The sequence below is a fragment of the Phocoena phocoena genome, chromosome 13, assembly GCF_963924675.1.
Source record: "Phocoena phocoena chromosome 13, mPhoPho1.1, whole genome shotgun sequence".
In the NCBI taxonomy this organism is placed as follows: Eukaryota; Metazoa; Chordata; class Mammalia; order Artiodactyla; family Phocoenidae; genus Phocoena; species Phocoena phocoena.
In genome coordinates, this window is record NC_089231.1 from 60839463 (window position 1) to 60911246 (window position 71784).

General features: G+C 43.3%; 1 protein-coding gene across 2 annotated transcripts; it reads left to right on the forward strand.

The window, feature by feature from the left end:
* Positions 1–243: 243 nt before the first annotated feature.
* VAPA (VAMP associated protein A) lies at positions 244–38053 on the forward strand. Of its 2 annotated transcripts, XM_065889848.1 has the most exons (7): positions 244–322; positions 18779–18931; positions 21753–21856; positions 22373–22453; positions 30448–30585; positions 34675–34848; positions 37895–38053. In XM_065889848.1, exons 1-7 carry the CDS (start codon positions 244–246, stop codon positions 38051–38053), a joined length of 888 nt encoding a protein of 295 aa, XP_065745920.1. The 2 variants fall into 2 exon arrangements, with proteins under 2 accessions (XP_065745920.1, XP_065745921.1); XM_065889849.1 differs by lacking the exon at positions 30448–30585.
* Positions 38054–71784: the final 33731 nt, after the last annotated feature.

Sequence of the window (71784 nt, forward strand, 5' to 3'; positions counted from 1 at the left end):
CAGTGCGCGTGGCCGCGGCGGCTGGTGTGGGGTTGAGTCAGTTGTGAGACCCGGAGCTGCGGACGGGCGGGCGGCCCAGCGAGCCGGCGACAGAGCGGCGGGCGTGGGGTTCGGGAGCCGAGCGCTGGCCCCGCGTCAAGTCGGGCCGAGCCGCGCCGCAGCCGCCGCCGCCGCCGCCGCCGCCGCCCCCCGCCCGCAGCCAGCGACCCGCCGCGGGCGCGCCCCCGCTCTGCGCTGTCTCCAATGGCGTCCGCCTCCGGGGCCATGGCGAAGCATGAGCAGATCCTGGTCCTCGACCCGCCCACAGACCTCAAGTTTAAAGGTGGGCAGGGGCGGCCGGCGGGAGGGGCGGACGGGCGGGCGGGAGGTGGCGGCCGCGCCCGGTGGGCCCCCTCCCCCGCCGCCCGCGCTCGGCCCCGCCCGCGGGGGTGCGCGCTCCCTTGCCTCCTCCCGCCCGGCGCGCCCGCCGCCATCTTGCGGCGCGCGGCCGCCTCGCTGCGGCGGCGGCCTCGTCCTTGGCCCGCGGGCCGGGGCGGGGTCCGGACGTGGGCGGCGGGGCGGGTGGGGGTGTGTGTGGGGGGGGGGGGGCGGGCGGTGGGGCGGGCGGCCGGGCGCGGGCCGGCCTCTGCGTCAGCGGGGACAGGCGGCCGGACGTTCTCCGCGCTGGGCGACACCTGCGCCGGGGCGACACCTGCACGTGGACTCCGGGGGCTGCTGGGCCCGAGGGAGCGCCTCGGGCGGGTTTCTCCTGGGGATGCTGAGGGCGTGCGGGGAGCTTGCGGGGAAGCGGGGTCCGTCCCAGCTCCCGTCACGGGGAGACCGAATCCGCTTGTGCAGGAGTCCGTATCTTGTCCTTAAATCAGGGACTGTGCCGAGCACGGAGCCTGTGAGATGTGTGGCCGCTCTAGTGCTTAAATCAAATCCTTCGTTGTAGTCCAAGGTTGAGTCCGAAAGGAAAACAGATTGTTTTCCATAGGAAACGCTTTAAATAGGTTTAAGAGTTTAAAAATGTTGTATTCCGACGTTATGAGAGGAGTTTTGTGTAAAGCCTTCATTTTGGAAGCTCTAGTACGTTTCCGAATTTCTTTGAATGGAAATGTCAGTGAGCTGCTTGTTAGGTAAAGATTTGGTTTTAAGACAACCCCATGAAATATTAATATTTTGAGAGGCGCTAAGTGCATTTTATTGTAGCAAGTTTATGTGCGCGGCATGATTTTACATAGTTTTAGGCGAAAGGAAAAAAAAACTTTTGGGGAATCATGAATATAATGATTTAGATAGTACCTAACTCAAATAGCTATTATCTTAGGGTGGAGGAATTTAATGTAAACCTTTATGGTGTGTGGTTCTTCCGAGAATTTTAGTATTTTGGTTTTATTTTTTGGGAGGCTGAGTTTACAGAGGAAGTTTCCTCTTCTGGTTAACCTGTTTATGTTGCCATAAGGGACTGGGATGCCGTTAAAACTAGTTTTAGGTCAGGAAATGTTCGCAAGAGTTTGATGCTTTCTGCTTAGAGAAGTTATTGTAATGTTTCCATAGTAAGACACTAGTAATAGCGAAGAGGCAAGTTACAAAAACAACCAAAAACCCTACACGGAGACTTGCCAAATAGTTAACTCATTTCAGGTATCGAAGATTTACTAGCTATGATGATAGAACAGGTTCTTGTATTATGGATGAAAGTAGTTCACAGGGCCTATTAAAGTTTGGACACAAGTTGACTTAAAAAAAAAAAAAGAGTTTCACTGGAAATTTTATAGGGACACACATTCACTTGGGCCATTTACTTAGCAAACACTAGTGAAAGCGTTGTGCCGGGACTTCCTTGGTGGTCCAGTGGTTAAAACTTCACCTTCTAGCGCAGGGGGTGCGGGTTCAATCTCTGGTTGGGGAGCTAGGTTTCCACATGCCTCACCGCCAAAAAACCAAAAACATAAAACAGAAGCAATGTTGTAAGAAATTCAATAAAGACTTAAAAAAAAAGATTTGTGCCATCTCTATATTTGATTAAGAGTACTCAACAATGAGTAATTTATTCAGCAGGTATCAGCTTACATTTGGGGATTCAGTGCTAAGCAAGGTGGAGGAAAGGTCCACAGTTAGTTTGGTTTAATGGAGTAAGCATACAATTAATAACAGTAAAATGTGCTAGGTTTTATCTCAGCCCTTGAAGAACTCCTAGATGGAAAAGACATATAGATGCTCTAACAGAGGCAAAACAAGTATGAGGAAAGAAGCCCCTTCTTCCTTCCTCTCCGCTTGCTTTAGGAAGCAGCTTGCTTTCAAGTGGGGAAGGGGGAGGGCTGGTCAAGGGAATGGTTTGCTCCTTTACTGATGTGAGAGAAGGTTGGCTTGTACTTAAATACCCAGTGGGTTGCTGTGTGCTTCTTTGTAAAAGTGGGGTAATGGGGAGGATTGGGAAAGAGGAGGGGTAGGATGAATTGGGAGGTGACATTTGGTGTCATTTGAACTTCTTAATAAAAGTTATTCTTTTAGTCAAAGGTAAATAGATTGCTCTGATGGAAAGCTGTCTGTATTCCAAAGAGCAGTTCAACACTAAGTGAGGAGACTCAGTTAGAATCAACAGTCTCTTTATGCTTCATTTGATGGTGGTATAAAAAGTCATTTAACTCTACCGTGAATTACCCGTAATTTTCAGTTTAAGTAAAAGTCCATTAAAGGATAGTTTTGCAAAATGTCACCTGCTGGTAGGTTTATTTGAATTAATTTGACTTTACATTTGATTAAGATGGTTTCTCCAAGAGTGAGTCATTTAATCATTCTGAGATTGGGTGGTGAATTTTTCTGTTATATGCATAACAAAGTCATCTTGATATGAATTATCATCACTTTGCACAATTGTGGAGAAGCAGTTAGCAGTTTAATAGATTTTCCACATACCTCTATTTTACTGAAGTTTATTGTTTTATACAATTGTTTATATGAAAATACTTTTACAATGATGTCATGAATTCTAAAGTAGTTCTTTTGTTGCATTAGTAACAAAAAAGAGGTAGATATTTTCAAATTCTGTTTGTAAGCCCTGGCAGTAATTTGACCTAGAATTCAGATTTGAAATTTGGTATTACATATGAGAGACTTTTTTGGGGGGTCCTTAAAATGTTTATTTACTATCATAAAATTTCTTCCTTTGTATTATACAGCATTTTTATTTTTCCAACCTGTTAGTAATTCTAGAGGAGAGTTTGGAGAAGAAAGTTTAGAAAATGCTAAAATAAATTGTGAATGTATTCTTCCTCTTAATGATCAGAGAAAGAGGAAAATAGACCAAAACCACTGTATTGAAGGTGGCCCATAACAGTAACATCAGTAAAGAAAACTAAGCTCTCTGAGTGACGAGGGACCTGCAGTGTGTCAGCCAAAGCATCTTTGAATAGCAGCACATCACGATGAAGAGGCCTGAGTGAGGATGGGGAATACTCCTCTTCTTGGTGGGTATTTGGCACATTTTTACGTATTTCAGATCACTCCTGTTTTACAGTGGCTACATCAAATCCCTGGGGTGATTCCGGCCCCCCCTCACCCCCCCCCCAAATAGGACATGGTTGTCTTATTACTCCATTCCTTAATAGTTTTCAACGAGCTCTCCACTGCCCACCAGATAAAAGCCTAACTCTTAGTGTGACATACAAGCCCTTCCGTGATGTGCTGTCTCCTCTTGTTACACCTGTTCATCGGCACACATCCACACTTTTTTCTCTGAGAAAGAAAAACCCTTCTCATATTTAAGCTTATTTGTTCTGCTATTTTTGCTGGTTAAGGTAAAAGTCTTTCATGACCCAGACCATGTTCCATCAGATATTTTCTTGGTCATGTTTTCAACCACTGGCTTCTTCCTTTAAACATAAAAATGCACTTCAGTCTTTCATTTTAAAAACAAATAAGCCAACAAAATACTTCCTTGACTCCCAACTCCTTGTGGTACTTGTCCTTCCTGTGCTTCATTTCCTTTGCAGTCAGACTTCTTGGAAAAGTAGTTCATGTTCCCAGTCTCCCTGTTCCTCTCCTCCTGTCCACTGTCCTCACAGCTTCCTGATTGCTACTGCAGTGACCACTGCCACTTTCTCCCTTGACCTCTCTTTGGCACTTGCCATTATTGACAGTTCGTCTTTTTAAAAACTCGATTCATTTGACTTCTGTGATACAGTTGTCTTCTAGTTTTCTTCTTTGCTCTTTACTGTCTCATTTGTGACCTTTTTCTTAAATGCTCATGTTTCTGAGATTCTGACTTGGTTTCAACTTTATCTCACTCTGAACTTCCCTTGTTCAGGCTTCCTTGTTTCAAGGGCCTCTCTTTCCCCTGCTTGCTCTCTTTTTGCACACATTGGTACACTCCCAAATCTGTGTTGAATTCAGACTTTGGAATACATACTAATTACTTATTGACATCTGGATTTGAATGTTGCTCAGACATCTCAAACTCCGCATATCCCAAACTGGTTTTTTACATTGATGTTAAGTGGGAGAACGGTACAGGTGTGGAGGTAGTGGAGTGATGTCATATTTGTAGTTAAGGAAACACACTTGTGGTAGCAATATGGAGTAATATGGGAGGGAGAGATGAATTAGGCAGCTGCTGCTGTCCACGCAAGAGGTGACCGCTGGTGGGGTGGTGTTGGAGATGCAAAAAGTTAAAGTCCATAAAGCTGGTGAGACCCGGCGGTCTCTTAGGTGTGTGCACTGGGAGAGTGTGTCTTGAAGGCTCTGATTTCTGGCTTACACACCTGGAGAGAGGGGACAACAAGCACTGGCTGTCTTGTGAGAACGGGTGCGTTTTACCCAGGGGGAGTGGGGGAAGAAGGAGTGATCTCCTTGGACAGGTTAGCTACATTTAGGTCCTTTCAGGGTTGTCATGAGGAGGTGAATTGTAGGCCTTTGGCGGTATGGGCGTGTTACTCAGGAGCGCTCTGGGCTTGGCTAATTTCTTTGCTTCAGGTGACTCTCTTTCCCTTACTGGTCAGCAGCTGGTCTCCTTTTCTCTAGCATCCCCTCCCTCCGGCCTGTCATCTACACGCATGCTAGAAAGAACTACCCTTTGAAAGATGCAGGCCTGATACCGTTGCTCCCTGGGTTGAAGAACCTGCACCATTTTCCCATTATGCACTTGACAAAGCTCCACATCCACCGCCTGCCTCTTCATTTCTCTTCTGCCGTAGCTTTGGTTATATGAAACCATCTCCCCAGACGCTCTCAGCTGTTGCAAGCCTCTCCAGGTGCTCTTTTCAGAGTGTTGTCCTCCCTCCTGTCAGGCAGGCTTTCTCCACTTCAAGAGCCCCTTCCTCTTGTGCTGTCTTTGATTTTCCCAGGCCACCTGGTCACTGCCTTCTTCATGCCACTGTCCGAGCTTGTGCTTGTCTGCAGTTACAGCACTCACCATTGTGTAGTATTTATGTTTACGTACTTTTCTCTCACAATCTGTACTGTAAAGTACTTGAGGATATGCTCATTTATTTTTATGTCCATAATAACAAGATCTGGCATGGGATGATTGTCCAGTGAGTGTTGATCGCACTAATAAGATTCAGATGATATCTCCTGTAATTCTTATGTTTTCTGTCTTGGATCTCTTTTCAGTAGGGTTTTTCATCTGCCTTTTCAGGTACTTGTGTTTTCAGAGTTTTGTAGTTCCAGAAAAGGGTATTTTGTTAAGAGCTGACTAACAATAGATACATTGTTCATTCTTTATGCTTCACCTTTTTCATTTGTTAAGTGAGAAGTGGGACTGGGTGATTTCTTGGGTGGTGGTCCGCCTGTCAGGGTTTGTGAACGTATATGACAGTTGAGTGCAAAAGGAAGACACAAGTTTTCCCTGCAAAAGGAAAACACAGTTTTTCTCTTTACATATGTAAAGAATTGGGAGACCTTGGTTGAGTTAAGTTCTGCAAAGTTTGGTATTTTGTGATTGTTAGTGTTGGTAATTTTGTTGTTGGTTTACTGTACTAGTTACCTGTTAGATTTCCTTTAAGTAAGACCTTCCTTAACCATGCACAGATGGTCTGTGAAGAGAATTTGTTAGCAAGGACCCTTTTATTTTCTCAGAGGCTCTTCCTGACTCTTTTTCTTGTTGCTTTTCTATCTTGATTGACTGACCCTTCAAAGAACTGTTTTTCAGAGGAGATAGTGGTTAATATAGGATGGATCCTACTTTCCTTCATAAAAAGTTGGTTTAAAAGAAAATTACATGTTTGCCAGTTTATTAAACTTTACAGACCACAAAATGTAATATTGTTTTGTATAACTACTAAAGAAAAATTATTGTTAAAAAAAGAATTAAATGCAAGAGGGGGTTATTTTTGAAAATGCTTGTTTCCTGGGTTTATTATAACTGAAAAGTGACTCAAATTAATCTGTTTAAAATTTCTTATGAAAACTTTCAAATATTTATAAAAACCTCTATACACTTAAAAATACCCCAAAAAAACCCTCTATACACTTAACGAAACCTCTATACTTAAATTTAATGATTATTAGTATTTTACTGTGTTTTTTTGGGGGGCAGGGTTACTACAGTATTTTAAACAAATTCTGGCTGTTAACATCTCAAGCCTAAATACCTGAGCTTGCATTTCTGATAAACAAAAAAAGGGTAATTTTATTTGCAGAATTATGACACCATCGTCACTTAATAAAACCAAAAATAATTCTTCAATAATCTGATATTTCGTCTATTGAAATCTTCCCAATTACAGTCCTGGTTTTTAGTTGGTTTGTTCAGTCTGTGCATTGCATGTGGCTGTTGTACCCAGGTCATCTTAATCTTAACAGTGCCTCCACCACTTCCTTTTTATTATGCCATTTACTTGTTGAAAAGACCAGGTCGTTGTCCAGTGGAATGTCCCGTATTGATATTTCTGGTATGTAGTTCCTGTAAATTTGGAGTTGGATTTAAGGGCTTGAAGATTCAGGTTTTAGTATTTTTTTGGTAAAAATACTGCATAGATAGAATTGTGTCGCATCAGGTGTGGATAACGTCTGGTTGTCCAACTTCTAGTGACGTTAAGTTCATTGGTGATGACCGCCTTATCCCTCCCGTGAAAAGTTGCATAAGTATGAGTGCATTTATGGTAATATGTGTGAGGGAAAAGATCAGAAAGAAAATAATGTTAGCAGTCATTAGCTCTACTTTAGGATGCTTTTGTTTTTATGTTTTTACTCTTCTGTGTTTTCCAAGATTTCTGCAATGAACATTCAGTGCTTTTAATGGTAAGAGAAAAAAATTATTTTGTTATTAGACTCAGTACTTTGAGAGATTATATCAAAAGTTTCATTTGTCCTACCTGTAATACTTTGTTTTATTTTTTATTAATAACTTAAGCCTTTTATACAGGTTGAAGTCTTTTTTTTTTAAATAATAAAGCAGTTATATCAGGTCAATAGAAAACAAGTCTGTAACTATACCGTAGCAGTTCAGAAATCAAGGCATATAAAGACAAGTAGAAAATCATGTTTGTTTGAAAGCAAATCTAATTTATAACTAACTGTACATATATCTGTTTTCATTGGGCTCTTACTGTTAGGATCAATTGGTGGTCTCTTGTGAGAGCATGGTAGATTAGTTTGGGGTATTTATTTCTCAGAGAATGGGCCCTGCCCATAGACTCTATTAGAGACAAGTAGGTCTGAGCAGCATTAAGTTCACAGGATCCCTCTTCGTCCAGACAGTGCTGAGGGTTCAGTGGTGGGCACCTTGCTGGCCAGCCAATATATACATACTGATGATTAGCTAGTCACAATGTGGAAGCCTCCTCTTTAAACACGATAGGTTTTAGACTTTTAAGGTCGCAGAGACTTGGAGACAGTGGCTGATTTGGGCCATGTCAAGCAGAAGTAGCCAGTTGAGAGAGAACAGGGAGAGGAAAGCAGGCAAGAGAGGTCTTGTGGTTCCAGTATCAGTTTCTCTTGAATGCAGCCTTCTGTGAGGCCAGCTGTACCTCATGTCCTGTGTCATTGAGATTGCTTTCATCTTTATAATCAATGCTTAAGTATGATTTTATTCCTCATAATAAAATGCCTTGCTTAAATAGAATTAGACTTCAACATTTATGAGACTGTGTTCAACTTTATGACACATTGCACTTTATAAAAATAACCTCGACTAATGTCTTAAATTTTTATAAATACCATTTTTGATGCCGTGTCATTAATATACCATAGTTTTTTTTTTAATTTATTTGTTTTTTGCGGTACGTGGGCCTCTCACTGTTGTGGCCTCTCCTGCCGCGGAGCACAGGCTCCGGACGTGCAGGCCCAGCGGCCATGGCTCACGGGCCCAGCCGCTCCGTGGCACGTGGGATCCTTCTGGACCGGGGCACGAACCCGCGTCCCCTGCATTGGCAGGCAGGCTCTCAGCCACTGCGCCACCAGGGAAGCCCTAAAATTTTTTTTTTTTTAAATTTTATTTTATTTTTGGCTGCATTGGGTCTTCATTGCTGCGCACGGGCTTTCTCTAGTTGTGGCAAGCAGGGGCTACTCTTTGTTGCGGTGTACGGGCTTCTCATTGCGGTGGCTTCTCTTTGTTGCGGAGCATGGGCCCTAGGCACGTGGGCTGCAGTGGTTGTGGCACGTGGACTCAGTAGTTGTGGCTTGCGGGTTCTAGAGCCACAGGCTCAGTAGTTGTAGCGCAGAGGCTTAGTTCTGTGGCATGTGAGATCTTCCCAGACCAGGGATCGAACCCGTGTCCCCTGCATTGACAGGTGGATTCTTAACCACTGTGCCACCAGGGAAGTCCCAGTATACCATAGTTTGCTTAGCTACTTTTCTCTGGCATTTGGGGAGTTCTCTAGGATAGTTACCTTGAACATTTGCTACTGTTTTCAAAATTCAGGTTTAAATGAATGAGATGTTTAGTTACTTATGGTTAAGCTTTTAAAGGATGTGATTGGATTCAGTGGCCATTTTTAAAAATAGTTATGTTAAAGAATTGTTAATATGAGAGAGCTTTAAAGTACTAGTTTGTAATATAAATTGACAGATTTCTTATGGGCCTGCATTTTGACAGCCTTTTATTTTGTAGCTAATACTTCCATATATATCTACTCATCCATATATATTTACACGTGTGTGTGTATATATATATATATATATATACATACATATTTTTATTTTGGTACTTGGATAATCTGACATGAATTGGAGTGACTCCTATACCTTTAAAGGTATAGAGCACCTTTGCATCATGGAGTGTGTTTTCTTTCTCTATGAACAGATTTTACTTTTATAGCTTATAGGGGAAGATGAATCCCTTGGTTTTGTTTTCTAAGTACTGTTCCTACTGCCAAAAATCTCAGTAACAGCATCTTCAAAAGATAGCTTTTTCTGCATCTTTTCAGTCCCCACCCCTCCACTTTAAAAATAAAAGATTTTCTGAACAAATTAAGGTAATATGAATTCACGTTTAAAAGTCCCTTCTGATTATAAAATCAATGCTTAATGTAGAAAGTTGAAAAAGCATAGAACAGTATAAAGCAAATAAAAATTACTCACTCCTACCACCTATAAATAACCAGTTTCTTTAAAAAAAATATTTATTTATTTATTTTGGCTGCGCCAGGTCTTAGTTGCGGCATACAGACTTCTTAGTTGTGGCATGTGAACTCTTAGTTGCGGCATGCATGCAGGGTCTAGTTCCCTGACCAGGGGTCAAACCCAGGTCCCCCTGCATTGGGAGCACAGAGTCTTACCCACTGGACCACCAGGGAAGTCCCTAAATAATCACTGTTAACAGTTGATTATTTTTTCTGTGTATGACTCTTTTATATCCTATATTTTTTAGTTAATATTATTGTGATAATTTTCCCATGTTATAAGTATTTTGCTTATAATCTAACAGGAACTTTAGATCTGTAAATGGTGTTAAAAACATTTATTTCAGGTTCTCCCGAAGATATCAATTTCTCTTTTATTCTTTCCCATCCTGCCTACCTAGATTTTAAAAAGTAAACTCTTCAGATATGGAACACTTACTTCTGTTTTAACAAAGGTGTTAATTTAAGCATATTTAATGTTTAATCCTGAGTGCAAGCATGAAAAAAAAATTTTTTTGTGTGTACATCTTATTTTTCTCTAGAAAGTTACACAGTGGAAGGACATAAGATTTATATAAAAATATTACAAATCAAAATGTTTCATTTCTGTGTGACGACAGTGTTGTTTATACTCTCCCACTTGTTTTCAGGACTGTGTCACAAAGATTGTTTAGGTCAGAGTGAGCAGTCTGTGCATCAAAAGGTCAGAAAAAGTACTTCTAAAATGTTTAGTAGCTTTATACAAAATGTCAGTGAGGCTGTGATCATCTAGGATTGAATTACCGGCCATGTTACCATGGAGTAGTAGGTGTTTTCTAGTTAAGGCAGTAAGTAAAGTTGTTTATAAATGTCACATACTTTGAGGGCTGAGAGGAGTCTTAGAGATGGTTTTGTGTACTGAGCTAGAGTGGAGGGTTAGACTGGGCTGGAGAAGTGACATGATTTGCTCAAGGTCAGTCACCTTGTTAATGGTGTTAGATTGTGAGCCTCTAACTCAGCGCACTGCATTATGCTTTTTTTTTTTAACATCTTTATTGGGGTATAATTGCTTTACAGTGGTGTGTTAGTTTCTGCTTTACATTATGCTTTTTACAAAAGTCAGTACCTACACCATCAATAGCAGATCCCCCCAGCGCCCCCCTCCCCCCCCGCCCCGTCCCCCTCCCCCATCCACCTCCCCCACAGGAAGGTGATGGATGAGTATTTAACTTTGTGCTCAGAACACTGCTGCATTAACTGAAAGTGTTGAAAAAGAAAGAAAAGACATGGTTCCTGCCTGTTGGTTACTTTTAACTATAACGTTAAGCCCCTGGAGTGGGAAAACTTTTTTTTTTTTAATGATGACACACTACTATGTTACGTGGATTTTGGACATTTTTTTCATGATACATTTTGAAATTCTTTGTTGATTATGTAATGTGGATAAACAAGGGCAGTGAAACAGTTTAAGAAATCAAAGCTTTCCTTAAATAGTAGAAGGTTTAAATAAAATAGGCAAGTTTGGCTTTTGTATTAATCTCAGGGTCCATACTTTTGTAAGGTTAATGAAAGCTTATAAAATGATGTTTAGTGCTTTAATAAGTAAACCATCTTGAATAGAAATGACTCATTTTGTTTCCCGGAAAGTGGTCTTCTGTTTATTTTTACATTAACGTTTGTACAGTAATATTTATTCAGTACCTACTATGCCAGGGATTGTCCAGTTGGGGATACAGCTGCAAATAGAACAGAGACCCAGTCTTCATGGAGCTTACATTCGCTCAAGTCTGAGATTTCAGTGTGTTTGGGAAAAAAATACAGTAAATAAATTAAGGAAACTTCATCTTTAAAATTTGTAATGAAGATGTTTTAGGACTTTCTTTGATGTAAAACATAAAAACTGTTTTCTTGGTGTTTGATACTTGTTTCCAGAAATATTCATCCTGTGGAACCAAGGGAAATACAATAAAATATCCAATAAAAATCTTTTTCTTATATTAGTGATTTGATTACAGTTTCATGCTTTAACACTGCAGAAATCCGCCTGGAATGGCTTATGAATTAGGAAATAAATATAGCTTAGGTATTTGCATAAAATACATAGAGAATTTATGAGAGTTCAGGCTCTGGAGGCAGACCTGACTTCCCACCTCCATGGCTTTGTGCTTGTCTGACCTTGGACAAGTATTCTAACTTCTGACTCAGAGTTGACTCATCTGTAAAATGAGGGTAAGTAATAAAAGTATCAGCCTCATAGGCTTGTTATTAGGGTTAGTGACATAATTCACGCAAAGTTCTTGATACGTGGTGAGTGTCCAGTAAAGGCTAGATTGTAAAAACTTCTGTTATCACTATGTTTACTCTTACTACTGCTGCCATGCTACTATTACTGTGGGAGTTCTTAGTAGATATTCTGTATACTGTACAGCATATAATTCAGATGTGTGATTAACTTAATGTAGCAAAACATATTCAGCAACATAACCCTTTGTTACTGGAAAACTGTTTAATCAGCGATGCAGCCGTTAATTTGCTAACACCTGTGGAAACATTGAAGTAGTCATCACTGACTTCACTACAGCTACATTATTTATATATTTGAGCTGAGCATCCAGCCTGCCTCATTAGGATTTTTACCTGTTCTGTTTCAGTACAGATAGGATGGAGGAGTGAAAATGTCATGCTGGGGTAAATGATTTATGAATACCTAGAGTCATAGCAGAACGTACATACTTCTGATTTTTTTTTTTTTTTTTTTTTCGGTACGCGGGCCTCTCACTGTTGTGGCCCCTCCTGTTGCGGAGCACAGGCTCTGGACGTGCAGGCTCAGCGGCCATGGCTTACCGGCCCAGCCGCTCCGCGGCATGTGGGATCCTCCTGGACTGGGGCACGAACCCGCGTCCCCTGCATTGGCAGGCGGACTCTCAACCACTGTGCCACCAGGGAAGCCCTACTTCTGATGTTTTTTGTTGTTATTGCATGTTGACTAAGAACAATCCATGTGATTGCTTAGCCATACTCAGGTTAAGGCCAGTGTGAATTACTCCAGTTCATTCAGGGATGAGCTGGTTTCTTCTCAGGGAGCTTATAGTTAGTGGGTGATTTAAGACATACATGAATAATGAAGTGAGACGTGCAGGGAGAGAGGTAGGGACACTGTGCTATGGTAGTTGTATGGTCGGTCACCCTTGTTTCTCCTCAGAGATGCATGCTTTGGTTCATTGCACTTTCTGCTGTTATCCCCCCGAGGTCACTAACTCAGTCTCTACCCCATAGCCAAGAACTCAGAGCTTGTCCAGAACCGGAGAGTCTGAAAGGTGAGCCTGCTTCGGTGTTAAAGGTGCTGTAGAAGACATGGGACTCCTGGGTTTAGAGACAAAGGGTGTTATTCTCAGGGCACTGCAGGCAGCAACTTCATAGTTGTGTTGGTTTCCTTTGCCCCTCAGGTTCCATGGGGGCAACACAAAGGGGTTCAGTGCAGGTGGGTGCTGCCCACCTTGTGGGTTTGTGTCATAGCTGAGTAACCTTGAGTCTAGGGCCTCTGAATCTTTTGTGATGGGCTGCACAGAAACCTGCCTGACCTTTTTCCAGAGGAGGACCTGAGCATTATCACACTGGACAGTAAACAAACCTGCCCTCTCCTCACGAGGGAGATGCTAACAGTCAGATGCAAGACTGTTCACTATGTAGTAGATCCTTGAAAAGACGGTCTGTATGAAAGCCTCCAGGGCCTCCACTGGCAAAAGGTGCAGAAATGCTAGAGACCCATGGAGACTTGTCTCCCAACAGACCTCCGGGTTGGTGGTCTAAATGATGCTACGGAGTTCATGAGTTAACATTGGTGCACATAGCCTGTTTATTCTTGAGCTGCATCCCAGAGGCCTTTTCTGTTTCTGAAATGCTCCATGCTATATTTAGGACCACTTATCCTGAAATAAAATTTGATTCTCTTCTTAGTAAGCAGATACTGTTGAACTCAAGTTGATATACATGCTGAGGTGTTTAGGAGTCTTCAGTCACTTTGGAATGCATCAAAATAAGATGGATGGATGGCCAGAGATGGCTAGGTAGATTGATAGGTCTCAAAGAAAGTAACAGCAAAGTGTTAATTGTAGAGTCTAGGTTATGGGTGTATAATCATAATTGTCCACTGTTCAGTTTCTTTGAAGTTTTTCAAAATGCTGGGGGAAAAGCCAAGTGCTCTCCCCTTATTTTCCCCAAGTCAGTTTTCTTTGCAACTTAACAAAGCCTGGCATTTCAAGAAAACTTTAACGGCAATTTACATCAAAATAGGTATATATGATAACCATTTAAGAAACTGTTTAGTCGGAGTGGTTCTACTTTTAGCTGTTTTTAGCTTAATTGTGTTCTTTTTAAGAGTGGGAGGTTTGGGGAACTATTTAAAAGGAAATCATTGCTCTAAATTTTTTTTTAATTTATTTATTTTTGGCTGCGTTGGGTCTTCGTTGCTGTGCGCTTTCTCTAGTTGCGGCGAATGGGGACTACTCTTTGCTGCGGTGCGTGGGCTTCTCATTATGGTGGCTTCTCTTGTTGCAGAGCACGGGCTCTAGGCCTGTGGGTTTCAGTAGTTTGGCACGCAGGCTCACTAGCTGTGGCTCGCGGGCTCTAGAGCGCAGGCTCAGTTGTGGCGCACAGGCTTAGTTGCCCTGCGGCATGTGGGATCTTCTTGGACCAGGGCTCGAACCTGTGTCCCCTGCATTGGCAGGCGGATTCTTAACCACTTCGCCACCAGGGAAGTCCTGCTCTACATTTTAGGTATACAGCGTTTCATGCCGGAAATATATATTTAGGTAAAGGAGTCAGGCTAGTCTCACTTAGGACATGCTTCTGGGTGAGCTGCCTTAAACTTTTCCTACATTTTTGAAGTTCCAAGTTTTTTCCAAACTTTTTAATACAGGGACCGTATTTATGTATGTTACATTTCCATCTGTTAGAATTTGGGACTGAGAATAGGACTTTGGCTTACTGGGAATGATAATGTAGTAGAGCTAGGATAGAATACTTAGTGACAGGAAGTGGCGTGGGAGATTGAAGGAGGGCAGCCTGTGTAATTAAAAGGTGGAGTTTTAAAATTTAATTTTGTTTTTTCAGTAAAAGAGTTCAAGTAAATGTTACCTGTATTGTGTGGAATTTTGTTTTATATGGTATATTTTTACATATAAACAGTGAAATTTCATCTGTGAAGTAGGAAGTATCAGGTGGTACCTGTGGTTGGTGAGTAGTTTACAATCAAGTAATCATAAAATGGACTGTTGTAGTGATTGTTTCTAAATGATAAACTAAACATTTATATTGGACAAATGGCAGGATTTTCTTCAGTTACAGGGATTAAGTTTTAGAAATCCTCAAAACGTGAGTATTTATTTCCTATATAAGTTGCTTCGAATGTTTCACTTTTTCATCAAAACACTGCTTTTCACTTTTCTTTGTTTTTTTTTTTTTAAGCTTACACCAAGGGTCAGCTTCTCTTAAAAACAAAAACCTTTACTGTTTTTCATAAAAGAAAAATATGTACAGTTTAAAGAATTATCAAGAAGTTAGTAGCTCTGCAGTCACTGCTCAGGTTCAGAAATAGAACTTGTGTGTTGCAAAGCTCTCCTAGTACTTTCTCCCTGCAAAGTTAACTCCTGTTTTTTATGGTAACCATTTACTTGTTTTTCTTAATGGTTTAAACACCTAAGCATTGCAGGGGATGTTAGTAAAGCAGGAGATTATTGATATAATGCAGTGGGTTTTAACCTTATTTGACACGATATCCCATTTTGATATTTTATATTTTGTAATGCCCATTTTTCCATCCTGAAGTGAAATTCATATATAAAATTACATACCAACATACACAGTTAAAATTTTTTAATATAATGCCCTACCTGTAACATAAAGGAGAAGAAAGTGAATTTGTGATGAAATATGCATTTCAGTGTGTAAATGTTTGGGCATGACTATAGTAGAAGAATAATGAATTAGCCAGATCCCTGTAACCTACTTAAATAAATGAGTTTGGATTTAAGGGAGGTTAAGGAAGGAGTTATCTGATAGAGGGTTTTCTCTAACATTTTGAAATAAGGGCAAGAGAATATTTATGCGTGTGGGTAGAATCATGTGAGTGTGTCACCCATACATGTGTGCTGACTGGACCAGATGTCTGTAGGAATTTAAGTGTCCTGAGTGACATTGCTGTTGGTAGAATAATTTTCTGTAATGGTGAACTCACCTTTCAGAGTTTTAGGGAAAGAGAAAAAAGTTTCTTGTTTTACACAATAGATGTATTTCTGGGAAAGAGGTTTTTTTTTTTTTAACCAGTGTGGATTTCTGGAGGGGTATGTGCAGATCTGGTGGGATGGGGGCCTAATACTGTACTTGATTCCACGGATCTACCCGGGTGTTGCGAAATGTCTAACATCCTGTTCCTCTCTAACGCCCCCCCCCCCCCGCAACAGTAGCACCACCCAGTCCTAATGTCAGACAGAAGTACCTGACAGTGGCAGTATTACCCTGCATTTAGGCTTGTGTTGTAGCAGATAAATTACATAACTCTTCCTCTATTTTTGAGGGCCTGTAAGGGTAGATTCTGTCAGGTCTGTTTAACCTGCAGGCTCCAGGAATCCACGATACACCCCCACCCCAGATCGCCCCATCTCACCCTCACCCTCCAGAAAAACCCAAGGTAAAATTGTTGTGAATATTGCCTGTGTATGTTTTTCTGGGTTAGTATATAGTTTTCATGAGATTCTTAAAGAGTTTCTGTGACCCACAAAGGTGGAACAGATGTTTCTGCCTAAGACCTCTTCAAGCTGTTAAATCTGGTTATTATGCTAGTGGTCATTAGTACTTGCTGATTTTGCATCTTAACCAGGAAAATGGGCTCAGACTCTGAACTGGCTGCTGGGAGCAACCCTTACTGTGAGAGGCTTGGTTAGAGGGACACAGTGGAGTAGAAAATCTCAAATTCATTTGTTAGGTGGCTTTATTGTAGGTAATTTTACATTTTACTGATAAGGTTAACATATTCAGTAAAGAATTTGGCTTTTGAATTGGTGGAATTTTTTTCTTTTGACATATTATCTTCATCTTTAGGTAGTTTGCATTTTTATGTCTAGAAAGACCACAATCTATTATTTAAGATTTATAATCCCTTTTGGGCAATATAAAATGTAAGTACTGTTTCAGAATTCATATGTTGATGAAAATTGACACATTGTCATTTTCAAAGTCAGTTTAAAAAATCAGTTATTTTACCTTGTTTTGGATAGTTGGTACTTTCCTCTAAAATTGGGGAAATTTAAAAAATTGAATTTAAAATTACGAATTGAAACTTACATAATTGTTATAAAAATATAGGATTTTTAAAATTAAAATTTTGTAAAATGTTTCCTTTGTTATTTTACTAAGAAACTTTAAAAAATAAATTTATACTTAATGCTAATGTTAAAATCCTAGTCGAAATAGTCACATAAAAATGTACACATTCTCAGTTATCTGTAGTAATTTATGGATTTTCAGAATGTTAAGAAATGGAATCTATATCTTTAAAACTCATAGCTTTAATAGTTTAAAATGTGTCTTTAGCCAATGATTTTGTGGATTCACGCAGCAAAATGGACAGATTGGAGCTTTCCCCTTCACTCCCCCGGGCCAGTGTATGGTGGGGTAATTAGCTGCTAGCCAAAAAATGCAAGCAATTGGGATTGAAGAAGCAGCAAAGGATGTAAAATAATATATAAATGCAGTGATTAACTTGACCATATAATTCAAGCAAGCTGTCCAAAAGATTGTAGTTCTTATATATAGTATATATATTTTTTAAAAATGTGTACTTGTTGATTTAAATGCCTATTTCACATTAGAATTTTTTCCATAACTGGTTCTCTGCCTTTATATGCTTTCTTCTAATGTCTTATTTCTGTCTCTTCCCTTTCATCCCAGTTCCAAATCTTTATTTTTTTAGAAAATATCTTACAACTCACAAACTTTAAGCATAGGATAAAATTAATTCATTTCCTAGGACCTGAAATAAGTGCCTTTCATTTCAAGTCTCTTCTTTTCCTCTTCTTGCATCAGGCAGGTCTACTTTCAGCCCCTGCTCTCTTCCCAGTGCCTCTTCATTGTCTGTCTGTTGTTCCCCTTCACGCCTTTGTCTAAGATAATTTTCCAGTATTCAGCAAAATGGGAAACTTTATCTGGCAGAGTTGGGGAATCTTCTCAGTCTGGACTCTAAACTAGAAATATTTTAAAGTTTTAAAAGACATACTTTTTCTGGTTTATTTAATAAAGGAAAGATAGCCTTTATAATAGTTGTCTTTGATTTCAGCCTTCTAGCTTTTTTTTTTTTTTTTTAAGTATAACTTAAAATTAATTGTTTTAGAAACCACTGAAAATTGCTTTTGGGTTAGTTAGAAGTGTGTGGTTGCTGCTTCCATTGAGACATATTTATCTTCAGTCTCCAAATTAACAGGTATTCAGTTTACTGTCTAAACCTGTATAAAATATCTTTAGGCTTTTCTTCCGCCAAGAACAAAAGTGGCGGTACTGTTTCTCCACACCTTACGCCCCTTTTTTAAACAAAAAATGGTTTAGGACTTATTTAATTCAGGCAGGACTGCATCACCTTTTGGGTTCTTTGTTTTGCAGTTTTATGTTTGGGTGTAGAATCAAAGCTTAAAAAAAACTTTGTATGTAGAGCATTTGACACAGTGCTCTTAATAAACACTTGACAGATATGTGAGTGAAAGAATGAACGAGTGAAGGGATCAAACTTAGTTGAGGTGAAGCAAGAGCGCCCTGTCATTGGGTTCACTGGCTTCTGATGGAGAGGTTTTGTGGTCGGCTCTGTCAGGTGAATCTGAAGATTGGCATTGCTTTGCAGACCACTGGAAATCCCGATCTTTTCAGTCATGTGGTAAGAGCATACTCTAGGAATACAATTTTGGGCTTATTTCATAAATTGAAACTTTAAATATATATATATATATTTTTTTAAAAATATATTTTATTTGATAGAAACAATACATGTTCATGTAGTGATTTTATAAAGTCTGGTAAGGAATGAAGAAGAAAATAAAACTCGTTTGTGTGTGTATACCTGGAGGTATATTTAGGTACACAGACTTTCAGTACATACTCTATATAAAATTGAGGTTATGTGCATCCAGTTTTGAATTCTGCTTGTGTGTGTGTGTGTGTGAATCCAATTAAAATTTTTTTTCCCTGTTTTTGGTTTTTAAACCTTACAGGCCCCTTCACAGATGTAGTCACTACAAATCTTAAGTTGCGAAATCCATCGGATAGAAAGGTGTGTTTCAAAGTGAAGACTACAGCACCTCGTCGGTACTGTGTGAGGCCCAACAGTGGAATTATTGACCCAGGGTTGACTGTGACTGTTTCAGGTAGCAAACCATGTCCTGAATTTATGCTGTTCTTTTACTATATGCATACTGCTGCAGGAAATGTCTTATCTTGGGATGAGGGTGTATGTGGTCAGTTTGTAAGCAGTTACTGTCGTTCAAAAAATGTTATATCTATTCTTTATTTGTCCAGCTTACTACCACATTCTCTGCCCGTATTATTTTGTCTTTGAAATTTTGTATCATTTTTGTGATTGCTCATTCTCGTTCATTCAGGTCTCTAGCTGTTGTTACAAATTGCATGCAGCTATGGAGGTGTTGTCCTAAATCTTTTGCTTAAAAATGTACAGTGCCTCTTTTTTGCCAATAGTTGTAAACTTAGATACGTCTTTCTGCCTTTTATTGTTAATGCCAACAGTGTCCCGCACTTGAAAACTTTAGTTTTGTCACCCCCTTTTGTGTTTGCTTGTAGTCCAGGGAGTGTGCTTGGTTCCTTCCATGTGTGGATTGCTTACTCCTGCCGTGGAGTCTGTGCTGGTGCCAGAGTTAATGCCCTCAGACTTCCCTGACGATATCCTTTCATGATCGCATCTAACATAGCAGAGTGATAGGAAGCAAGTAGGAGGATGTAGTTTACTTATGGGAGAACTTCTCAGGCCTCACACAGAGACCATTTACTCTTACTTTCTAGCAGTAGTTCTCACCTCTGTGAAGGTCTGCTGTAATTGCACAGAGAGCAGGAACACACACGGACCTTTCCAGATTAGAATCTCTGGGGACACAACCTAGACATGTGTATGTTAAACAAAACAAAACATGCCTGTGTAATCCTGATAGGTATTCCTGAAATATTAAAATAATTCTGTATCAGTTTTCTAGTTTTCAAGCCCACAGCAGATTAAAAACAGAAAATTATACAAAGAGTGAGCGCCCGGGGCAGGCTCACTGAGATGTTCATCAGTGGAACCTGACTGCAGAGGCAGTCAAGGACAGACGTCAGAGTTCTTGGGGCACTTAATCCTCCCTCAGTAACTGTATTCCCAAACTCAGAGCTAGGAGGGCCTAGAGAAGATGCTTTTAGTGAGTCTTGTGTGGTGGCCTGGCAGGCCTGCTTTCATGTTTGTCTGACCGAACTGTCAGTTCATGGGCAAGATGGGTGGGCAATAAGAAGAGTGGGCAGTGAGCACGAGTGTTCTGGAAGTTGCTAAGTCCACAAGCCTTTTTAGCTCAATTGGAAGAAGATAAAATTATTTCTATCCACATGGTTAAAAATAGATTTTGGTGCAAACAGCTATATCCCTAGGAATCCATGGAACTATTCAGAAGGACTTTTTCTTTAGGATTCTAGCTTTCTGAAGTTTTACTGTATTAATGTTTCTTAAGAACCTGTATACTTCTCAAAGCCCTTTCTCTCACATAAGCCCCTTGTATTGAGCACCTGACTTACTAAAAACTCCTTACACACCTGTTACTGTTTCCATGCATGCCCTTGATCCCTCTCCTCCACTGAGAACTGGGACTCCAGTTTTCAGTGCAGTGCCTTTCCGGGTGAGCAGGCACTCCAGCCACGCTTCCTCCAGCAGCCTTCCCTGATTGACTCTGTCTACATACTCTCTCCTTTTCTCCCTCTCTCTCCCTCTAGCATGCACCTTTATGGATTTACTCCTTTAATCTGTGCTAAGATTGTCTTTCCCTTGTTACATGGTCTGTAGCCTTAGAAGTATGACTGTCATAAAGTCACAACCATGTTTGAAGTTTTCTTTTTATCCAGTTTCTAGTGAATAGCGTAGGGTGGTTGTTCAGTGAAGGGTGTTCCTGGAGATATACTGTGCTTTATCTGGGTTCTGGGTGTTTATCCTGTGCATTTTCTGCAGCTGTATATTTGGCCCTTAAAAATTTTTTTTTAACCATGATGGGAGTTAATGGACTTCTCAGACATACCTTATAAAGAAGATGTTCTTATATAATTGATATTTCTTACATTTGCTTCATTTCATCTGTCTTTTTGAAAATGTTGACATCTGTCTTAGAAATAATCTAAATATTAGCAGGGAAGTAATCTCCACAATATTGTATACATATTGTGTACAATTGCTGATTCATTCTTTATATTCTCTTATTAGATTTATATTACATAATTTAAAACCACATGGAACGTCTAAAAACCCTCTTGTAGGCCACTGAAAATCATAAATACTTCAGAAAAAAATTTGAATATAATTATTAGGAAGCTGGAAAAAGTTTAGAAATCATGAGGCTGTGTGGTTTCCATGTACACTTTGTTGTCCTAGACTCATTTAAACAAATTAATAAACTCTTCTTGAATAGGTATGTATTTAAAATCTATTTTAGAAAAATTAGTTATATCAGAACACTAATATATGGTAGTGAGTTTTTAAGTTACTTAGAATTTCTTCTATAAATATTTCAGTTGTCTAATTTTAAGAGCTGTTATCACTAAATACTAATGTGAAACCTAAGTTTATATTATAAGTGGTTTTAATAGACAATTTACTAGATTTTGAGTTTATAGGCATTTTAATAGTTAATGTTGGCAAAGTTTTGAAAAATTTCCAAACTTGTTTAGAGAGGGCAATCATAGATTGATATTTATTTTTTTTTAATAGACATTTGTTTATTTTATGGGTTGTTAAGGACTTAGCAAATCAGAAAGGTAGACAGTTTAAAAATAATTGGAAACCATAAAGTTGATTCTGGATCCTTACTGTAAATAATCAAGTGTGTGGTTTCTTGCACTTTTCCTGGTTTTCTTTAAATTTGCAAATTAGTGAGTGAGTACTAGGAATGCAAAGAAGCAAACAAATGCAGAAGTCACTGTCATGTGTCCTTTCTTCTTCTTTAGTAATGCTGCAGCCTTTTGACTATGACCCCAATGAGAAGAGTAAACACAAGTTTATGGTACAGACCATCTTTGCTCCACCAAACATTTCAGATATGGAAGCCGTGGTGAGTAGAGAAGTTGAACAGAAGTTGTCTGGGGAAATGTCGTTTAAACTGTGGGTTTTGTTTAGTTCTCCATTGAGAAACCTGGTTTTCAAAATTAACAAAATCTGTAAATCTGTTCACTACAGATAACCCTGACTCATTTCAAGAATGAAGGAATTTTGAAATAGTATGCCTTAGAGACAGTTTTGAAGTGCTACTATTAAGAGTGAAGTCCTGTAATCTCTAGGGATGTTAGTGTGATTTTAATGGATTGTGATAGTAGCTCTTCATAGGGTTCTATAGGAAGTTCTGTGGCATTGCCGGTACCTGTGGTGGGTGAGAATAACGCAGTGTGTACAGGCAGCTGTAGTCCTGGCTGACCTGGGGAACCCCCTGCGCGCGCGCGCGCGCACACACACACACACACACACACACACACACACGGCAGCTACACTAACCCTTCAGTTATCCCTTGAGGCGAAACCTATTTGTCCCCATCGTATCTCTGTCTCATTGTTTGGTTTTGTTTGCTTTTAGTGGAAAGAGGCAAAACCCGATGAATTGATGGATTCTAAATTGAGATGTGTATTTGAAATGCCCAATGAAAATGATAAATTGGTAAGTAGGAAAATATAAGAAAATTGGAAGCTGTTAAGCTCTCAGTTACTTTGAGATTGAATTCTGCTTCTGGTTTTGGCCTTTGTGATTGTGTGATATGGCTGTTCCACTTTATCAGACTCAGTGTTTATGGTTTTTAAAAACTTAATGTGTATATGCTCTTTTCATTTCATAACATTTTGTTCAAGAAGAAAAATACGTTTAGATACAAGCTGGATGATGGAGAAGAACCACCTAATTCTACCAAAATTTTGCTACTTAAACAACTTCAAGTTCTTTGTTAGAATGACACATGTGTATACATAAATATAATTAAATTACAGACATAAACCACTTTTTGGCAACTATATACCTGCAATCTGGGGATAAGATTTAATTTACATGGACAGTTTATTCCAAATTTGGCTATTCCCAGGTATTTTGTTCACTATTGATCAAAATACATCTGATTTTATTCCTTAGTAAACAATTTTTATGTTGTTTTTTGATTAGTGTGAGGCAAATACAATTTGAGGGACTGAAGTATATGTGCATGGAGTTTAAAAAGTAGTCTTTTTTTTTTTTTTTTTTGTGGTACGTGGGCCTCTCACTGTTGTGGCCTCTCCCGTTGCGGAGCACAGGCTCCGGACGCGCAGGCTCAGTGGCCATGGCTCACGGGCCCAGCCGCTCGCGGCATGTGGGATCTTCCCAGACCGGGGCATGAACCCGTGTCCTCTGCATCGGCAGGCAGGCTCTCAACCACTGCACCACCAGGGAAGCCCTAAAAAGTAGTCTTATAGAATGGGTTGTGGTCACTTTATTCCTTTTCTGAAACGCAAATTTGAATTTTTTCCTGTGGTTTGTAGGAGGGACTTGAAGGGTAAGTAGGTTTTTGTGTGTGTGCTTTAACATATAAAATAATATGGATAAATAGAATTGTTTGGCACAATCAGGTTCCAATTTTACATGACTTTTTTCTTTGCTCTGGAGGCCATTTGCCCTATTAAAAAGTAAACTTGCAGATTAAATACGTGGGGTCAATTGTTATGTTACTCTTAGGATAAGCTGAAATGAAGAAGTGCCTGAATGGTAATTAGCTGTTGACCAAATCATTTATTGTGTTTTTAATGCCTTATTAAAGGGATTTTAAAATATTTGCCAAATACCAAAAAATGTGAATACATATGTTGTTACTGGAAAGTGAGATTTTGATGGCATGTTGATGCTTCCCATTTGGAGTTTACTTTCTCTTTTGCTAGGCTGCCAGGACGCTAATAGCTTGCATAACTCTTATTATTGGAACCAAGAAAAGAGCACATTCATCTCGTTTGACTTATTTTATTTCTAGTTTTATTGAGCTATAGTTGACATACAGCACTGTATAAGTTTAAGGTGTCAGCATAAACACTAGTGTTACATATATTGTGGAATGATTACTACAGTAAGTGTAGTTAACATCCACCATCTCATATAGCTACCAAAAAAAAAAGTTTTTCCCCCTCTGATGGGAGCTCTTAGGGTCTGCTCACTTAACAGCTGTCAATATACCAAACAGTGGTGTTAGCTAGAGTCAGCATGTGGTACATTACATCCCCAGTTCTTGTTTATCTTCAATTTTGTACCTTCTGGTACCCTTCATCCAGTCCTTCCTCCCCGTTCCCCGCTTCTGGTAACCACAAACCTGATCTCTTTCTACAAGTTTGGGGCTTTGTTGTTGTTTTGTTTTAAGATTCCATGCATAAGTGAGCTCATACAGTATTTGTCTTTCTTTGACTTATTTCACTTAGCATAATGCCCTTAGAGTTTCGTCCATGTTGTCACAAATGGCAGGATTTCCTTTTTTTAATGGCTGAAATAATATTCCATTGTATCTGTATATTCCAGTCTGTATATATATATACCACAACTTCTTTATCCATTCATCTCCTTTTTTTTTTTTTTTTTTTTTTTTTGGCGGTACGTGGGCCTCTCACTGTTGTGGCCTCTCCTGTTGTGGAGCGCAGGCCCAGCGGCCATGGCTCACGGGCCTAATGTGGGATCTTCCCAGACCAGGGCATGAACTCGTGTCCCCTGCATCGGCAGGCGGACTCTCAACCACTGTGCCACCAGGGAAGCCCTCACATACTGTTTTAAGGCACATCTCAGACATAATTAATTTCATCTGTAACTGTTTCAGTATATATCGCTCAAAGATAAGGACTTTAAGGAAAGGAAGAAAAGAGCAATGACAATACTATCATTAGTCTTTGAAAGCTTAATATATCATTAATATCAGACTATTCAGGCAGCATTCACATTTGCCTCACAAGTGTCATTTAAACATTTGTGGTTTTTTTTTTGCGGTACGTGGGCCTCTCATTGTTGTGGCCTCTCCCGTTGCGGAGCACAGGCTCCAGACAGGCAGGCTCAGCGGCCATGGCTCACAGGCCTAGCCACTTCGCAGCATGTGGGATCTTCCTGGACCGGGGCACGAACCCGTGTCCCCTGCATCGGCAGGCGGACTCTCAACCACTGCACCACCAGGGAAGCCCTAAACATTTGTTTTTTTTGCAGTTTGTTTGATTTGAAATCAAAATAAAGTCCACATACTGCTATTGGATGATATGTTTCTTAAGTCTCTTAATCTATAGAGTCCCTCTGTTTTTCTCTTGTAAATTATTTATTAAAGAAACCAAGTTTGTCCTGTAGACTTTCCCACGGACTAGATTTTGCTGATTGCATCCTTCAGGTATCTTTTAACTTCTCTGCTGTCTTTGGTATTTCCTGTCATTGGATCTAGAGACTTGATTAAATTGAAGCTTATTTTTGCTGGTGAGGGAGAGGCAAGACTACTTCGTAGGTGGTTATCTATTCTCTCAGGGAGGTACCTAATGTCTGATTTTTTTTGTTTTGAAGTTAGCAGCTGTTGGTGTGCAGTGTGTAGATGAGTGGTCCCAGCCAGGGGTGGTTTGCCCCCCACGGGACAGTTGTCAATGTGTGGAGACAGTTTTGGTTGTCACAGCTAACGTGGAGGGTCTACAGACGTCTAGTGGGTAGAGGCCAGGGATGCTGCTCAACTTCCTACAATGCACAGGACTGTCCCCACAACAAAGATTCTCCAGCCCCAAATGTCAGTACAGTTGGAAGTGAGTAAATACAGTTTAAGTCCATTGATTCATTCAAGGTTGTGTAATGGTGACTTTGTCATTACTGCTTCATTGTATTAGTTAGAGAGTAACTGGAGCTCATCTGATACCCGCTGATTCATTCAATGGTGGAGTTCTAAAGCTTTCTCTTAAGTTATAGGCTTTCAAAAAATGAGTTGGTTACAGTGTCCCTCTGATGATGTGCAGTCAGCTTTCCGTCCTCCTTCCTTTCCTTCCCTCTTTGCCGTGTTGTTATGGACTCACGGACTTAAACTTCCTACTGTTTCAGCCCCTTGCAGTTATCGTATTGGTGATCAGATTGGCTAGTAGCCGCTCCTGAGTCCTTTCACCTTAGTAGTCTTTGGTAATTTCCTTCATGTCTAATATGGCAAGATACTTCCAGGCTCAGACCTGGGATTAGACGTTTCTTCAAGCTCTGGGTCCTTTCAGTGGGAGATGGTATTTCGAGACCACAAGCCTGGGCACTGGGAGTAAGACAGTGATTTTTAGTTTTGTGAGAATTCCTATCAAACCATTCTTTTGGCCAAGATTCTAGTGGAGGCCTGATTGTCAGTTGAAGGCACTTCTAATGGTAAAATTTTAATGGTGAAATTAGTCAGTATCACATAAATCACATAAGATGATGCTCATCCTTTTATTTTTTGAGGTGTTGTGATTGTGTTTAATGGTTGGGTTATGTTCTTGAAGCTCTTGGATAATTTAAATTGTGTAAAATCCAACACTATCTGAGAAGAATGGGCAGGTCCTCTTGTGCACCAGCTGCAGCTGTGCTGTTGGAATATAGCAACTCATATGGCTTCTTAGCTTTGCTGTTATGCTTCTTGATGGACATTTTTAAGTGTTTGGAATTCACATTTCAAGTTTGGCACATAAAATGAGACTTTTAATATTTCAGTGTATCAGATTTATATAATTCAAATGTGCAAAAATATTTGTATCTATACTAGAGGTGGCCTTAATTGATTAATGTGCATGTTAAAAAGAAGGGCTGAAATACAGCTGTGTTTTTATGAGGCGGTGTTTGCCAGAATGTGTTGGTTTGGAAGGGCTCTGTGGTCAGATGAGTTTGGAAAAACGCTATAAATAAGCACACTGCATATTTGCACATTAAAGGCTCTGAATAAAGAAAATCTGATTAATCTAGTATTTCTTTTTTGTTTCATATAATGCAATTAACTTCCCACGGAATGCCAGATGTTCTGTAAAATACACTTCTGGAAATGCCGTTCCTGTGTAAACTCATTCTTGTGGAGCTGCTAAACTGCAGGTTCTACGAGAAATCCCCATTACTGAGGGATCACTGAAGTGGGCGCAGCCTGGTACAGACCTGGTGCTGTCCGAATTGTTGATTAGTGACTTCCTGTCAAGTCATAAGCTTACTGTTGCATCGCATCCTTTACAGAAAATGTGAAACCTCAGAGTAACCAAATCTGGAGTGTTTATAATAGTGTAAAATATATAAAGTTTTTTGTATTTGTTAGAATGATTAAAGATGAAACCTTTTACACACACACACACACACACACACACACACATAAAACATCTCTTTTCTAATACTTTATTCATGTGGTAATAAAACCCTGTTGGTAAGACCCTAATAGTATCTTGCCATTTCTGGTTTAATATTGTCTACAGATGAAGTTGATGAAACTGCTTAAAGACCATAGTATCTCTAACATACTGGTTTCTTTTTAGTATCCATAGATACAGTTACGAAATTACTTAATATCCTTTTTCTGTATGTCTGTCTTCAGTTTAGTATGAACTTTGTCTGTTAGGAACTTAGGGCATCATTGAGTAGTGTTTTACCTAGATAAAGCTTGTCAGTTTACTACAGACAAATTGGTAAGATGCCATATGAAGCTGAATCCTGACTACACAAATTGATTAAAGATGAAACGCCCTTATTCAAGGAAAACACATTTCTAAATGTGCAAGATTCACAGAAATATGAGAACTGTTGGTAGCCTGTATTTTTAGAAGTAGAGTACAAAATATATTTTTTAGTTTATATAGTCATGATTGCTGTTAGTAAATTCCTATAGTGACATGGTTTGACCCCTTATTTATTTTAGTTTGTTTGTCAATATGTTTTAAAAAGTTCGTTAATTTAAGCAAACTTCAGTATAGTTTTTTTTTGCGGTACGCGGGCCTCTCACTGTTGTGGCCCCTCCTGTTGCGGAGCACAGGCTCCGGACACGCAGGCTCAGCGGCCATGGTCACGGGCCCAGCCGCTCCGTCGCATGTGGGATCTTCCTGGACCAGGGCACGAACCCGTGTCCCCTGCATCGGCAGGCGGACTCTCAACCACTGCGCCACCAGGGAATCCCCCAGTTTAGTTTTTAACTAAGTTGCTGGTGACAACTTTAATACACAGCTCTCTCCAGATGGCACATGTACTTTGTGTTCATCCTTAGTGTTCAGAGCAGTGGAGAAGCCCATGTTCAGTTACACATTTACTCCAAAGAGTTGCTCATCAGAATTTATGATCTTTAGTAATCAACTTAGAAAAATTTGGTTAGCATCCAAAACAGTTAGATAGCACAATAGCTATCATGGTTATTGATACTTTCTTCTCAGAGTTGGTGTAGGTAGCAAAACGTGCTGTTGATTCAGTGTTTCTTATGTTAGGTACCCCATCCCACTCTCACCCCTGCCCGCAGCTCCTCACCCACCTCCCCGAGCCCTCCAAAGAAGTAGACAGGCAGTTAAGTACATTATGTAAGTATACCTTTCCCTGTTTGAGGATCTGGATCTTTTTAGGTGTGCTGTTAGTTCTTGGGCATTTACTGTTTCTAAAGACAGTTGGAAACAGCTGTGTTGTTATTTTGTTGATTTCTTTAGGTTTTTTAGGACCTTGATACTGAATATATAACTCAGAAAATGATTGAAGTTTTTAGTCATCTTGTAGGATAAGAAAGATGCCAGCTTTAGAAGTATGGTGGTTGAGTCCGTGTTTTTATTTTTATGGTTTAAAGAGATCATTTTTGTGATAAAACAGTCCTAATTTATTTGGAACCATCATTAGAATATGGGCTTCTTTTTGGAAAATAGCTCTCTGATTTGGATCATACATAGAATGACCTAGGAGTCCAAGAACCCTTTTATTTTAGAATAAAAAGAGGTACTACTAATAGTTATTCCTGGACAACAGGCATTAACTAATACTGCCCTTAGGCACTAAGGTGTGTGGTCCCCCTAGTCCTCGGGGACAGCAGGACTTTGACTGGATGCATTTCAGTAAGGTAATGGCCCACAGTCTTCAAATGAGTTTTGTTCAGAGCTACTACTGAGAACCGCTCAGCACATTCCCTGGGTTGTTGATAGCTGGACGCAGATGATACTGGAGTGTTGACTACTTTACATTTTACAAACTGGAGTTCTGTGAATTATTAGCTCTTTTTATTTATTATCAACTCTATATTATGAAATCTAATGTCCAGTTAGTGGTTGTGTTTTTTTTTAGGATTGAGTGTGGTTTTAATTAACTTGTTATGATGTTTTATAACCTCTTCAATTCTTTATGTTGAAATAAAAAATTTTTTTTGGTTTATTTTAGGCCACCAACTTTACTTGACATTTTCCAAATTTAGAAAAATTGTTACATTTTATTTATGCCCTCCATTTAACATCTATCTGTTAATGACATATTTTCTAGGGAAAAATACTTGTCATAATGAAGCCTGAAGGACTTAAGAATAGGGAATTTCAGGGGTCCTATGTATAAAGACTTTTTGTAATGAAATATACATTATTTTCTGTTGAGACAAAGAACAGATTGGGGACAATGCATTATTAAGTAAGATGGAGTTGTCTTAGTTATGTACAATGACCTGGATATCAGTAAGTATTTTTTTTGTTTGTTTTTATTTTTGGTTGTGTTGGGTCTTTGTTGATGTGCGTGGGCTTTCTCTAGTTGCGGCGAGCGGGGGCTACTCTTCGTTGTGGTGCACGGGCTTCTCATTGTCGTGACTTCTCTTGTTGCAGAGCACAGGCTCTAGGCGTGTGGGCTTCAGTAGTTGTGGCATGCGGGCTCAGTAGTTGTGGCTTGTGGGCTCTAGAGTGCAGGCTCAGTAGTTGTGGCGCATGGGCTTAGTTGCTCTGTGGCATGTGGGATCTTCCCGGGTCAGGGATCGCACCCGTGCCCCTGCATTGGCAGGCAGATTCATAACCACTGTGCCACCAGGGAAGCCCTCAGTAAGTATTATTTCAGAGTCTGCTTCAACCTTTTTGTATAGTATTATTTTTATGTGTATTAAAGGAATTAGAGAAGATAGGAAGAGAACTGTGGAGATACTAATGGAATACTAGAATGTTCTGTGTGTCTTTGTTTCTTGATCCTGGGGGGTAAGAGTGTGTGTGTGTGTGTGTGTGTGTGTGTGTGTGTGTGTTTGGGGAGGGGTGTCGTTGAGTACAGGAGAGGTTTATAAATCATTACAATTTTCGAACCCTTGAAAAAATTCATTTAACTTAAACATTGTTCAGTTAGAGTGTTAGCAAAGGTAAGAAAATAAGAAGTGCTTGTTCTTCAGGTACTGACAAGTATTGAGTAGTAACAAAAATTAAGAGCCACACAGAAGGTACTCATTCTAGGACAACGTGAGGCTGGCTTAAGTTTAATAAGGTTTCTACATTTAGTTAGTGAACATAATGCAAGTTGATTATAGCTAATTAATAGAAGAAGTTGAGAAATGTTGTATTTTTTGCTTTAACATAGCTATTATTATTATTTCTTATGCGTAACACATCTTTGTAGAATAAGGTGATTGTTTTAGAACCTAATGATTTCTGTGTTAGTCATTCCCAGTCCCATGCAGGAGAAGTCAGAGCTTGGTGTGAATCCGAGAATGTGTTTCCCCTGCACCTCAGGGTATTGCTCCCCCGGGGCCGGCCCTGGCTGTCGCTCCGCCGAGCAGCATCAGCAGCACAGTTGGAGCACCTGCCAGTTATAGCGCGAAGAATGAGCCCAGGGGACTCAGTGTGTTCAAACAGGAGAAACAGGAGGGAGCTAACAGATAGACAAGTCTGCCAGTGTCACTGGTTATGGTGATGTGGTCACCCAGCACGTACGAGGTGTTTATTGTGTGTTGTGAAGGAATTAGAGTTGAAAATGTCAGATACGTTTAAAATTACAGTAGAACCACAGTCACTTAAAAACCAGGCATACAAACTATTCTGTTCTAAAACAACAAATACCACACTTAATAAAATCTCAGTAGTGAGCAGGACAAATGTAAGTGGGAACATTATTATGAAATTGGTATAATTTTCCCTGTCACTGAGATTTGGGGAGCATCCTCTAAAAAAAATGTGAACAGACCAGCAGGTGTAGCAGTAAAGGTGGGAGCTGGTGAATATCACTCTCCAGGCAAGTATTTGTGTTTATATATTTAAAAAAAAGATAAATGAGATTACTGCTTTATGTTTTCTTATCCAGTACAAATAATACTAACCCTTCTTAAACTGTCATTGTTAGTTATTTACAGTGCCCCAGGGTAGGAGAATTGTGGCAAAAGCCCTGAAGATCTTAGGTCATATTTGAATTTATTCATGTCTCCGTGTGTGTGTGTGTGTGTGTGTGTGTGTACACTTAACATGCACTCAAGTGCAATGCCAGCGCATCAGTAGATGACAGTGACCTCCTGGTGGTGTCCTGGGTGCTATTTGATTCCCTTTCTCATTTCCTGCTTCTTGGGAGCTCCGGGAACCTCACAGTTTGAACAGGCTGCTGATACTTTGATTTGGCTTTGCAGGGAATGTGTATACTAAGGCTTAAACAAAACCTGATCCTTTGTCTAAATGTCTGATACTTTTAAAATTTCGTGATTTTAGTTATTTACTTCTGGGAATCACGATCCTAGAGAAGAAGAGTAAGTGGGTTGTTCAGAGTGAAAATACGTCTTCGGTAACTTTATTATTCAAATACTACCTCTTCCCAGTTAAGGCCTTACTCAGGCCTTCTGACAGTTTCCTGCTGTGGCTCTTGGCCTTGCCTTTTACCTCCCTGTAATACACTTGATCCCTTACTCTTAACAGGAGTCACGAGAATGTAGCCTCGTGTTTACATTCTTTGGCTCCTTTGTCCATCCCAAGGCTTCAATGCAAAAACCGAATTTGCCTTGTATTTATATTTCCTTTTCTGAACAGTCCCAAAGTCCTCGCTTTCTCTAATTACCCCCAAAAGGAATAATTTAGAATATTGGAACTGAAATTCTAAAGGTTGTTTAAAAAAAAGTGCAGAAGTAAATTCAACTTATAGATAGGAGATTACTGCAGGTAGGCTAAATAATATAAAAGGGTGGAAAATGTACGAGATACCGTGTTTTCTCTTATCTTGATACCATGGCCTGACCGTCAAGTCTATTCTGAGTTGCAGTGTTAGATATAATGTGCGTGCAGTGTCATTCCTCAGCTGCCTCAGAATCAGAGCGTGTCAAGTCCCTCCAGTTTGCTTGTTCCATGGTTCTCAGAACAGCCAGTCTCCTCTTTCGGGACCAGTCTGAAGCAGCTCTCAAGGAACACGCTGTTTTTCTGGAGCCAAACCTCACCGTGGCGCTCCTGAAGGGAAGCCTGTAGCTGTCTCAGCAGCCTTAGTGTTCCCACCAGGCTCCGCAGCTTGTCTCCACACCCGTGACTCTCCCCCCACCCCACCCCTTTAACCACCGCCCAGGTAGCTTATACATGGTTCTACTTAAATTAATTAATCAATCAATAAATTAGATTTTTTTGCCTCTGCTCTGTATGTTGCCTGGTTTGTAGGGGCCTAAATGGTCGTGAGCACATGGGGTAAGTGGGTTTACTCAGTGTGACTGTTGTGTGACTTGCTTGGCTTACTTTCGACAAGGGTTTAGGCTTCACTTTTATCATTTGCACTCTCGTCTTAACATTTATGCTCCACAGATTGGTTATGACATTTCTTCTCCTTTTTCTTGTAAAAGCAATATATCAACATTAAGGAAAATTTTCAATAAAAAGAGAAATCTAATTCTGCCACCATGAGAAGATATTGATTGACATGTTAATTAAAATCCCAGAGTGGGAAGCTACTCATCAAATGTCTAACGAGTGAAATGTTGAAGTAATTTTGGTAAGGCACAGAATAGAATATTTAATGACATCGTGTCATTTAAAATGATAATTAGAAGATGTACATATAAATGAATAAAGATTAAAAAGTTACGTGTATGCTGATTTTATAAAATATGCATATGAAAGAGAATATTGGAAGATAATATATAAATAATAGTTATTTTAGGTTGATGAGAGAATGGGAGGTAATTCCCTTTCTCCCTCTTGTAATTCTCAATTTTCTGGAATTTCAAGAATTTGTGTAAAAATAAAAAGCCAATTGTGAAGAGTTTGATGATTCCTCATTCTAATTTTTTTTGCCTTCACTTTTTGGCCTTTTGTATCTCCTTGTAATTTCTTAGTCACCTTTCTGGTATGAGTGTGATATTTTCCCCCAAACCTAAAGATTGCTGAGTTGCCGTGTTGTTGACTGTTCGTCTTCACAGAGGAAGGCCATGTGCCATTCTGGTTCCCAGAAGCTGGACTAGTTCTAGGTTGGAAAGTGCACACTTGAGAAGTCATTTTGAAATGAATTCTAATTACTGTTAAGGAAAAGAATAGGAAAAGAAATTGGTGGAGAGCAGAAACATCTGAAACAGGATTTGTCACAGTACCATGAGATTGGTTGGGACGGGGAGGACAGAGCAGAGAACAAGAGGCTCGCACAGGAAGCACAGAGCCGGATGGTGAAGCAGGCTTCCTAAAACCCATCACAGCGGGGACGCTTCTGAAGAGAAGTGGGAAAATCTGAATGATGACTGGAACCTCAGTACAGTACTACTAATTTTTACATGGATTTAGACAATGGCGATCAAATCACAGCCCCTTCATACGAAATACTAGTTTTGTCCCTGTTTATACTGAAAGTAAATTCAGGAGCTGGGATGCTGTGTTAGGTGTGTGACCTATAACTAAATCTTCCTGATGAGTGCTGTGGAAAATGCCATAAAGTTGATTTTGGAAACGTTCTTGTTAGAAGTTTATATCTGAATAAAGCGGTTTATACCTTTCTTTTTGAAAAATTTTTTTAGCAAGTAAAATTTTAATTAAAGACAAGAATAGTGCTAGTCCTCTTAGGAAGCTTGTGAAGGCAGAGATGAGATTCCAGTGGATGGGTGTTGAGTTGAGGCTCAGGGTTGCTTAGGCCCTGCCCCGTGCCTTTCTCTCCATGCCTTTGCCACTAGTTCCAATGGGTGAGTGCTGGCAGGAGTTAAGATTTGGGGGCTCATAATTTTAAAGGTACCTGAGTACCACTGTGGTTCCATATTGAGTTTCATGAGTTAAAGCAGGTAGTGTTACTAATGATTTGAAGGGATCGTTTATATTTGAGTTTAAAGTCATGAAGTGGACTCCCTCCCCTCTTTTTTTCCCCATGATACATGTTTGTGTTCATCATCTCCCCTTCGGTGCTCATATCCTTCAGTTATTTTTCCCCATGAATAGAAGTTAGGTTTTCTTTCAAGTGTTTTTCTTAGGTAGTCTCCTGATTTCATTGTGTGTTTGCAATAGCATCCCCCCTTCCCTCCAGAACCCCATTTGAATCGCAGAATCAGAGCACTGAAAATGAACTTCATGTTTGGATTTTGGTTGGCATCACTCAGCATACTTATTGAGTAACTACTGTTGGCCACAGTGCTGGATTTAGGGGTAAATGCAAAGAGGAATGGCTCTTGCTTTACCCAGGCTTTGAAGCATTGTAGGAAAGAACACCAAAAGTACAGTGTTGTGCTGTGTGCTCAGTGCTCTGGTGGAGGTAAGTGCACAGGGTGGCGGGCGCAGAGGAGGGGTGGTTCACGTGCTTTGACCTCGCTGACTGCTGGTGTTTACTGCTGTCGTCCTGTGCAGTTGTTCACAGATGACCGGGCATTGCGTATTTAAAAAGCTTTTTAATAATGAAATTGAAAACTGTCAAAACTTTGCGTGTAAATAATTTCTTGGAGATGGATGTTTGGAGTTCAAGTTGTTTAAAAACCTGTAAGGAGAGTTAGTCAGTTGAAAAACGCCCCGCCTGCTGTCTTTGTGCTGCAGAACGACATGGAACCCAGCAAAGCCGTTCCCCTGAACGCTGCGAAGCAGGACGGGCCCGTGCCAAAGCCACACAGTGTTTCCCTCAATGATACTGAGACGAGGAAGCTCATGGAAGAGTGCAAGAGGCTCCAGGGAGAGATGATGAAGCTATCGGAAGAAAACCGACACCTGAGAGTAAGTGCTCGCTCCTGGGAAAGGAACTTGATTGCAATGAAGGCAGCGGGGAGGTGAACGTTGTTGGGCCATTTTGTCTGTCAGCTTTTACATTTACCCTTTTTCAGTTCTTTTTCCTTTTCCCCAGTTTGCTTCTGTCCTGGCCTTGGCTCCCCGCCAGCCTCTTCTTACACTTTGGCAGTGGCTTCTTGTGTCCCGTGCTCCCTTCCCAGCAGCTGGCCTGGGTGTTGGGGTCTGGCCGTGGCCTTGCTGGCTTCCTCTCTCGCTTGTGCAGCCTTCTCATTCTGGGCCCTGGTCCTGTCACCTGCTGCAGCAGTGCTGTCCCCAGACTGGCACCCCGTTGTCCAGGGCGCTTGAAATGTGCTTAGTTGGAATTAAGATGTGCTGTGAGTGACATGGTGCCAAAAATACCTCTTTTTTTTCGTATTGTTACATGTTGAAATAATATTTTGGTTATATTGGATTGAATAAAGTATATCATTAAAATTTTGCCAATTTTTTGTACCTTTTTAAATGTGCTGTTAGAAAATTTAAAACTCCATGTAGGGCACCCATTGGAAGTGCCTCTCCAGGTCGTGTCGGTCAGCACTGGGCTGGGGGTCCTGGAGGAGCCTCCTCTGCTATAGCAGGAGCACTTCCCTCCGAGGGCGGCCCAGCGCCCTGCCCTGCCCACGTGGCATGCACACACGCACACACGTTTCATGGTGCTCGGTTCTCATCACCTTGTCAGTATGACCTTTTCTGGGACTCTCTTCCCCTGAAAAGAAAAGAGAAACAGTCTTGGAATGCTGCCTCCTTCTGTTTCCAGGCTACCGCTTACCTCTTCTGGCTCCCATTGTCCGTCTCCCTCCAGCGGGCTGGGGTGTCTCGGAGGCAGGGGCTGTGTTCACCGCCTCTGCGTTCACGGCACACGTGCACAGCGTTCATTCACATTTGAGTGAGTGAGCAATGGGCTGTGGGATAGTGTGGAGTTTGCTAATATTTCAAGACCTGAAGACCTTTAAGTTGCTTTTTGAGGCTTTGTTTGAAGCTTTTCATGTCAAAGTAGATAGTATGGATACTAAAATGTACTTAAGGTAAATAAGCTAAACTGTGGGATGTCATCTATATCTGGTTATTTCATAGCCTGTGGAAACTACACTCTGGATCAAAGGCACTGTGTCTTGGCTTGATGTGCTGAGACGGCTTTTCTGGCTGTTTCCTATTCCACAGCCCCGCCGCAGAGGCCCCTACCCCCAGCGCCTGTCTGGAGAGTGGAGAGGTGGTCTCATGTTACACCCACACCCACGCCCTGTGGAGTTTTAAGGGTGCTGTTTTTTGTTACTTTCCCTTTATGTGCCATGAGTTCCTCAGTCCTGTATGTGATGGAAGATGTGCTCCTCAGTGTACTGAGAGCCACAGCCCGTCGCCTGGCTGGGAGGGAGAAGTGCCTGGGTCGGGCCGGGCTGGGGAGATAGGTGATAAGATTGATTCCCGGTCCCGACTCTTTATGGACTAACGTTCTGTAGATGTTATTTGAAAAAGTGTTCTGCTGTTTAAAAGAGAAAACAAAAGAACCTTGAAGACCACTGGTTTACAGAGTCAACTTCTGGACCTTTAACAGTTCACACTAAGGCCCATCATCATTGGTTGCCAGGTTGACTTCCTTGAGGGGTCTCATCACTGCCCTTTATGTTCCGCAGCCCTGGCCTTCTTCATCCAGCCTGTGCATCGGAATCTGCCGTGAGCTCTTAAACACACGTGTTCAGGCCCTCCCGAGACCCCGGGAGGCAGAATCACCTGGAGTAGCCTTTAAAGTTCTTGCTGGGACTGAGCATCATTGTTCTGTCCACACGGGACTAATAAGAACAAGACCCAAACCCGCAAACCCTCAGAAAATCCAGTCATGCAAATAAAACAGCATGACATCAGGTGCACTCTTACCCTGGGTGTTATTAGTGCACACACTAGAGGAACGAATCAGTGTGAGAGGTAAACAGGAGCTTGTGCTGAGGAGGTGAAAGCCTGCCCCGTATTCATCTGGTTGGGATGATGGACCAGGTAAAGCCAGCTGCCTAGGTAAACCGGTGTCAGTATTTTCCCCAAGGTCATTCTGCAGCTGGTAAAGTGTCATAACAACCTCTGCTTAGAGTGACTGCTGTCCCGTTACCGAGAAACCTGGTCCCCTAAAGTCACAGACTGACGGTCAGAAACTTCGCTGGGTGAGGCTGTGTCAGTCAGCACAGAGCAGCCACCTGGTCTGGAGGATGGGAGTCACTGTGATGGCAGAGAAGCGGCCTCCCTTTCTGGTCCAGGTGCAGAGCCTCAGGTGCGGGGCTCTGCCTACAGCTTCCCACCCCTGTTGTATTTGTAGTTTCCAAGGAAACAATTCTGTCTCTCCTCTACAGTCCAGACTCTGGTGCTGACCCTTTTACACAAAGACCTCCTGCTTTGCTTTGAGCACATTGAAACGCTGCATTTAAATTTCATCCTGCACTCCCCCTCCCCAGTCCTGTAGAGTCCTGTCTCTTCCCTGCGCTCTGCTGTGTGGGGCCCTGCTTGCGGCAGGTCAGACTAATGACCTCACTTTGTTTCTGGTGGTCTTTGGCTGATGGAGTCCAGCGTGAAGATGCTGTCGGCCACCTTGGGGAAAGTGCGTGCGTAGGATTCTTCTTTAATTGTATTAATATTAGTGGGATTTTCCCTTCCGTGTAAATACAACCGTAGCTGATTTTTCAGATTTTTAGAAGTATATTTCTTGGCTCTAGTTTTTAAAATCAGCATTATTGAGGTATAATTTACATTCCATGAAGACACCCATTGCGAGTGTACAATTCAGTGATTTTTTTTTTTAGTAAATTTATGGAATGTGCAGCCATCACTGGAATCAGATTTTAGACTGTTTGTATCACCCTAGAAAGTTTCCTTAGGCTGGGTAGCAGCTCGTCCCTGCTCTTACCCCCAGTCGCATGCATACTGACCTGCCTTTTGTCTGTATATTTATAGCTCACTGGTCGTATGAATATTTGTTTTTAAAACCTCTTCTTGTGCATATATTTTTTTCTAGGATGAAGGCTTAAGGCTCAGAAAGGTAGCACATTCGGATAAACCTGGATCCACCTCAGCTGCATCCTTCAGAGATAATGTCACCAGTCCTCTTCCTTCACTTCTTGTTGTAATTGCAGCCATTTTCATTGGATTCTTTCTAGGGAAATTCATCTTGTAGAGTGAAGCATGCAGAGTGCTATTTCTTTTTTTTCTCTTGACCAGAAAAAGATTTGTTTACCTACCATCTCACTGGTAGTGTGGCCCACAGTGACCATTCTTTGTGTGTACAGCGTCATATAGGCCTCGCCTGTAACAGTCTCACGGTTAGAAACACAGTAAGAGCAGAGTGTTGGGCTCCCGGACGGCGTGAACGTCACCAGACCATCCCTAGCAGGTGTCATTGCACATTCAGTCCTTTATGAAATTCATAAATAAAGAATTGTTCTTTCTTTGTGGTTTTAATAAGAGTTCAAGAATTGTTCAGAGTCTTGTAAATGTTATTTTAATAATCCCTTTAAATTTTATCTGTTGCTGTTACCTCTTGAAATATGATTTATTTAGATTGCTAATCCCACTCATTCAGGAAATGCCAAGAGGTATTCTGTGGGGAAATGGTGCCTCTTACAGTGTAAATTTTCTCCTTTACCTTTGCTAATATCATGGCAGAATTTTTCTTATCCCTTGTGAGGCAGTTGTTGACTGAGTTTTTCATCCTTCCAACCCTGTCCCATGGTATTTAACACAAAAATAATAAAACTGTTAACAGATTCTTGCTCGATAGCTTGTGTTTGTCGTGTCATTAGACGGGATGCCAGGGAGTGTGCTGTGTGGTGATCTGGGTTATAAAATGCATAATTTATCTCATGGAAACCCTTGCGGATATTAGAGTATTTGTGGTTCAAAGTCCTCATTCTTTTAAGGAAAGGAATTGATAAAATTTCAGGCCATTTTTGGAATTTTGGAAGATTATAATCCATTTGTCCTCAAGATAATATAAAAAAAGCAAAATACCATGAGTATAAAAGTGCTGTAGTTTCAGTCAGTTTACATGTCTGCCCTGTGGCTCTGTTGTGTTTAATTTATCCTATTCTTAATAGGTTCTTTTAGTGTGTTCTCAAGAAAGACTGATTCTCCTTGATTCTAGTCACTGCTTTTTGACCAGCCTAAGAATTCCTTTTATTTTATAACATTTCATAATAATAGTTAAAAGTAGGTTTTTTCCCATCCAGTTTGACACGCACAGTAATTTCCATTATGGAAATTTGGTATTACTGAGTAAACCTTGGGAATTCCTTTGTGAAAAATGACCTTATCCTTTGCAGATCTCTACATCAACCACGTGAAATACGTTTGCACTGTAAATGCGTGACGGTCTGGCGTACTTTCCTGTACTTAGTCTTATGTCTCATTTAGTTAATCTGTGTTGGCATAGAAAATTCTGGAACCAGAAAAAATAGGTTCACTTTTTCTACTAAGTACAGTCTAATACAAGCAAATTTTGAAAATAGGTGTTGGTTTTGTGAAAGATGCACTTATATTTGAAAGGGAAATTGGACTCTGGGACTTGACATGGTGCAGTGAAGTATGTTGGCCCCAGGTCTGTGTGTACCTTTTATAATGGAGTGAGATGCTCTGAAGTATTTTGGTTGCATTTTCATTTCAAGTATGTTTTGAACTCGTCAGAGCCCGTGTACTGTGGTGTTGCGCTGTATGTTATCTTCTAGGAAACCTCTTGCTTGAGTGCAAGAGTAAGAACAAGGGCACGTCTTCCCCGCACGTGCTGCAGGTGCCGCCTGGCGCAGTCATTGTAAAAGCTCCTTCCCACTCTGGTACCTGGGAAAGCATGCCAACAAGCCTTGCATTTCCGTCCCGTCCGTGCAGAGTCACTAATTCCTCGGCTTCAGTCTCTTTCTATAATCAGCATTAGCGGTGATGAGCCTCAGGCATGAGATTTCATAGCTATCAGTTTTTAAACAATTTAAGTTCTCAAAAATTTAGTAGAGGCCTGTTTTATGGGAATGCTCCTTAGTTCATTTTGTTCACCCTCTTTGTTTTATAGTTGAGGGATTTGAGGCCTTCACGAGAGCTCAGAGAACTTTCCTCATGTCTCACAAGGGCAGAGGCAGGGCTGGACCTGAAACCTGTTCTCCTGACTCTAGCTCAGTGTCTGTTTCTGGTAACTTTGTAGGAAAAAATGTACCGCAATTCGATACGACTGAACAGTGGACGTAAGATGCTCAGAGTGTGAGATTTCCTGTCATAAGACTGTACCACAGGCAGCTGTGGAATAGTCTCATGCACATGTCTGGTTTTAGTGTTTAGGCTAGAAATCCCCCCTCCCAATTGGAAATAAATAAATGCATTTTTAGGGAGGCATTTCACAAGATGCGTAATGCAGTAGTTGGTCTTGAGCTAGAATGTAGTCTGGGTGTTGTCTGCAAAATCAAGTCCACAGGGGCGGCTTTACTGCTTTATGTAGCAGGACATGCTCTGACTGTTCAGAAGCCTCAACTGCTCTACGAAATGTGATCAAATTATTTTACTACCGACAGAGTCCAGCTGTATTAATTGACTGGTAACGTGCAGATGAAACTGTTCGTCCTCATTCCTTACGTTTACATGTTCAGAAAGTTTTGCGTTGTCTGCCTCCTTACTTGTGAATGTCAGCGTGAGGGAAATACACCGTTGCCATCTCTGAAGCCACAACCAAGTAACTAAGGCCTTTAAGTTCTTACCTGACCTAAACGCACTACCTTCCTTCATTCTTTCTGTAACTAATGTACCTTAATTTTGCCCATTCTTGTATTTACAAGAGACAGATTTAAGAATTGTATTCTGAATGTGCATTATGTTACCTTAAAAAAAAAGAAGAAATGACACTTGGAAAAAAATATGTATCAAATTCGGAAGTTCTCGTCAGAGAAAAATAATATTCTTAATTTCTCCTTCAGTTATCTTAGTTCAGAATATGCCACTTTGAAAACAGCCTTTATCAATAAGATAAAAAATACAGTTCCTTATAGGGTATATCCCCCAATTTTAGTCTTCTGCTAGTTTGAAAACATTCAAGTCCTAGTTTTCCCAGAGCTTTGCACATTCCTTTCAGTGGTTTTGGTATGTGCATAGATTTTTAAAAATTCACCTTTATGAGAATTAGGGAAAGCCCAGTTTTACCATATGGGAAAACAACAAAATAAGGTAAATGATCTTCATATTCTAGCTTTCAAAGGAAAATAAACTGTTGTGTGAATAAACTGTTTAAAAATGTGGTGAAGTGTCGTTTTCCTTTCTGAAAAGCAACAAAAAGGAATTTGATTTCAACAGACGATGGTGGTGTGTGTATTTATGTTCTATCAGGTAGTAACAGCCGGTCACTGGGACCCGGGTCCCGCTGGCAGGTAGTCTTTTCTTAGTGACCTGGAAGTTAAGGGCTCTTTGGTAGGACATGGCGACACCTTCTTCGGTTCCACACTTGAGAGCCCACCTTGGTAGAAGCCGTGCTTCTGGAGAGTTCTGTGCAGGAACAGTGGCCTCTTGGGAATGCCCAGCCTGCAGGAACTGGTGCAGAGAAGTTTGAACATCATCCTTGAAGGGAAAGAAAGTTCTAGCTTCCTACATTTCTGCTTGTAGAAATAATGATGTATGCATCTTAGGGAATTCAGAAAATAGTTTATAAAAAATAAATGCTAAACTGCATTGGTTTTTATGAACATTTATTTCCTTATAATACTGGTGTTCTTTAAGCATAAATTACATACAACCTTGTATCTTTTTTTAAAAATTTTAATCTACTTTCTCTGGTTTATTGAAAACCAAGTATAAGTGACTGCAAAAGTACTTTTTATGATCCTAAAATATTTTTATGATCATGTTTGTGACTGTAAGGTTATGAACATTTTATTTACAATGTAAAGCTCTGTTGGCCAGGTAATTCCCTTTCTAATTACGCATACACTTCTATTACCACATTTCTCTTGTTTTAAAACTGCATTTCTTCTTGTCCAGTTGTTCCTATATGTAACACCCACCTTGAAAAAAGGTGCAGGGAACTACTAAGATAACTGTTCATTATGCTAGATTTTAGTGGTGGTATGCAGCTACAGCATGTGTTAACACGTGTGATGCGCTCCAGAAAGTATCCTGACATTTGGACGGTACCTGTAGATATACTGCGTGAAGATTGGTCAGGGGTGGAGACCCGGCTCAGTCGTTTGTTTTTAAGCTCCAGTCATTTTAATCTGCAGCCAAGACAACTGCTTTAGAGGCTTTTTTTTTTTTTTTTTTTTGCGGTACGCGGGCCTCTCACTGCTGTGGCATCTCCCGTTGCGGAGCACAGGCTCCGGTCGCGCAGGCTCAGCGGCCATGGCTCACGGGCCCAGCCGCTCCGCGGCACGTGGGATCCCCCCAGACCGGGGCACGAACCCGCGTCCCCCACATCGGCAGGCGGACTCTCAACCACTGCGCCACCAGGGAAGCCCTTTAGAGGCTTTTAAATGTCAAAAGACAAGATACCAAGTAGGTTCAAGTAAGACTTAAGTCCTGTAACATAGGGAACCTGGCATTTTCAGAGTTCTTTATATGTTAATCTTTTTAAAACATTAAGTTGCAGGAATCAGCTTGAGGGGTTGCTTATTGCAAGAGCTGTCTTTGTGAAGTTAGCGTTGCTAGAACACCAGTAAAGGGTTTTTGCTTGCAAATAGGTCTGAGCTGTCTGTGCAGATGACTTCAGAAATGTGGGGTTGAGCTTTAATTACCACTTTGCTAGCAGACACCCAAAGTGATTGCCCACCTAAGCAGTTTATTTCACCCATCGTGTGTTTCTCAAAGCATGAAATGGTCTTCAAGATGCGTATCCCAGTGCTCCAGGTGTTAGTTTTATGTCAAGTCATAATCCTCCCCTGGATCCTGTGATACAGGTACTGTTTTTATGTCCTTAGGAGGGGACGAGCAGACAGGTTTAGGGAAGTTAGGCATGCTCAGGTTTACACAACTTTAGGTAACAGCACAGGCTCTGGATCCCGATGGTCTGGTCATAAGAGCGCCGGCTCTTAACCACTGTAGTCTACCACGCAGAGGAGATGCTTTCTATCCTGTCCAAATCAGGTACTGTCTCTAGTGTGGTCCTTTTGTGATGCCTTTGATTCACTGTAAAGACAGTACAGTTGTCCCTCTGTGACCAAGGGCAGATTGGTTTCAAGATTCACTGTGGAAACCAAGATCCAGGGATGCCCAGTCCCTTGTATAAAATGGCTGAGTACAGTCAGCCTCTCTGTATACACTGATGCGAAGCCCACAGATGACAGAGGGCCGACTGTAACATTTCTTTGTGGAACCTTGTGGCCCTAGATTTTCTAAGACTTTTTTTCTTGCTTTTGTCTACCAAAGAAGTGAGAAGACGTAACTGGCCATTAGCAATCTCAGCTCTTAAATAAAACCAGTATGAGCATAACTAAACAACTTTATTAACGTTATAATAAAAGAAGGGGGCTGTGGAACTCATTGGTTTATGTAACCTTCAAGGCTGTAGAACAGAGTGTGACCTCAGTCTTTTCTGTATATGGTCCTTAAAGATTTAATGATTATTTAAACCAAGTGTGTGGGTTTTGATAATTCCTGGTCTAAAATCTCAATACTTGGGCTTCCCTGGTGGTGCAGTGGTTGAGAGTCCGCCTGCTGATGCAGGGGACACGGGTTCGTGCCCCGGTCTGGGAAGATCCCACATGCTGCGGAGCGGCTGGGCCCCATGAGTCATGGCCGCTGAGCCTGCGCGTCCGGAGCCTGTGCTCTGCAACGGGAGAGGCCACAACAGTGAGAGGCCCGCGTACCGCAAAAAAAAAAAAAAAAAATCTCGATACTCTTTGTAATCCTACAGAGAACAAAGGATGTCAGGTAATGTACACACTTAAGGACCTTGAGAAAAAATATAGATCTTTTTTTGGGAGAGAGAAATTATTGACAGTTAAGTTCCAAAACAAGTTATGGAGAGTTGCAGTTGCAAGTAATTGTCTATTTTACATTCCTGAGCAATAAGAATTACTCATTTTAGTACATTCCATGTTTCAAGACGTAGAGGTTTGTCAGGGGTTATATAAAGAGTTTATGTAGTTTTGGGGGCAAACTTGCTTTTTCATTGTGTACTATTTTCATCCAAAGTGTGTATCCTTAAATGTGTAATATGTAATAGATAAATGTATGAGGGTGTGTATCAAGCTACTTTGATTTAAATTTAGGGAAATACTTAATTTGAAAAATCCAACTTAAAGATAAACTTTTGAGAAGCAAAGGAGAGCTTTGTTGCAAAGTATTTGGGTGCTGTTCTGTACTTTGCCATCAACTAAGTTTTATGAAATTATTGAAATAAAATTCAGAATTTCTTGTAAAAGTTTAATGATCATGTTTAATTTATCAAATTAAATGAATTCTCTCTTAAGGGAAAAATGCTCTTACACTGTGAGACCCGCCCCGCTGCCCCCATGGAATTTGTCAACCGGAGAATTTCCTTCCATGTTTTAAGAAATCAGTTTCTTATCAAGATTCTACATTCTGTAATGAGGAAATGGCTTAATAAGAACCTTAGTTTTTGATTGGGTAAAGTGTTCCTTTGTCAGACAAGTGGTGGGTGGAATTTCAGAGAGATAAGTATATTGGAATATATACTTAGGTTCTGGGTGTGAACTTTATAAAGTGCTAAAAATTTGTGTGTTCATCTTTATAATGTTGGCATGGTGAGGCCATGCAAGGGACACAGCTGCCGTTCTTGAGTTTTTAACAAGTCTTATAACATCTCTGCATTTGGTTGAGGCAGTAAATGCTATAAATGTTCCCAGCGGGTAGTGTTCACACTATTTAAATATGTAAATATTTCTTTCCATCCAGTACTTAGATCTCTTAACTCTAAAAAAGGACATTGCAGAAGCTGGTGTGTTCCCCACCCTGCAGTGGGGGGTAAGGTAAGCTGTAGTGCCTGCAGAATGGGGTCACCTCCCTCCTCGGATTTTATTTTTTTCACTGTGAAGTTTTCTTCAGCTTTGATGTTTTATTTTTCCATATTTGCCTTAGATTTCTCGGCTGCTTTTAAAAAGTAAATCATCAAAGATAATAACCGACGTCCTCTTTATACCCTTCCCTGATGACCTTTCCCTCTGGCAGGCCACTGACCCAAAATGTATGTGGACCATTCTCATCCTCGCATCAAGATTTTACCCCACTTGTATGTAACGGTCAGCATATAGAGTGTTTTGCATGTTTTAAACGGTGACGTAAACGTGTCCTTTACTCAGAATATGATTTCTCTAGTTCTCCCCTCACCTAAAAGTTCTTACTGGGAAGCGCACACTCTTCCAAGTATCCCCTCGGGATGTCTTGTACGTGTTCTGTGACCTAATACACCATTTTCTCCTCTGCTCTCCAGCTTGGACCCATCGTAGGAATGTTTTCTGTCACTGACAAATCTAGTGCGGAAATTGTGACACCAGGACCTCCCAAAGGTCCCGCCACTTCTGCTGAAGCTGCATCTCTCAGGGTTGGGGTTTGTTGACAAATGCTGCCTTAAAAGCCACCTGCTCTGTGTGCCTGTGTGGACATAATGCGCACAGAACTAGGGAAGGAGGTCGGTCAGTCTGAGGGGAGGGAGGTGAAGGGTGCACGTTCACGTGAGGAACCCTCGCGTGGCCGCACGTCCTTGCCGTTGGTGCACGTGCTGTGGACTCTTATGTTCGTGTGTGTGGTGGATGGAGGTGGTTTTCCTTCCATGTTTTGGAAATGGAGAAATTTACATAAAAACTGGGGATTCGTACTTTGGAAAACCTCAAGGTACGGATTTGGTTCCCACATAAGATTGACTTCCTGTTTCAGACTGTTTGACTTCTGAGTTACCTGTGCAATTCCCGGATTCACCTGAGCTTGTGAACCTGGCTTAGGTCTTCATCACATGTTACTGACGTTGACTCCTTCCCTGAGCCAGGCACTGGTGGCCGTGGGCTGGGGTGAGATGACACCAGATTGGGATTTAGTTTTGGATGGTGGGATCCAGGGGAATCCTGTTCTCGGGAAGCAAAAGATACCTAAACACACTTGTACCTTAGTCAACAGGTGGTTGGGCCCAGACGGTCCAAAACGTGGTCAAGCAGCCTTAAAATTTGAGGAGCAATGGAAGCTACTTTCAGGGATACCCATTGTATGTCAGGTGCTTTATATAATCTCCTTTCCGGAACAAACTTCTAAACTTTTTAACAGAGGAGAAGAGCTGGGAGGAACGGGCTTGTCCAGGCCCACTGTGCAGAGCCGAGTCCGGGTCCCAGGCATGGGCCTCCCCTGTGCCCTGCGCCTTTGAGAAGGAGGGGGATGAAACTGAAAGTGGCCTAATGGCGGTCAGTAAAAACGAGAGCTCGCTTTGGTCTCAGGCACTCAATACTGAGAGTATTAAACAGTTCTCTGCTTTTGAAAATCTTGGCGTCAAGAACAGCACTACACACTTATTACACACTGCATTAGTGGCTAGAAGCTGAGGCGTGGCCGCAATATGGTTTCAGAATTTAAGGTGTTTTTGCAGTCCAGGCTCTTTATAGCTGGGCTTTCGACCAGCTAATAACTTAGGTGACTAGCTATATAAATGGTCTTTAGCGTTATAGTTTAAAAGTATGAAACATGAGTGGCTTGGGAAGGAAGCCTGTCAAAGAGGTTACGAGCCTGGGCCCTGGGCTGACAGGGCATAGGTTATGGTTTGGGCTTGGTCACTTCCCTAGTTACGACCCAGGGCGTTTCTGTTCCTGTGCCCCAGCTTTCCCCTCGTAAGGCTGCTTCACCGGGTGCGAAGTGGCTGGAAGAGCAGACACTTAGCAGATGGAAACAGGTACTGTCCACCTACAAGTGAGGTGGATGGTGGGCGAGTTGTCCGATTATTTGGGCCAAGAATTCAAGTGGAATATCCAGAGTGGGTATTGGCTTGACATGATAAAGTCAGGAGCCAGTTCTGCAGCTGAAACAGTATCTGGCCAAATGCAGACACCTTTCACTGAACCTGTAGAGGCAGCAGGATACAGCGTGGGTTTCAGAGGAGGGATGAGCCAGGGTTCGGATCTCAGCTCTGCCCTGGCACACAGTGGAGCCTCTGCAAGGGCCCCTCGTCAGCAGCACGCCGGCTGGTCACGCTTCTCTGTAAGCCAGGGAGGTGTGGTGAGGACTGTAGGGCATTTTAAAGAACCCAGCATAGTTTTGGGAACATAATAAACATATTAAAATTGCATTTATACTCTGCCCTTTAGTCACGTATCAGAAAGATACAGCAAGAGTTTAGAAGTTTCCAACAGCTGCTTAGTGGAAATGGATGATCCTGAGTTAGAAAATGTAAAACTATCTTAAAAATTTAAAGGAGGCTGTTCTTACAGGTAAGCAGCCAGTGAGAATTACACGTGATGCACTTTTGTTTTTTGATTTCTTTTTCTCTGAATATGAAGGTAACACTAATTGATTTTAGAAGCTTAGAAATTATGGAAAAGCCTATAGTAGAATTCCGATATCCCACTCCTTAGACAACTTACTAACAGCTTTAATGCTGAGCTGAGTATCAAATATGTATACTTAACATAATACTTAGTGTAAATATAAACACTGTTAAAATCAACGTGTGTCTTTATAAGCCAATTAACAAAATTATTGAAATAATTCACTTTTGATCTGGAAACAGTTTTTGAAATAATTGTGCACAAAACCCACTCATATACCCCTTAGGCAGATTCGTCAGTCGCTAACATTTTGCCTCATTGGCTTCAGCCTTTGTGCTCGCTCTCCACACACAAATACACATTTTATATGCACACATGCACAGGCACGCACTACCGGCGTGTGGCACACGTACACACGTGCACATTCACACGAGCGCGTATATACCCATGCACACGTGCACCCACGTTTTATTTTCTCTGAACCAGCCGAGCCTAGGTTGCATGTGGTGTGGAGCATGTATGATCCATCCGTCCCCACTAACGTGTGGTTTCCTGGGAAAGCTCTCCTCTGACGGGTGTGCAGTGCAGTTGGCCACCTCAGGAGGTCGAGCGCTGATTGGACACTTTGTCCGCGTCATTTACAGCATCTCTGCTTCAGTGCAGGATCCAGGCTGGGCTCACGTGTGGTGCTTGGTCGTCCTGTCCCTCTAGGCTCCTTTACCCTGAAATAGTTCCTCAGCCTCTGACTTTTATGACATTGAGGCTTCTGAAGATACAGTCCTCCCTCACCTCCACCGTTTAAAATTGCTCATTTGGGCTTTTTTTGCTGTTTCCTCACTATTAGATTCAAGAAATGGGTTCTTCGCGGGAAGACTACAGAGCTATTGTCTTCCTCAGGGTCTGGTGCCCAGAGGCCCACGAGGTCCTGCCCCTTGTTTGTGGATAAAGATACAACTGAAGGGACGGTGGGGAGAGGACTCACAGGCTTTGTGGTTAAGGCTCGCATCAGACGGCCAGGGTTGAGCGCTGGCTTCCATGTGACCTTGGATGAGCTTTCAACTTTGCTGTCTCAGTTTCCTCCTCTGTAAAGAGGGGAGTGGTTCTGAAGGTGGCTCTTGAACTAAGGGGGGGAATATGTGTAGATTGTTGGAAAGAGCAGCTGTCCAGGACGAGCACCACATGGGACAGCCATCGTCATGGATGCTGACTCTTCCCATTAATGTGAAAAGTTAATATGGTCACCAAAGTGGAAAGGTGGGGGGATAAATTAGGAGTTTGGGATTAACATAGACACGCTACTATATTTAAAACAGATAGCCAATAAGGACCTACTGTATAGCACAGGGAACTCTACTCAGTATTCTGTAATAACCTAAATGGGAAAAGAATCGGAAAAGGGATAGATGCATGTATATGTAGAACTGAATCACTTTGCTGTACGGTTGAAGCTCACAGAACACTGTAAATCAACTATATACTCCAATACAAAATTTAAAAAATCCCCAAACAAAAAAAGACAAAAAAATATTAAATAAGAAAGTCTCAGAAATGCTGAAATGGTAGGTGCACCATTTCAGCTCACACAGGTAGGATTCTAAGTCTCAGAAGTTAACCCTCAGTCTCTCCTGATTCGTGACACCTCTAGTTTTTACAAGCTCTGTGGAAGCACCTAATTTCTACCGAGTAGATTTGAAAGTTTAACCCTCAGGAGGGTTTATCCTTGTGTCGCAGGGGTGGCACCTCCAGGAACAAGGGTGGAGGGAGTGGTTCCCACACTCACGCTGCCTGGAGAAGCAGATGCCATGGCTGTCCCTCTGCGCCTTCGAGAAACGGGGACTGTCCCTCGCTGTCAGAGGAGGCGTCACCAAATAAAACACATGAAGTGTATTTTGATAAATCTTTGATCATTTGTGGAAAATAGTTGGAGCTTTTTAGTGTAAGAATGGTGCTGATTTCCAAATGGACACTCAGGCATTGTGGTAAAATTGGTAGTTTCCCTTTATGTGTGTTTGCACAGAACTGGGATGATCTGGGAATATTCCTTTCTTCGTTTTTGAGCGAGGCCTCCTTTTTGTGCGTTAGGACAGGCAGAGGCGTGCCAAGAGCAGTCTGGTTCCTCTCCTCCCTCGTTTGCTTAGATACTCACTTAAATTTAAAACTCACCTGGGTCTCCAGCCATGTCACTCCTTATTTTGGGAAGGGGTTTGATTTCATTGATTTTGTAGGGGAACCACAACGACCTGGAAACTCTATTCCAACAGGGGCGGTAGATCCATGAGCAGAACCGAGGCTCTTCTCACGGGCGACAATTCACTCGACGCGATGCAGGAATCCCTGGGCGGCCACCCACTCCCGAACGTCTTCCTCGCCAGCCTGCGAGGTGGCACCCCCGCCTCCTGCCCTGCCGCCTGCCCCTCAGTCTTCAGTGGGTTCGGACGCCAGAGTGGAGAGAATGAAAGGGCCTGTGACCAGCTGTGCTCACCGAGTGGAAGACCTTCACTCCATCTTGCCGGTCTTGCAGATCCTAGGCTTGGCTTGAAAGGTCAGCAGGGCAGGGCTGGGTAGCAGGCCAAACCCAGGGGCTCTGGGCCCTCGCCGGCCCCGCCCCCCGGGGTGTCCCTGTGAGCATTCAGGGAGCAGGCCTGGCGAAAGCCCACCATCCAGTGATGGAGATAGCGTGGGCTCAACGTGGATAATTTGGTCAGATTTATACCTGACTCTAGTTCTGTGTGGATTGTACTGGGTTGAGATAGGAATCGTCTTGGGGAGTGTTTTGGATCCTGAAGCCTGAGGATACGCGCTGCCAAGAGCCCTTCCCCAAGACATCAGGGAAGAGTCTTCTTCCCACCTTCACCCCAAGATGCAGCAGCGCGTCCTCTTCTTGTCCATAAATTGTTGGCTACATCGCCTTGTCTTAGGAAATTCTCCTTAAAACCTCAGCCCCAATTTTTTTTTCTCTTACTTTTCTTTTTCTCCCAATATTTTAACTGTTGTGACATGTTTGAAATGAGGGTCACCAGAATTCATTGGCTTCACGTGGCACCTGTGCTTGGAGCTGCTTTCAGGTTTTCTAAAAGTAGGTAAATAACTGCATTTGGCTTCCTAACCTCAGAGCCTTGTCGATTTGGTTTTGGCTGAATGGCACGGCTGGTTTTAAGGTAAACAGAAGGATATTGGAAGTGTGCTGCTTCCTCCACCAGGGGCACCCAGAGGCCACTTACCGGGTTCCAGGGTTCCAGGTGTCAGTGGGGTCGGGCTTTGTTCCCCAGGAGGGATGGGACTAATGGCTCTTCTAAGATTTGGACGTTTTGTTTTAATTCGGCACCTCCAACCCCCTGTCCCTCAGACCCTTTCATTTTTCTTGAAGTTAAATGATAACCGCTTTTTCATTGCAAACCAAAGTCTGGCAGGCTCTCAAAATGAATCATTGTAAAACTCGATCCTGCCACCAGGTGGCAGTGTGGTCCTTAAAAAAATTATTTATTTATTTTTGGCTGTGTTGGGTCTTCGTCGCTGTGCTGTGTGCGCGGGTTTTCTCTAGTTGCTGCGAGCCGGGGCTACTCTTCGTTGCGGTTCGCGGGCTTCTCGTTGCGGTGGCTTCTCGTTGTGGAGCACGGGCTCTAGGCGCACAGACTTCAGTAGTTGTGGCACGTGGGCTCAGTAGTTGTGGCGCACGGTCTTAGTTGCTCCGTGGCATGTGGGATCTTCCTGGACCGGGGCTCGAACCCGTGTCCCCTGCATTGGCAGGCGGATTCTTAACCACTGAGCCACCAGGGAAGTCCCGGCAGTGCGATCTTAAGTCCTGAGGCCGGACCCCGGAAACCCCCAGCTAGTGGGTTTATCATCTCAAACAAATCGGACTATTATGGTTTTTATTCAAAGTGTAGTTACCAACCGAAGGAAACGTCTGTCTTGATTCTAAGGGTAGATACAAAACTTCTCTCCTCTCCCTTAGAAGACAACAGATAGTTGATGTAAAGTTTGTTTTTCCATTATAAAATTGGGATAATTATAGCAATAATGTGGGTAAACCCTTGTGATGTCTTTAATGAAAAGATGCTATAAAATAATACCTTTAATTTCATTGTTAACTTTCATTGCAAGCATTAAGTTTTTATAATGTCTCATAATTGCTTAATGTGTTATGTGTTGATTTGTATCTGGTCCTTCACTCAAATGTTGAAGAGCTTTTTTTTGTTTGTTTAAATTTTAATGTTTTGGCCATGCCCCGAGGCATGTGGGATCTTAGTTCCCTGACCAGGGATTGAACCCAGGCCCACAGCTGTAAAAACGCGGAGTCCCAACCACTGGACTGCCAGAGAAGTCCCAAACAGCCTTTTCATTTAATAATTGAAGTGGATAAATTCTGGGTTCTTTATGTATCCCTCCTGCCCCCTGGGCTAATGTGTAAGAGGCCTGTCCTATGTACCAACTGTCAGAATGAACCTCTAGCAAGGGGAGTGCAAAGCTTGAACAGGAGCTTAAAAACAGAAAATTTCAAAGCAAAAACTCCTCCACTTTCTATTGTTAAAAGTGTTAATGCATAATTGTCTTGAGTTTAATGTTTTGAACTCTAATGAGAGAGGTCTCATTACCTTTCTGATTTTTGAAAGCTTTAGCTCTCCTCTGCTCTCTGCCTGGAGGGATGGTCATGGGGGTGCTGGAGGGGTGGTCACGGGGGTGCTGGAGGGGTGCTCAGGTTAGAGCAGGCTTCGGGCCCCTGCTGGGTGAGGGTGGAGCCCTCCACAAACTGGGTGAACGCCAGTTCACTCACGGTTCACGCCATCCTTCCAACAAGCCCATGCCCCCCGCTTTCTCAGAGGAGGAAGCAGGTCCCTCAGAACGGCAGACAGAATAATGTCCGCAGAGATGTCCAGGCTGTAAACCCTGGAAACTGGGTGTGCTGTGGACCATGGCAAGTGGTGTGAAGGCTGCAGATGGAATTAAGTTTGCTAGTCAGCTGAATTCAAAATAGGGCGATTATCCAGATTATCCGAGTGGGCCCCGTGGACTGGGGACCCTCCCCTGGACCCTCGGGGGTCCCCCGAGGCTGCTGGCTTTGAGGATGGGGAGGGAGCTACAGGCTGAGGAATCTGGACAGGACACCACCTGCCAACACCTTGAGGCTCATTTGAACTTCTGACCTCCAGACTTGTGAGATAATAAACCCGTGTTGTTTTGAGCCAGTCAGATTGCTGTGAGTTGTCACAGTGGTCACAGGAAACGAGTGCCTGGTGTCACACGGCACCGGTTCCACCCGCAGGGGAGGGTGGTTCCTGCTGTCTCTTGGCTCAGAGGACTGAGAAATGGCAATTTCTTTGTTTTATAGGTGAAGTGACCATTCTCACCGACCTCCTCCCCTGCATGTAGAGGATGAAGGGAAATGCACTTTTAGTTCTTCCTGAAATCTAGTCTTAATCCAATAATTTAAAAAAAATCCCTTCAGGCCATGCTGTGTTTTTTATAGTTGTTCACTCTCTCCTCCCCTCCTTGGTCACCTGCTCTACCTGATGGAATGAGTGCAGGAGGTGACTGGTGGCAGTGGGGAAGGGTATTTGAGGCCCCTCGGTGCCCGCAGGCAGGCTGGGCTCTGCAGATGCATGTCCTCAAGTCCACCCACCCTCCATGGATGCTGCTCCAACTGGGTCCACAGGACCTGTGACCTGTGACCCATGAGGACCCTGCCGGCTGGGCTGTCCCAAGCTGGCCTGGGCCTCTCTGGTGGCCTTTCAGAAGGTTCTAGGCCTGCTGACCCTCCCCCCTCCCCCCACCCCTCTGGTCTAATCCTAGTGACAGGGAGGGGGTGAAATTGATTGGAATTCTCCAACTTTGTTTTTTTTAAAACTAAAGGAAGTCGTAATACCCTTCCCAACAGGTAAGCAAACCTGGTTTTCAGGCCTCTTGCCCCAGGCCAGTCACTCTGGACACCAGAGAGGAACATGGTCTTTAAAGTGGGCTGTTGCAGTGCACAAGCTAGGATTTGCTGTACGTGTCTCTATAGCAGAGGGTTACCTGTCAGTCTCAGCCTATGATAGTGATGCTCTTGGCTAGGGATGCCTGGGGCGCTCACCTGGGCCATCCTACCTGCAGCAGCCTCCACAGACATTTCCCTGACCAGGATCCAGTGATGTGGCTGGACCGGGCCTTGTGGGTCTTATGACTGCAGGATGCACCTCAGCGACAACCGTCAGGGAACTTTGGGAAAAAAGATTCATGACTCACAGGTCCTGGAGGACGCATAGCACACCTGGGGCCACACATCGAGGTTGGGGTGGAGGGAGGGAGGGAGTGAAGACCTGGGGCTCTGCCTTTATTAGGGTCCCAGGTTGGGCGTGTGAGGTTTTGTGGGTTCACTCTTCATTGGCGAATTTAAAGCATAAGAGTGGGAACTGGGGTACAGGAAGGAAGAAGAGGGATTACTTGAGTGGTCACTTACCCGGGTCACCCAGGGCCTTCTGAGAGGGGACCTTCCTGGGTGGGCGGCCAGCTCCTCACCTAGTTGTGTAGCTGGAAGTCTTTGAGGTGGGTGCCTCCACAATCAAAAGCTAATTGTCAGGCACTTAACCTGTTCCAGGGGTGGAGCTGGCACTGGATCTCTGTCCTCAAATGTGCAAACCCTACACCATGGGCAGGTGGGCAGAGGTGGAAATCTGGTCTCGTGGCCAGTCTGGAGGGGAAGGACAGTGTTGCCCTGCTGTAATGAAAGGGGTGCCTTCCCCTCTGCCTGGCACAGTGAACCAGGAGAAAGGGAATGACTGACCCCCTCTGCAAACAGCTCCTTCTGAAGCTGTTTGCCTCGAAGGGAGAGCAGAGGGCGGGGGGCCACTGGGACCGTCTGCTTCTCATTAGGCTGTGCAGAGAGCACAGTTGGGTGGAGTTCATTAGCACCCTTAGATGGTTTATCCTAAGGATGAGTAAATACACTTCCTCGACCTACCTCAATGGAAAGGAATGATGCCTCAGGACACTTTCAATTTAAAAAATATGATTTTTAACTTTTGGGGAACAGTTTTAGGTTTATTCCTCTGCGTTCCATTTCTAATGATGTTCTTTGACTTCTAAGAGGACATTTTTATTGACCGTAAAGAATAAAACAATCTCTGTGGTGTCCAACCCATGTTCTATAGATTCAGCCGGGAAGCATCTGTAAAAAGCAAACAAACAAACCGTAAAACTCCACACAGACTTTCAGAGAATAGAATGTAACTTTTAAGAAGATGTTTACTGCTCTGAGTAGAAGACATTTTGGAAATCCAAGCAGGCATGACAATGAGTTTTTACAAAGTTAGGATAATGGATTTCCTGTGAAATTGGCATGGCTGCAGCAGCCCTACCTGCCTTTTCTCCACCCCACTCTCCCTTCCTTCTTCACCCACAGAGCCTGCTGTTGTTTGGAGTAGCATTTGCTGGACGAAAACAATGACATTTCTCGTTGGGGGGCGCATAATCATGTGCTACTGAACAGTCAGAAGTAAGTGGGAGACTGCTGGAAATTTCTGGGACATTTCATTTTCTTATTTTCACTCCCATCACTTTTTTCCTGTTGTTATTTTCCAGACTGAAACGTGAATTTGGTTGGCTTTACCTCTAGTGGTCATCTTGGGACCATGAAGTAAAGACTAAGACTCTCAGAACTTCTCTCCTCCTAGCCTCCCCACGCCTCACAATTGACCAAAGGTGTCCATACTGCTTCCAAAACCAGGCAGAGAGAGAAATGCTTCCCAAACGATGCTGCTGTGGTTGAAAAGTATTCCTGAGCTCTGATGCTTCCTAGCCTGCCCTTGCTACAGCCTTTTATAAAAGTTATCTGAAAATGTCATCATTTCACCTATATTCTGGAAGGATATTTTTTTTTTTTTTTTTTTTTTGCGGTACGCGGGCCTCTCACTGCCGCAGCCTCTCCTGTCGCGGAGCACAGGCTCCGGACACGCAGGCTCAGCGGCCACGGCTCACGGGCCCAGCCGCTCTGCGGCACGTGGCATCCTTCCGGACTGGGGCACGAACCCGTGTCCCCTGCACCGGCAGGGGACCTCTCAACCACTGTGCCACCAGGGAAGCCCTGGAAGGATATTTTTGCTGGGTGTACCATCTGGGTTTGCCATTATTTTCTTTCAGTCCTTTAAAAATATGCTTCCATTGTCATTGGCTTCCACTGTTTCTGTAAGAAGTCGGCCATCAGTCTATTTATTGCTCCTTTAAAGGAATTTGTCTATTTGTTCAGGCTTCTTTAAGGTATTCTTATTGTCTTTTTGTTTTTAGCAGTTTTACTATCATGCAATGAGATGTGGGCTTGTTGCTGTTGTTTGTTTATTTGTTTGGGATTTGAGAGACTTCTTCTCTTTGTGACTTGGTATTTTCATCAGTTTGGGAATATTTTCCACCATTATCTCTTCTAAGACAGCTTCTACCCAAATTCCTTCTTCTCCTCTAATGAATTTCTAATTATTTATATGTTAGACTTTCTTATTGTATCCCCTGTATATCTTACCCTCTCTCCTGAAAAACATTTTATTTATTTTATAATTTATTTATTTTTAATTTTTTATTGAAGTATAGATGACATACAGTATTATGTTACTTTCAGGTGTACAACATAGTGATTTGACAATCAAATACTTTACAAAATGATCACCCCGATAAATCTAGTAACCATCTGTCACCATACAGGGTTATTACAACATTGTTGATCATATTCCTTATGCTGTATATTATATCCTCATGACTCATTTATTTTATAACTGCAGGTTTATACCTCTTAATCTCCCTCACCTATTTCAATTAACCTCCCCCCACCCCCACTCTTGCCCCCTCTAGCAAAGACCAGTTCACTCTCTGCAAATGTGAGTCTGTTTCTGTTTTGTTATGTTTGCTCACTTGTTTTGTTTTTTTGATTCTACATATAAGTGAAATCATATTGTATTTATCTTTCTCTGACTTATTTCACTTAGCATAATACTCTATTATTGTATTATTGTCAATTTCTCCTTTTATGTCTGTTAGTATTTACTTTATATATTTAAGTGCTCATACATTGGGTGCATATATATTTATAAGTGTTATATCTGTTTGTTGGATTGATCCCTTTATCATTATGTAATGCCCTTCTTTGTCTCTTCTTATAGTCCTTGTTTTAAAGTCTATTCTATCTGATATAATAAGTATTGGTACCCTAATTTTCCTTTCATTTCCATTTCCATGGGATATCTTTTCCCATCCCCTCACTTTTAGGCTGTATGTGTCTTTTGATCTGAAGTAGGCAGCATATATATGGGTCTTGTTTTTTTTTTGTTGTTGATGAATTCATTCAGTCACCCTATATCTTTTGATTGGAGTGTTTGGTCCATTTATATTTAAAGTAATTATTGATATAGGTACTTATTACCATTTAAAAAATCATTTTCTGGTTATTTTTGTGGTTCTTTGCTGTCCTTTTCTTCTTTTGCTCTCTTTGTGATTTGATGACTGTGTTTAGTGTTATGTTCCTTTCTCTTTATTTATTTATTTATTTTTGTGTGTGTCTATTATTGGCTTTTGGTTTGTGGTTACCATGAGGTTCTTGTATAACAACCTATGTATATAGTGGTCTATTTTAAGCTGATGGTTGCTTGAGTTTGAGTGTGCTCTAAAAGTACTACATTTTTACTCTCTCCCTACCACATTTTTTGTCTTTGATGTCACATTTTATATCTTTTTATTTTGTATATCTCTTAACTAATTATTGTAGATATATATGATTTTACTAGTTTTGTCTTTTAAACTTCATACTAGTGATATAGGTGGTTGATCCACTATCTTTACTATATTTTTGCCTTTACTGGTCAGAATTTTTTCTTTCATAATTTTAATATTTCTAGTTATAGTGTTTTCTGTTTCAATAAGATTTTTTAACATTTCTTATAAGGTTGATTTAGTGGTGATGAACATCTTTAGTTTTTGCTTGTCTGGGAAGCTCTTTACCTCTCCTTCATCTTTGAATGATAACCTTGCTGGATAGAGTATTCTTGGTTGTAAGTTTTTTCCTTTCAGCACTTGCATATGTCACGTCACTTCCTTCTGGTCTGCAAAGTTTCTGCTTAAAAGTCAGCTGATAGTCTTTGGGAGGCTCCTCTGAGTGTTACCAGTTGTTTTCCTCTTGCTGCTGTTTAGAGTCTCTTTTTAACTTTTGACATTATAATGTATCTTGGTGTGGGTCTCTGGGTTTATCTTGTTTGAGGCTCTCTGTGCTTCCTGGACCTGGATGTCTGTTTCCTTCACAAGGTTAGGAATGTTTTCAACTATTATTTCTCCAAGTAGGTTTTATGTTCCTTTATCTTTCTCTTCTCCTCTGGGACCCCCATACTACAAAGTTAGTAAGCTTGATGTTGTCTCTTAAATACCTTCATTTATTTCCTTTTTGCTATTCCGATTGGGTTATTTCCACTAGCCTGTCTTCTAGGTCACTGATCTGTTCTTCTGCATCATCTAATATGCTCTTGGTTCCCTCTAGTGTATTTTTTCGTTTCAGTTATTATATTCTTCAGCTCTGATTAGCTCTTTTTAATATTTTCTACCTCTTTGTTGAAGTTCTCAATGTGTTCCTCCATTCTTCTGAGTTCAGTGAGTAGCTTTATCACTAGTATTTTTGACTCCTTATCTAGAAGGTTGCTTATCTCTCTTTTGTTTAGTTCTTTTTCTGAAGTTTTGTCTGTTTTTGTTTGGAACATATTCCTTTGTCTCCTCATTTTGCCTAACTATCCAAAATACCTGGACATCAGTATTTTGCAAAAGCTCCCCAAGTGATTTTAATGAGTACCAGAATTGAGACCTTCCCTAACATAAAATATGATAAAGACAGTACAAAAAGGGAAAATAACAGCTTAATCTGATGTATGGATATAGCTGCAAAAATAAAATATTAATATAGAAAGATCATCAGTTATAAAACAAAACTTTTGCTAAATAGACTTCATTGCAGCAGCACATGAATGAGTCCCTCACAGAAAGTTTATGGGCATAATTTATTACATTGCATTTCCTGTGGAGAAAACCCATAGGAACCTATCAATACATGTTGAAATTTTAACAACCAAATAAAAACTTTTTAATAGGAGTGGAAAGAAATTACAAAGATGTAATAAAGTCTGTTTGGTAGATATTATAATTCTTACCAATATCTGGTTTCTGTCTCCTTCCAGCCATCCAGACTGTTATACTTCCTGGTCCCCTTGAAATTCTATGGGTGGAGTCAGGGGGAGGGGGGGTGAGAACACTGCTTTCTTCCTTCACCAGGGGATCCAGGAAGCTTTGCATTGTGATGGCAGAGCCATGGGATTGAGACAGCTTACTTTGTGTTACTTCACAGAGAACGGCATGCCTGGAGGTTCTCCAGACCCACAGCTGGCCTTTTGGGAGTGAGAAATAAATGTGTGAATCCACTGGGATTTTTGGAGTTGTTACCACAGACAGTATAACCTCTTTTGACCAGAGGTTTTTGGAAAAGTTTGCCTGCAAAGGGCCAGATAGTAAATATTTTAGATGTTACAGGACATATGGTCTCTGTCACAACTACTCAACACTTCTACTGTAGCAGGAAGCCACCACAGATAATATATAAATGAGAAAGCATGGCCTGTTCCAGTAAAACTTTATTTATAAAAATGGGTAGCAGACTTTGCCCATGGACCATAGTTTGCCGACCTCTGTTCTTGAAAAGAAAGTTTTATTTATTGAAATATAGTTGATTTACAATATTATGTTAGTTTCAGGTATACAACAGAGTGATTTGATATTTTTATAGCTTATACTTCATTTAAAGTTATTGTAAAATATTGGCTGTAGTCCCTGTGCTATGTATTAGATACTTGTATCTTATTTATTTTATACACAGTAGTTTGTACCTTTTAATCCTCTTCCCGTATCTTGCCCTTCCCACTTCCCTCTCCCCAGTGGTAACAACTAGTTTGTTCTCTGTCTCTGTATCTGTGAATCTGTTTCTGTTTTGTTATATTTATTCATTTGTTTTAATTTTTTAGATTCCACATATAAGTCAAAACATGAAACATACAGTATTTCTTTCTGGGTCTGACTTACCTCACTTAGCATAATACCCTCCAGGTCCATCCATGTTGCTGCAAATGGCAAAATTTCACTCTTTTTTTTTTTTTTTTACGGCTGAGTAATATTCCATTTCATGTGGGTGCACGCCTGTGTGTGTGTGTGTGTGTATTCACACATCCGTTCATCTGTTGATGGACATGTAGATTGTCTCCATATCTTGGCTATTGTGAATTATGCTGCTATACACATTGGGGTACATGTATCTTTTCTAATTCGTGTTTTCATTTTCTTTGAATATATACCAGGAGTGGAATTGCTGGGTTGTATGGTAGTTCTATGTTTAATTTTTTGAGGAACCTCCATACTGTTTTCCATAGTGGCTGCACCAATTTACCTTCCCACCAACACTGTATTAGGGTTCCCTTTCCTACACACCCTCGCCAACATTTATTATTGTCTCTTTGACAGTAGCCTTCTGACAGGTGTGAGGTGATATCTCATTGTGGTTTGGATTTGCATTTCATGTGCTTGTTGAACATTTGTATGTCTTCTTTGGGAAAATGGCTATTCCTCTGCCCACTTTAAAATTAAATTGATTGCTTTTATATACATACATACATACATATATATATATATATATATACACACACACACATATATATACTTTGGCCGTGCTGCCTGGCTTGCGGAATCTCAGTTCCCCAACCAGGGGTGAACCCAGGCCTGGCAGTGAAGGCTCTGAATCCTAACCACTAGGCCACCAGGGAACTCCCTGTTTGTTTGCTTTTGAGTTGTTTGAATTCTTTGTATATTTTTTTGATAGTAACTCCTTATCACATATATGATTTGCAAATATTTTCTCTTATTCCATAGGTTGCATTTTCATTTTTAAAAATATTTATTTATTTATTTTTGGCTGCGTTGGGTCTTCGTTGCCGCACACAGGCTTTCTCTAGTTGCCAGGAGCGGGGACTACTCATCGTTGTGGTTTGCGGGCTTCTCATTGCGGTGGCTTCTCTTCTTGTGGAGCATGGGCTCTAGGCACGTGGGCTTCAGTGGTTGTGGCATGCAGGCTCAGTAGTTGTGGCTCGTGGGCTCTAGAGCGCAGGGTCAGTGGTTGTGGTGCACGGGCTTAGTTGCTCTGCAGCATGTGGGATCTTCTTGGACCAGGGCTCAAACCCGTGTCCGCTGCATTGGCAGGTGGATTCTTAACCACTGTGCCACCAGGGAAGCCCTGCATTTTCATTTTGTTGATGGTTTCTTTTGCTGTGCAGAAGCTTTTTGGTTTGGTGTAGTTCCATGTGTTTATTTTTCCATTTGTTGTTCTAGTATTTTGGATGAGCACGAAGGACTCTTGTTGTCAGTTGGTTAACAGGGAGAGCAGGGCAGTTGGGAGTGCAGGCTGCCCTCTGTGGTGCAGCTCTTTAGGCAAGGCAGAGTGCGTGGACTTAGGAGCTCAAATGCTACAAGCGACTGGAACGCAAATACGAAAGCTTGTTCTTCCAGAAGGAGTGCCGGGCAGGGAGGCTGTGGGCTGTGCGCATGCCTCCTCGCCTGGCGGCTCAGGCCACCGCTGTCACACCTAATAATGATGGTAAATGAACTCACCTGTTATTAAGTTTGCGGCTGCCCCCGCCGAGAAGCGCCCAGAATGTATACTCAGATGCTTTTATGAGAAAACGAATTAGGTTGTTCAGTACAAAAGAAGCACACGTTGAAAATTTATGAAACTTCTGAGCTCCCAGATAATCAGCCTTCCTGGTGTCATTGTCAAGCACCGCCAGTTGTTTTCATTTTTTCCGGGGACACTACTGCTTAATTGAAACCCATCAATCAACTTAATCAATTCATCGGGATCTGTGGAGCTTGGACTCTGTGCTCCATGCCGGGCTTAGAGCCTGGGACGACAGAAACTATGTACGACATGGTCATGACCTTCAAGGAATTGAGTCTCTGCTTTTAGGAAGAAGTCCAAGTTTCTTAACTTATGTGGTTTTTCGTGTCCTGGCCCCGCCTCCTTCTACCCCCTCTCCTGCCCCTGCTTACCTGTGGTAGATTTTTACCTTCTTCAGGAAATAAAAAGTGGGGCGTCCTGAGTCTCCCTCTGTCCATGACATGTTGAGTGACCACGTCCTTGTGCTCTCCCGAGGTCTTGGGGATGTCACCTTCCTCTTGGGAAACTGGTGGCAAGTTCCTTCTGGCTGCAAGACCTCTGGGGTCTCACCCCGAGCTTTCCCGGTTTTCTTGTCATCTTCAAGATGTCATCTTGTCTCAAATGAGAAAGCAGGAGGGGAGGAGCGGGGGTGGAGCCCTCAATATTTGAAAGCACCAAACCCAACAGAATTTATGTGGACATCGTAATTATTACTATGCTGAATTACTGAACGCTATCCTCTCCTTTTTTGGCTGGAAGAACATAAAAATCCCGATGAAAAGAAACAGATGTCTTTGCTTTGAGCATTTCCAAAGGAAAGTGCAGGAAAGTCTGAAACACGCCGCAGGAAGGCCTGCTGTGTAACTGAGATGCTCTGATAGTGTTTTCGTTCGCCAGCTGTGTGCAAGTGGAGTGGGTATCTCTGGCCAACGCAGCCTCCACATCAGAGGGGTCACAGCAGCAGAGGCATGGAAGTGTTCAGGGAAGAAGCTCACACTGTGCTCCTGACTGCGCTTGGCTTTCCTTTTAACCAAAAGCCATGTCAGAGAGTCCCAAGGGGGACTTGTGGGCTGGTAATTCAATGTGATTTACGAGCCGGGGAAGAGAAAAGACCGCCATCGGGGAGGACCATCTTCGGTGATCGGTGACCGGCAGGCACTCCAGGTCACCCTGCAGTGGCCGCGGCCCTGTGTCCCCAGCAGGGAGGGCCATGGCCCAGGGTCGCTGCAGTTAGAGAATTCTCTGCCGGCCCTCCTGCTGCACTCCGCATCAAGGGTGTGACCCTGGACGGAGGCTTGGATGCCCCGGGGCAGTCCTCTTCTCCACGCAGGTTGGAGGGGAGAATTTCTTCTCTCCCCGAGCGGGGAGGTCAGTGGCCACTGTCTCTCTTAAAGTTTGCTTTCCTACAGAACGTCAGAGTGTGGAGTTCTGTCCACATTTTAAAAGAGGCCCAGGACTCATCTTCCCTTCTCCTCCTCTCTTCCCACCACTGCAGTTTAGAGACTGAGAATCAAGGAAAACAAGACAGAAGCTCGGCATACTCCAGCACTCGAGGTGGGGAACCCAGCGGTAGCGGCGACGCTCATTGGTGGTGGAGTCCAGCGGGGGCGCCCCGCCCTGGATGCCAGGCTGCTGGCATGTTGGTCCAGGTGGGAGAGCACTGATTTGCTTGGCTCTCTGGCAGCCTCCCTGGGGCCAGGAGGCCTCCACTTACCGGGACCCCTCCGCCAGCCCTGGCCCCCGGCTGTGCTCCACAGGCCGAAGCAAGACATCATCCCTGTCACCAGACCAGTGGCTTTGACAGATGCCTTGGTTCCTTCAGGCCTCCTGGACCCCGTGGGGCTTGAATGAATCATTGACTAAAACTGATAGGACAGCGATTGTCCAGATGAAACGTGGACTGGGCTTCACGTCAAATTGACCGTTCTTGTTCTCCTGTTGGATTTTTTTTGTTGGATGTTCTGAGGCAGCTTTAAAAGGACGTAGATGGGTGTGCCCTAATTTTGATTTGTGGTTTAGCTGTCTACTTTTAAATTAAAATATCCAGCAAACAAAAGACCCAGGCCTAGGGTCCAGGAAACGAATTGTAGAAGCGCAGGGTGGGGCGACGGGAGTTTAGTGGGAAGAGGGGGTGAAACGGGCTGAAAGCTGGTTGAGAATAAAGTTAATACTCAGCTCTGGTGCGTTGTGCCTGCCAGGAATCTGAGCCACGGCCGCGTTAATAAAAAGTGCAGTATCTGGGGGACGAGGGATCGTCTTGTTCTGGCTTAGCTGGACCACCGAGGGAGCGCGGCTGGCTGGTTCCTGCGAGGGGCACCTCTCTTCACAGGGGGCATAACTGATGGGGGTGCTTTGCAAGGAGAAGAGCCAGGGCCACATGGGTCCCCAAACTGAGCTGCATGAGAAATGGGGGAGGGGGACACGCACCTCGGCTAAGAGAGTTGAAGAGTGGCTGGACGGTTTGGGCACTGATCCCATGAGGCTGGGCCGGGACGCTGCGGTGGTGACCCTCCAGCCAAGCCCTTGGAGGGGCTGAGTTTGTGGGGTGGTGGGGACCCCATGGCAGGGAGACCGTGTACCACCCCGTGTGCGACAGTCAGAAAGAAGGTGGAAATAGGTGACTTTAAAGGCTTGTCCAGCTGTGAGATTTTGTGATTTTCAAATGGACAAAACTGTATTTTTCACAGGTTTTAAGTGAAACTTGATAATTGTGTTGGGAGGAATCAAGTTCCTGGGTGACCCCCCCAAGAGCGGCTTAGACCAACCCGAGTGGGATTTCGGCCCTGTCTGTGCCCAGAGCCGACACCCCAGGTGACCTTCGACTCGCCCCGAGATCTGATGCGCTTGAGGCCCGCCGTCCACGGCGCCGCCGTCCACGTCGTGTGTGTCCCCGGGAGCGGATCATTAATTGTTCATAACATTTGTTGGGACGTTGAGGAGTTGGTAGGGAGCATGGAACACAGGATCCAATATGTTTTCCTCCTCTGACGTTGCTGCCCAAAGCCAGAGGCCGGGAGAGCGTCTGAACCAACGCATGCTCTGTGGGAAGCGTGTGCCAGCCCCTCTCTCCTGGCTGACAGCGCGGAGAGGGATCCAGGCCGCCTCCAAGAAACCTAACACACAGGACTGAGTTGAAAGCCCAGTCATTCTGAGTTTCTGATCTGGAGCCAGAACGCAGGCTGTTTAAGCTCCAAAGGCAAATCCTCCTGCTTTGGCTTCTTGCAAGAGAAACGGAGGGTCAGTGCTGGTCGCCCTGGTGAGGACCAGGGCGACCAGTTAGAAACATCTCTGAAGGCCATGTGTTTTCTTAAGGTCCCCAGAGAAGAAGGGACGGTGGGAAAACTATCCTGGGGTAGACTATTTCCCCTCCCCCTCTGTTTAAAACAGGTCTCAGGGCTGCTTGGAGGGAGGGAGTGTCAGACATCTGGGGAGCCCCCCTCGCGCTGCCCCACCGCTGCCTGCGGGTCATGGCACCTACACGCCCGAGGCTGGACATCGGCCCGCCGCCCCGGGTCCCGCTGGGCTCTCGGCGGGCACTGGGATGCCCACAGGACCCTGGTCCTCGTCCGAATGTGAAGAGAAACACAGGTGCTTGCCTAGTAGTTGCCTTTCTTCCCATTCGCGATGCCGTCGGGATGGTCAGGGCCCCCCAGAAAGGCTCTGTGACCCCAGCCAGTGTGGATGAGCCACCAGCTCACAGCTCGCAGCCTGTGCAGGCTCTCGGCCGGCTTCACGCTCCGGGATGACATTTGAGACCAGGCTTCCCAGCTGGGTCACCAGCCTGGGGTATGGCTGCCCGGTGAGTGGGACCACAGACGTGGGAACGCAGGCCCAGCCTGCCGCGGGGGGATGACTCACATGGGTTGAGGGCCGTGCGTGCGCGCGCACGTGTGTGTGTGTGTGTGTGTGTGTGTGTGGTGGGGTGGAGAAGAAGGGGCTGAGGGGGAGATAAATGATGAACTTGGAGAAAAGTTGAGCTGGACTTATTCTGACCACCCGTGGGCCTACAACTGTCACAATGTAAATCACTTTCTTACCAAGGAATTTACTTCCTAAACCTGGCCTGTGTATGAGAACAGAACCTAGAAGTCCCAGAAGATGACGGTTTGTACAAATGTGGTTTGAAACCACAACTTGTGAGCCCACCAGCGTGGGTGGAGCTGGACGGGCTTCGGCTCTCGCTTCCAGAACTTCTGAGATGGAATTTCCAAGATGGAATTTCCAAGAGCAGTGGTGGCCACAGGGCCTTGAACTCTGGGCTAAAAAGGAAATTCAAGGGAATTTGGGGTCTGAGTATGAGCCCTGGGTTGGAGCATCAGTGAGGCCTCTGTTCCCCAGAAGCAGGGTGTCTGGTGCCCGGCTCCCGCCCGCCTCTCCCCCTCTGGTCCCATCTGCAAGCACATCCATGGCTCTGACACCCGTGGGCGCACACCTTGTGCTTGGAAATCGTGGCTGATGTAACGAATGAAAGATGAAATCCTGGTATCGTTATAAACAGAATCACTCTGGTCCTCCGTCGACACGAACGGTACCTTCTTGCTTGAGGTCTTTCCCAGATGGCTTTGCGTTTTCCTTCTGACACTTGGCTGGTCTTGTGGCTACGTTGTGCTGTACGGAGCTTTCCTGGGGCGCAGGTGCTGTGACTTCTCAGCCCGTAGAGGGCACAGCTCAGGGCCTCGCATGTGTCAAGTCCAGGTTGAAGTTTAACTGACTTGAGTTGACACCTAAGTGACCATCTGTTAGGGTGTAACGTTTCCTTGTCCAGACAAATGGAGGAAGAGGCTCTGAAACTCTTCCCTGTGTGTGGTTCTGAGATGTATAGTTGCATCTAATTCACTGCAGCTACGATGCTGGGGAGATTAAAATGAGGTTCAGCAACGTGATAGAATGGGCCCACTAACCCTGACGGTCTGAGGACCACGGGGGGACCACTTGGTGCTACATCTCCCTGCCTCCCGGGTACCATTGCTCGGATGGCCGGGTACGCTGGGGAGTCTCACCTCCCCCGGGGCACCAGAATGGCAGGTGCAGAGCAGACCCATCCCGTGCGAATGCTGACCGTCTCTTGGGGGTCTGCAAATTCCTGCTGCCGTGTGATGCCATGTGCAGTGCCCTCCCCGAGGTGTGTCCGGGCAGGGGGCTGCACAAGGATCCGGGGGTGGTTGTGTGGCACCGGCCCCACCTGTGACCTTCTCCAGGGCAAGGCTGCACCTCAGCGGCTTCAAGAACCCAGCGCTCCACGGTCACCACCGCTTTTCCTTTCAAACTCCCCAGGGAGGTCTTCGTTTGCGTGGACAACGCTTTACCCACAAGCCACCTGAGATGCAAGGACCCTGCTTAGAACCACACAGCCCTCACGCCACCTGCGTGGACACAGTACCTGGTGCAATGCGTGACATGTGGCGGGGAGTGGGTTACTTGTGCGTTGATTTTAATTCAATGTCATTTCCCTTTACGTTCTCAGATCTCTCAGCTTGTTGTTTTTCTGGCCATAAGGAAACGTGCCCTGCTCCCCTGTGAGGCAGAGGTGAATCTGATACTGACAATGAGGTGGAACGTAATGGTTACAAGGAGGTAGATGACAGTGTCACCCGCCACCCAGGAGAAAGCAGAGTGTGGAGAGGGTCCGGCCTCCGTGTTTGCAATGGGAACTTGCGCCTCACCACCTCCTGAAACTCCGAGGAGGGCTGGTTTCACGTGTGTCTGCCCGTGGAGCCCGCTGACTCAGAGGCCACGCGGTGCCCTGGTCTCCCTGCCCGCCCTCAGTGGGGTCCTTGTGCTGCCCCCCCCAGACCCTGCCCACTTTGATTTTTAGACGCCGCCTCTCGGGAGAGTGAATCTACCAAGATTTATTTCAATCTGCTCCGTAGCTTGAGGTCTGCAGTTCTGCCCAGTCAGTGGCCCCAGACCTTTGCTGGCTCTTTGGCGAGTGAGCCTCCACCACCTGGAGCGTCTCTGCAGGGGCTCACAGTGGGGGTCCAATGAGAGGGCTTTGTCCTTGAGTAAGAGATGCATTTTCATCTCTCCTCAGCCATATCCTGCTATCTGGCCTTGTGGCAAAATCAACGCCCCCAAGAGTTAGATTAAATGGATAACTTCCCCCAAAGCCCTTGTTAGTCCAGAGACACGCTGGTGTTGCCCTGGCCAGAGGTGCTTGATAAACTGCTGTCCTGCGTACTCCTCCCATCTGTGTCCTCAGAAGAATTCATAAGTTAGAATTTCATGCTCCTTCTTATTTCTTCACTGCCAGATGCAGAATCCCCGGGGCCAACAGCTTGTGAATATTCAGTTAATCATCCCTCTTCTTTAGCACCAGTTGTCTCATCTCTGTAATGAACAAGGTTGATCTAAGTGACCTTCAAGGTCCGTTTCAGGACAAAATCTGGTCTATTTTAGAGAATCCTCCAGTGAGCACCGTCAGAGGCTGAAGATGGCAACACCGGGGTAATTTGTAGATGAAATTTCCACGTGCCTCCCAGAGCTGGGATGTCCTGGGGTTCTTTGAAGGTCCTGGCTGGCCACCGCTTGGCACTTGGAGCCCCGGCAGGCATGGGGCAGAGTCTGATGGCGGCCAGTCCTTCATGGCTTTATGTGATCAACACACGAGGTTAATGAGTTGGATGCCCTGTGTCTCAGTTTAAGGTGGCTGTGGGTGAGGAGGATGCTTTGTGCCATTTCTACGTCCACGGGTTGGTGGAAGGTTTGACTATGAACAGCAGCGTTTGTAAGGTGCCCGCCAGTTGACAGAGAGCTTTCACCTTCACGAGCTCTTGTAATCCTCTTACCCATTGGGAGACTAACTGCATACTATTATTACTGCTCTTTGGTTACAGGTGCAGTAACTAAAGCACCAGAGAGATTGAGTGAGTTGCCCATTATATTAAGGCAAGTAAGTGGCAGGCTTAAACCCAGATGTTTAGACTCTAAATTCTGGGGGTTTCCCCTATGCTGCATCGTTGCCTAAGAAATTCCAGGCTGAGTATCCATAACTTTTTTCAAAATGAAGATGTGGCCCATTTGGCATTTTCCACTGTTGTTGCTCAAGTAGTAACTCTGCATACAGACTCCCCAGGTCTCACTCCTTACACCGTCTGTCCCTTCTACTTCATTCAAGTGGTGCTCTCACTAAAAAGGAATTGTGGTGATTACAATTTCCTGTACTTTGTTACACCTGTACTCTCCAAGGAACGTTAAATAGATAAGTAGTTTTGGAAAAGTGTCAAGGAAAGTGAGCAAGGCTCCATCTTTTTTTTTTGCCGTACGCGGGCCTCTCACTGTTGTGGCCTCTCCCGTTGCGGAGCACAGGCTCCGGACGCGCAGGCTCAGCGGCCATGGCTCACGGGCCCAGCCGCTCCGCGGCATGTGGGATCTTCCAGGACCGGGGCATGAACCTGTGTCCCCTGCATCGGCAGGCAGACTCCCAACCACTGCACCACCAGGGAAGCCCCAAGGCTCCATCTTGATGCACATGAAGAACATCTTTTGTCCATGCAGTTCTCATGTCCGTCTTCCTATCCACTCATGTATTCACCCAAGAAAGCATCCATTTATCCATCCATCCATCCATCCATCCATCCATCCATCCAACCAATATTGACTGCGTACCTACTACGGGTCAGACACTCTGAAAGCCTTCTGGGTTACAATATTGAACAAAACATACATAAGACCTTCCCTCATGGATCTTCAGGTTTACTGGAAGATGCAGAGAAGTAAATAGACAAGTACAAATTTGTGTGAGAGGTGCTCTGGTTGGGAAGTACTGGCGTTCTGCATAAACAAGGCTTTGCTTCTGTGTCTTTAAGTTCTTGCTTACATTCCACTTTCCCTGGAAAGCATTCTGTTAAGATTGCTTTCTCACCAAAAATTCTTTTGACATTTATCATATTCTACCTTATATATTTAGTTATCCTTCTGTGTCCTTCATATCCTCTTATACATATATGTATACTTTTATATACATATACGTGGCTTGACTGCTTGAGCTGGAATTCCAGACGTGGCTATTTGCTGGTTAATGGTGCAGTGGCCTCTCCGGACACTTACCCCTATGAGGATGTGCCTGGCGCTTGTGTGTTTGCCTAGAGGAGGTGATGTTGGTTTTGGTTTGGGTTCTGGGGCCAGGGGTGAGGATGAGAGATGAGGGTCATGGAGGATGTGGCATCTGATCCCATCTGCCCCTGGGCGAGGCTGCTCTCTTAGGAGGGTGTGGGTGGAGCCATAAGCCAAGGGAGCTGTTTTCATGGAAGATTTTGTGAGATGTGAGGCACAGGGCTCTGTGTCAATGGCTCTAACGCTTCTGTCAGGTTCCTACATCCTCTGGTACCCAAGGGCTGGTGGCCCTGAGTATCAGGGATCTGTGAGGGCCCAGGAGGCCGTGCGAAGCTGGGTAGCCCTCCCCCCCATCTTCAGGGTCATTAGTCCCAACAGGAGGGGACTGAGAGGGGAGGAAGGAAACAGCACGTGCAGCTGGAAGTCTGGGTGTGAGTAGGGATGTTTCCTCGATGGTCTCAGGGATCCTGTGCAGGATGGGGCAGAGGGAGTGGGCTGGGGACCCTGCTGCCCACTTGCCATGGAGGCCCTGCTTCCTCCGCTGGAGCCCGACGCTCGTGATGTCTGAGGTGCCCTGTCCTTTGTAGACTTTGTGACGCTGCGCACAGGTTTCTCTCTGGGTTGTGGAAGGGTTGCGGAGACCTGGACTCAAGGCTTGGCTTCTGTCACTTATCACTGGTGGCTCTACCCAAGTTCGCACACTTAGACTCTTGCGTCCTGTTTTCCAGCCACCACACCCTGTACACGACTTTACTCCTCCCCTCTTTGAACAGAGATGTTCAGAGGTCACCATCTCTGCCGCTCTCGCCAAGTCCTTAGGACGGAGTAGTCACCGCCTTCCCCTCAGTGTCCTGGCATCTGCCCCTCATGGTCATTGAGCCAGTGGGCCACTGCCATCCTCGGTTTATATGCCTTGTTCTAGGGCTCGCCTTGACTAACATGTACACCAGGATCAGCACAGTTTTAGTCCGAGGAAAGTCTTCTATAAATGCTCGCTCGTGAAGGCAGGAGTAGCTAAGGGGGACTCTTTCCTGATTGCCAGGAAGACAGTCCCTGTCACCAACATGTGAATGTGCAAGTGCTCGGCTTGATGCAGAGGGGCCCTGGGACTTGTCACCTGCTGGGTCAGGACGTCTGCAGGAGAAAGACACAAATAACCCCTGCAGAGGTGACAGTCATAAAAGCATGGTACGGTTTTTGGTTTCTGATCTCTGGGAAGAGCTACAGAAAACTGGTGTTATGCTCTAAAATTTAGCAGTCAAAAGCGTTCGCCCGGCAATGATACAAAGTTTGTTTTAATGCGTGGCTGTCTTCACCTCTGAAACATCCCAGAAGCCTGATACTGGCTGTGTTCTGGGAGATGCCTCCAGGTAAGGTCTGCTTGAGCCTGGGAAGCCCTAGGGCTCAATTAAGTCAAGCATCGATAGGTATGTCTGTAAAGGAAAAACTAAGAACTTGGTGTGAATGATTAGATATCTCTATTTCTTTGAAGCTTGCCCCCTGTTAGGCAAATGAGTTATAGTTAAATGTTTGCTTCAGAGAGGATGTGGCCAGTGGTGAAACAGGTCCCTAAAATAAACAAAAATATTGAAAGGCCGAGTCATCTTAAAAATATCAACAGTGGGACTTCCCTGGTGGTCCAGTGGTTAAGACTTCGCCTTCCAATGCTGGGAGTGCGGGTTCGATCCTTGGTTGGGGAGTTAAGATCCCCCATGCCTCGCGGCCAAAAAACCAAAACATAAAACAGAAGCAATATTGCAACCAATTCAATAAAGACTTCAAAAATGGTCCACATCAAAAAAATCTTTAAAAAAAATATCAACAATGACTTAAAATCTTTAGGATGTCTTACAATGTTTATGATGTATTTTAGACTTTTGGGTGGGCGAAGACCCCAAGATGAGCAAATAAAGCCATTAAGACGTTTGCCCTGTGGAATAAAAAAATGGAAAAGGGTGATGTTATCCACTTAATAAAATCATGAGAAGCTTGAAATGGCCGAAGGCTCAACCTAGAGGCCAGACAGGAAGTTCAGGGCTGATCAAGTGTTTAAATGTACTGAGTAAAATAATATTTTATGGAACATATTACTATAAATACACAGAAGAAGACTAAATCAGCAAGGAACTGGAGTGTGGAACTGTTGAGTAGGCAGTCCTGTCCCTCTGCAATCACTGTCCCCTACTCTGCACTGAATGAGCCTTTCCAGTCTGTTGCGGACCTCACCGCAGAGAGGGTGATTATGGGTTTGCCGAAGGGCTCGATTCCCTGTTAAGGACTGTGGACCCACAGCACACGCTTCTCTATTGACTCGTGGGCTCCCTGGTGGGTAGGACTTGCCTTATTCATCTCTGAAAGCGTGACACCAGCACGGATCCTGGCAGACGCTCAATAAATATTTGTTGGACTGGATATACATTTATTCAAGCACGACTCAATTCGCACCTTCTTTCCTCATTCCTTCTTTCAGAGACCACACCTGCTGGTCTGGGTTGTGGCTGGAATAGAAAAGGAAACGTGTTTCCACAGAATGAAAACGTGTCAGAGTGAGCAGGCGGGTGGCAGAGAACAGGGTCAAACAGACAATGGCCGTGAGAGGCTCAAGAAGGTAAACCAGCTACACAAACACACGGAAATGAGATGTGCTGTTAACATCGAAACTGCCAAGTGGATACAGAAGGAAAGCCTTTGAGAAGCTGATGTCATTGGCACCTGGATTAATGT

What these genes read in the sequence shown, in the direction of transcription:
- VAPA (XM_065889848.1), top strand. Translation starts at nt 244, where the DNA reads ATGGCGTCCGCCTCCGGGGCCATGGCGAAGCATGAGCAGATCCTGGTC. An exon ending in CACAGACCTCAAGTTTAAAG is followed by an intron (nt 323 to 18,778) that starts GTGGGCAGGGGC and finishes TAAACCTTACAG; the next exon opens with GCCCCTTCACAGATGTAGTC. An exon ending in AACAGGAGAAACAGGAGGGA is followed by an intron (nt 30,586 to 34,674) that starts GCTAACAGATAG and finishes TTTGTGCTGCAG; the next exon opens with AACGACATGGAACCCAGCAA.